This window comes from Peromyscus leucopus, unplaced genomic scaffold, assembly GCF_004664715.2.
Source record: "Peromyscus leucopus breed LL Stock unplaced genomic scaffold, UCI_PerLeu_2.1 scaffold_1226, whole genome shotgun sequence".
Lineage (NCBI taxonomy): Eukaryota > Metazoa > Chordata > Mammalia > Rodentia > Cricetidae > Peromyscus > Peromyscus leucopus.
The window spans coordinates 1-72089 of record NW_023504365.1 but is presented as its reverse complement, the minus strand read 5'-3'; the positions used below and the strand labels follow the sequence as shown (position 1 = coordinate 72089).

The 72089-nt window shown below is 38.6% G+C and overlaps 1 protein-coding gene and 3 pseudogenes across 1 annotated transcript; 3 read left to right on the top strand and 1 right to left on the bottom strand.

The window, feature by feature from the left end:
* LOC114687281 overlaps positions 1-14435 on the bottom strand; it is a 25302-nt pseudogene extending 10867 nt beyond the window's left edge.
* Positions 14436-41552: 27117 nt separating this feature from the next.
* Positions 41553-46938, top strand: LOC119086156 (cytochrome P450 2C37-like). The gene is made up of 3 exons (XM_037201718.1): positions 41553-41792; positions 42512-42570; positions 46515-46938. Exons 1-3 carry the CDS (start codon positions 41625-41627, stop codon positions 46606-46608), a joined length of 321 nt encoding a protein of 106 aa, XP_037057613.1. The 5' UTR covers positions 41553-41624; the 3' UTR covers positions 46609-46938.
* A 2469-nt stretch (positions 46939-49407) lies between these two features.
* On the top strand, positions 49408-62168 carry LOC119086150 (annotated as a pseudogene).
* A 2000-nt stretch (positions 62169-64168) lies between these two features.
* On the top strand, positions 64169-70277 carry LOC114687276 (annotated as a pseudogene).
* Positions 70278-72089: the final 1812 nt, after the last annotated feature.

Sequence of the window (72089 nt, the reverse complement as noted above, 5' to 3'; positions counted from 1 at the left end):
GAATAGGAGGCAGAAAGAGTGTAAGAACCAAAGTGGATGGAGGATATTAATAAAACAAGGCCCCATAAAATCAAAATAATCAAAGGACATATGAACTCACAGAGACTGAGGCAGCATGCACAGGGCCAGCATAGGTCTACATCAGGTCCTTTACATATATATTATGGCTTCCAGTTTAGTGTTTTTGTGGGGTTCTTTGACGTACAAATGAATGGGTCTCTGTTTCCTGTGCCTTCTCTTGTGTTCTTTTCCTTTGTTTGTTTTGTCCAATTATGATGTGTTATTTTTTGTTGTGTCATGTTATATTTATTATATTGTATTATATTATATATTATTTTTAGAAGCATGCTTGTTTTCTAATGAGAGGCAGAAAATGATATCTGGAGTTAGAGGAGGTAGGGAGGAACAGGAAGGAGTAAAGGGAGGGGAAACCATAATCATGACATATTGTGTGAGAAAAAAATACATTTTCAATAAAAGGAAGAAAGGAGTACATATAGTACTTTATTATACCAATATTCACTGTTAGTTTAATTGTAATCACATAAATATTATTCATTATCATGAAAATTATGATTATTTTCCATTATTAGCAGTCCTCTTGATAAATGGATAAATTTTTAATTGTTTGTAATTTCCATTTCTTGACTTAGGTTTATGCTGGAAATTTAGGTAGATATTTTTAAATGCTGGAATATATACTTAATTAAAAGGAGCATTAGACTATAAAGTGTTTTTCTTTCATCCCTCATTTTCTGTTAAACACCTACAGCATCCACATGGTAATGCTGAATTGGGAGCGTCCCAGACCTGGTACCCAGCAATCTCTCTGATACGCTTACCCTCTGACAAGAGCTGTTCAGACCATGACTAACTGTGACTTTACTTCAGATATTAGGATAAAAAATATTCTTACAAATTTCATGAAGAGATGCAAAATTGAACAAAAATTATGGCAAACCTGGAGCTCGCATCTGCCTTTTATTTCATAGAATCAAAAGAAACCAGCTGATCCTGAGAATTCTGAGTCTCAATGAGAATAGTTTATATGAGATTCAGGGATCTCCCTGAAGGGTTCCATGCTTCTATTCAGTCCTGAAACTCCATGTGTGTCTCTTGAGTGAATGTTTTGAATAAATTCTGATTAATACATGGAAAATATTTTCCCATAATGTCGTGAAATAGGAATGCTAATTTATTCCTTTTGTCTGGAGGATAGACCCCGCTGCTCACATTCATAGAACAAGGCATTGAAAGGGCTCTGAGAGCTAAAATTTTGAACTCAAATGTTGCCAGCCTCCCCTTTCATCCCTATACACTGCTCATTTCCTGTCAATCATCAATGTCTAGAGTAATGGGCTTCACAGACTCAGTTTCTTTTAAGAATTTTATTTTTGGGCGGTGGGGGGTCACCTGCTGAATACTCAGCAAGGCAAGCACCCTGTATGCAGCTTTACTCTCTACCTAAACTTCTGTTCCTTTGGAACAGGAGTCTTTACTGGTCTGTAGATATAGATCCACAGCTTGTTTGTCTTACTATGTGCATGATGATCTAACATTTATGTTTCAACATCATCTTTCTTGCTCTACATTTTTTTATTCCTCATACTACTGTTTCAGTAATTTGCTGAAGCCTCTTTGTCTGCTTATTGTTATCTCTTCCTATCATAAAATTTTAAATTTTGATTCACTTTTGTGCTTTTATCATGTAGTATACATTGGGCACAGGAGGGAAGGTGTATTTCATATATGCTGGAACACTGGATCTGTTTTATAGTACAGTGTAAAAGAAAACACTCTTGGTACAGTTGAAAAAAATCATTGTTCAACAGAAGTTTAAGGAAATAGACTTCCGAAGTGAAAAAATTCCTTAATCTACATTTTCTGCATTAATGGAAAAATGTTTCTAGAGAATCTAAATATTTTGAACACTTATCAGAATGCACATTGTCTCAGCCAGACTCAGCACATTCTAGGCATTCTGCTTATGCTTCAGTGAAGTGAGTTTTCTTTTCTCCACCCAAAGTTAGATTCATCAGATTGAGGAAAGGAAACTGAAAGATTTTAGGTGATCTGAAGACATATCTATTAAGAATAAAAGAACATGTATCCACAGGACAATGTATCCTGACCACACCTGTCATAATTTACCTTCCAGAGAACTCACAAACTGACCAGAATTTTATTGCTTTTCCTACAGTCAGAGTCTGTTTCTCTTAGTCATGCTGTTCTTTACAGCCAGTGAGTGGCACAGAAGGTAAGGACTGAGACTTCTCTAAGAATGACACACAGACACTAGCAGAGTCCAGCGTCCTACAGGAACACTGTGCATCATTATCTGAGTCCTCACCTGTGACATGTGGGTGCTTCAGCAGGAGCAGGAGAGCATATCTCAGCGTTGTGCTTGTTGTCTCTGTCCCAGCTGTAAACAGATCACCCACAGTTGTTGCCAGATGTTCAAGTGTAAATTCTGATTGTTGATTGTGGTTTTCCTAAGAATAATTTGATGCAATAATCTGATAAATTCTTTATCAGAACATGTGATTACAATGACTCTACAGTTTTACACAGTTTGTATATTTGTTACTGAAAGTATAAAATTTAAAGTAAAACTCCATAGCTCGCATTCCAAATGGTTGTTCTAACTGTATAGAAATTTACTAAGCTGCATAGACTTGGGGTCTAGTTAATTTGACATGATGTTTTATTTAGTTGCAATTATTTATAATAAGACTTCTCTATAAAATGTTTTGTGAAAACGAAGTTTGCTGCAAAGAAAGGAGAAAGTACTGGAACAAAATGAACTTAGATCAGTGGCCAAGATTTTATGCAAGTGCAAGTCAGAAACTGAAAGCTACATATACTGAGTCAGTTTAGATGATCCGTTCATCATAGGTAAATCTATACATACATAAATCACACTAAGAACTACTACAGATGGTGTGGAGGGAAAGGAGTGATAAGTAGAGGCATGGTGTGTCTTTCATAGTAATGGAATCCTTTCCAACTGGAAGGAGCTGGTAGTTACAGTGTTTTGTAATCACATGGTGTACCACTATAATGTAAGTGAAACATGATTACAGCACTGAGAGATCACTTTACATTCAGTGGTCTTTACAAACTGTATTTTACAAATTTAAACAGCACAAACTAGACAAAATAGTCTGTCAAAAGAAAGCAGCAACATCGGGGACTCAGATGTTAGGATATTAAGTATTGTTACTCAGTTGCAGTAAAGAAGAACTCAGGGTAGTGGACTACTAGCAAAGGACAAAGTAAGATCACTGGAGGAGAATCCATGCCCACAACCAAACCCAAACATCTACAGTCAGCAGGTTTTTACTGAGTCCCAAGGAAATCCAATGGAAAATTGTCTTTTGAATAAATTACACAATGCTAATGCAGATCATGCAGACAGGATACACAATAGATACCAATCCTTAACCCCTTTTGGTGAAAATTAACTTGAACTTATGCTCAAAGCCTTATTCTTCCATATACCTACTCTTTCTCACCACATACCTCTCCATACACCACTAAGTAATTCTGAAATTAACTCCTATATTTATCATTTTAAAATAAACACTATGTCCAGATCAATTTTAATCCACTAGATACACAGGAAATCTAGCCATACTATGTGCATTTATAATGCCAATTTTTACACTGCCATGACAGTTGGTTATTTTCTACCTGATTAGAATTTTTTCCCATCTTACCTGCCCTTTGTATTGTTTTTCCCCTCAGCTATACTGTTTAAGGAACAGAGGGAATGTGCTCCAGTTAGCAAATTCCATATCTTTCTTTTATAAGTATCCATATGATGCATCCCAAAACATAATAAATATTAAAACTGTTTTTTAAATGCTTCTGACTTTAAACCATCTCCAACAAACATTTCAGTGTTCAATTAACCACAAAATGCTGAAGTAAGAAAATAAATTAATATTAACATTTTACCTGCTTTTGTTTAATCAGGTAGTAATCAATAAAATCCCGAGGGTTTGCAACATTCAATGATTCCTGATGTTCTTTTATTTTCTCCACAATGTAACTTCTGATATAATCAGCATTTTTCAATACCGTGTGTTGACTTCCTGGACAATAGTCAACTAGCCAAGGGAAATTATTGCAGACCTACAAAATCAGACCAAGAATTTTTTTGTTAAAATGAATTGCTTTACTTTTAATTGTGTGTGTGTGGTATGTGTATGCATGCATAACTGTGTGTGCCATCTATGTGTGGGTGCCTTGGAGGCCAAAGATATCAGATCCTGAGGTTGTGAGCCACCTAACATGGATACTGAAAATTAGAATCAGGTCTTTGGAAGATCAGTGCACACTCAACCACTGATCTATCTCTCCAGCCCTTGCCAAAGAACTTTTTAAATGAACAGATATGAGGAAATACACATGTCTATAATATATATCAAGACCAATTTGGGTTTATAGATTCAGACATGAATGAAAAATGGTGTCCATAAAGAAGAGATTTTTATTTCATACATGGAGCAATTCTACGTGATAGTAGAGAGATTTGGTGGAGAAATTTCTGCCCAACAATCAAGAATCATAATCATGTTCCACATTCTTGAATCCTTTTTAGTATAAAGCATCCCCGGATGGAACTCCGGGAGTCTAATTAGCGAGAAAGAGGAGGGTTTATATGAACGAGAATTGTTGAAACCAAGGTTCGATAAAGCACAGTGACAAATAGCCAAACGAATAGAAACACATGAACTATGAACCAAAGGCTGAGGGGCCCCCAACTGGATCAGGCCCTCTGAATGGGTGAGACATTTGATTGGCTTGATCTGTTTGGGAGGCATCTAGGCAGTGGGACCAGGTCCTGTGCTCATTGCATGAGTTAGCTGTTTGAAACCTGGGACTTATGCAGGGACGCTTGGCTCAATCTGGGAGGAGGGGACTGGACCTACCTGGACTGAGTCTACCAGGTCTATCTCAGTCCTTGGGGGAGGCTTTGCCCTGGAGGAGGTGGAATGGGGGGTGGGCTGGGGGAAGTAGAGGGGGTCAGGAAGGGGAGAACAAGGGAATTTGTGGCTGTTATGTAGAACTGAATGGTATTGTAAAATAAAATAAAAGGAAAAAAATTCAAAATAAAAAAAAGCATATTCATGAAAATTCACTGATGGCTTATATTATTTACTCCAACAAATCTGAAATATATGATGTAAATTGTTGTCATTGACAAGTTTTAGATGGTGGCAGAAGTGAAGAGAGTTGGGTAAATTATTTATAGCATAAAAGTAGCACATGCATATTTAACTCCTGTAAACCAGCTTATGACATGAAATGAGTATTCAGAAGTGGGTGAGGCTCCAAGAGGCTTTGAAAGTAAAAGTGTACCACAGCCCTGTAGTGGGTAGCCATTCCAGCTTTAATCTGGAAGTTCCAGCCCCCATTGATGCTTCGGCAACTGTCACACCTACAAGGCGGGGCCAAGGGAGGACCCTGGAGACCCGAGATCAGGATGGGCCAGCTCTCTCTCTATTCCTGGACCCTTAACAGTGGAGGTTGACTGAGCAGAGGTCCATAGAACACCGCTGGACTATGATACACCTTCCCCAGAACCCCCTTCATTTGTAAGTTACCCACTAAATAAATCTTCCTTTTAACTACGTGGAATGGCCTTAATAATTTCACCAATACAGCCCCAAGGATTTCTCTATGATCACAGTCATTCTTTCTTTAACTTGCTTTTTATTTATTCTTTGTGTCCCTCATACCATGCATCTTGATCCCATCCCCTTGCATCCACCCTCTGCCCTTACAATATCCCCCAAAAAATAAAATAAATTTTAAGAGAAAAAAATAAAAGTGGGGTCATGGAAGCTGTAGTGTGACACAGTGAGTCGTGCAGTACCCCTATTATCCACATGTCTTTACTTACAAGTGTTCACTACAAAGAGTCATTGATCTGGCTCAAGGCCTCTGTCTTCTGTTACACTATAAATACTGGGCCCTCAATGGGAGTTATCTTGGATATTCTGTTTTACCCTATGCTGTTAAGATCGTGCAGCCCTGGGTCTTCAGGACTAGCCCCTCCATGTGCTCTAGCAGATCACAGATGAGGTGTATGTTGGGGTGGGCCAACTCATAACTCTTGTTCTGAGCCTGGGAAGTTGCAGTATTGGCCAGCTCTCCAGTTCTCCGCCCTCCTCAGGCCTAAGGTGAGTTCTCTGGCATTGCCCTGGCTAGTTCACCCCTTTAGAAATGAGCTGCTTTCATGCCCTCAGAGTTGTCTCTCCCACATCTACCATCAGCGCCAGTTCTACTGTGTTACCTAGGCAAGGTCATCTTGTCAACTAGGATTCCGGCTGACTATTCAGTGTTTCCTGGCAGATTTCATTGCATTAATATTTTTATTCCTTTAAGAGAATATTCTTTATAAACTAAAATATTCCTGCCTAGTAATATGATGAAGATGTGTTCAATCATCGAAAAGAGGATAAGAATTGTGTATAGAAGAATGTCCTGTGAACATCTGGCCACACTTCTAGATGTGAATGCAATAATAACATTGTACAGACAGTTCGGTGGACATCAGTTGGAAATTCAATAGATATGGAACTAGCAGGCTTAAGATAATCTGGCATTTCCCTTTCAGTTTTGCTGTTTATATAGCAAAGGGCTTAGATCTGCCTTTCAGATATTCTTTCTATAATATATTATTCATAATCATGGTATCTGATCACCTCACGTCTTGGTCCATATTGAATTTGCACTATGAGAATGAAAGACTGTAACTATATTCTAAAAAGGAAAAGATCTTGACTTCACCTGCAACCAGGGGGAGCTGAGAATCCTTGACATTCTCATTTACTTTTTCCATGAAAGTAAGAAAATCCTGATCGTTGTAATCAAAACGATTCTGGAAAATAACGGAGCAGATGACATTGCATGGAGCACAGCTCAGGATGAAGGTGGGATCACAGGGTGAGCCTGGATAATTAGAAACAATTAGAAAAAATACCATTAAAATATACAAAGAAGATATTATGTTTTTGTTAACAGGTAAAGATTCTTTAGAAGTTTTAAACATATCTACAATTTTACTAACAGCTAAGCATTTGTTATATACATAATCAAAATATTACTTTAATATTAAAAATGAATTGGTCTCAACCTCACTACTTAAATAAGAACAGATCAAATCAGTCATACTAATTTTTACACCTTTATCTATCTGGTACTTGAAAGAAAACAAAAGATTTTATAAATCTTAAATTTCTAGTATTTGGAACACAATTGTTTCTCACTGAAATGCCTAATTAACATATAACACTCGGATTTAAATAGAGGAGTGTACACCTGGAAGATCTGCAGCCACAATGAGTAACCAAGGAAGCAAGTATTGATCCAAGGAAGGAAGAAATGACAACATTGCAGGTGAGTTCTGGTACTAGAAGAAAAAATGGGGAGATTCCTCCTCCTCACAGGACAATAATGTGTAATCTCAAGAGCAGCCACTCCCATGTAGATTTGTTTGCATTATGAAATAAAATGAAAACTTTTACTATATAGTTAAATTCCAAGAGGGGCTTTGAAACATAAGGGTTGTAATAGAGACTTCTCTTTTCTCATTTCATCATTTAAAACAATACATTTGCTCCATAGGAAGTAAATGCAGTATTTGAAATGTAAACACAAAGTATAACAAGGTCAGTGCTAGACAGATAGTTCTGCACTCAGAGTACTTGCTGCTGTTTCAGAGAAACAAAGTTTAGTTCTGAGCACCCTCCTGGTAGCTCATAACTTTCTGTAACCCCAGTTCCATGGGACTCTGACACAACATTCTGACTTCTGTGGTACCAGTTACACAAATGGTGCACACATGTGTGTGCAGGCCAAATTTTTAAAATTTTTATTTAAATTTTTTTCATTTTACATACCTACCACAATACCCTCTCCATTTCCTTCTCCAGCCACATCTCCCACATCCCCTCACCCCACTCCCCATTCACACATTAGAGGGAATAATTCCTCTCTTGGAGAGTCATCACAGGCTGGCATACCAAGTTGGGGCAGGACCAAGTCCCTCCCCCTGCATCAAGTCTGAGCAAGGTGTCCCACCATAGAGAATGGGCTCCAAAAAGACAGTTCATGCACCCAGGATAAGTCCTGGTCCCACAGCAAGGGGTTCCATTTACATACATAAAATAAAAATAAACAACTTTTTTAAGTATAACAAAGAAGGCTGGGGAGGAAGCAATAGGAAAAATGGGAATGGGGTGACCAGAAATGTGATGGTAGGTGAGCATGTTCAAAGCATGTTACACTGCTATGAAATGTCTTTATGAAGCCCACGCTATATGCAGTATTAGAAGTAAAAAAATGTTTTTTAAGGAAGTAAACGATGATTATGTTCAATCAAATATTACACAGTGTATTTGGGCAAATGTGTGGTTTATAGATTTGTAAACACTTTCCAAATCACTATTATCAAATTGCTATGCTTATATAATGCTTAAAATTTGTGTATCACATATGTGTATGATATTACAGGTCAAAAACTCATAAGGAAATTTCTTATTCCAGATTTCTTTTTATTAATTGTGTGCATCTACTCAAGTGTGTGTGTGTGTGTGTGTGTGTGTCTGTGTCTGTGTCTGTGTGTGTCTGTGTGTGTGTGTGTGTGTGTGTGTGTGTGTGTGTGTGTGTGTGTGTGTGTGTGTGTGTATATAACTGGGGAAGCTAAGAGAACATGGATCTCATGGAGCTGTCTGACATGGGCAGTGGTGGCAAACATCTTTAATCCAAGCACTCAGGAGGCAGAGACAGATGCATCCCTGTGAGTTTTGAGTCCAAGAGGTCTACAGAGTACTCTAGTACTCCAGGACAGCCAGAACAACACAGAGAAACCACGACTGAAAAACATATACATATATATTTGATCTGAATTTCCTCAGTGTGTGTTTTAATGTCTCCCACTTCATCTGCAGTTTTGGCAATTTGGTCAGCTTCCTCTTGGTTAATTTTACTGAACTTTTAAAAAATCTGGTTAATCTTTTCAAAGAAACAACTCTTCATTATTTCTCTGCATTATTGTTTGTTTCCACATCATTAATTTATTTCATCCTTGATTTTTATTATTTCTTGCTGTTTACTTTTTTGTTATTGTTTTGATTTGAGAAAAAGTATAGCTCTAGTTGACCAGGAATTTATTAAATAAACCAGGCTGGCCTCAAACTCATAGATATCTACCTGTCTCTGACTCCTGAGTGCTAGGATTAAAAGCATGCACCACCACATCCATTCTTCTTCCTATCTAACTTCTTATGTATTATTTGATTATTTTTGTGTATATTTTAGGTGCATCACTAAGTTATTAGATTATTAAGATAATTAAGTTATTAGTTCTTTTAGATTTCTAAAATTTTTGACATAGGCTAGCTCTCACAGTGCTGGAAGGTGCCATGTGGGCTACCAGAAGAGAAAAGTAATGATCAATATCACCCAGCTATAAACTCTGCAAGTAACAATAACAACTTTCCTGGCAAGACATATCAGCTGGTACCACAGTAAGCATGAACACCATGGAAGTTACAAACAATATTCTTCTTTGCTTTAAGACCTATTCCGTTTTATAAATCCCATACTTGGCACCATTATCAGGTCAAGGCCCTGTGCCTAGACATATCATCAACATTAGGGGAGAATCCACTATCACTCTGCTAAATGGGCATAGTATTAATTAACTACAAATAAATTATCATGATATGTGGTAATATTTTAATTGTGCTGAAATGTGATTTTATTTGTATGTTAATAAATAATGCTGCCTGGAGATCAGAGGTCTCATAACAAGGTCACATAGTGATAAACAAGAGACAGGCAGTTGTAGCACACACCCTTAATCTGATCACATGGCAGGCAAAGTCCCTGTGTGGTTAAGGACATACCCAAGTATGGTGACATGAGCCTTTAATCCCAGTACCAATTATAGAGACCTGGAGGTCTGTATAGACAGGCAGTGATGAGGAAGTCATGTGGTTGGGCTTAGAGCCAACAAGAAGGCAGAACAGAAAGGCAATAAAAACACCAATCAGACAGGAAGAAACTCTCTGTGGAAGCAATGGTGGTGAGGTGGTAAGATAAGGTAGTCTTGGCTCTTTGCTAGTTCTCTGATCTCTTTGGCTATTACCTCTGTATTTGGCTCTGTGTTTCTTATTTAGTAAGACTGTTTAGAAATTCCTCTACAATGGTATCTACTGATTCATGCATCTTTCAATCCATATCAGCCAAACTCCTATATGCAGTAGATGATGATTAACACAGAGACCCATAGCCACTCAAGGTACAGAGCAAAAAAAAAGACAATGGTATGCTCACCCATAAATAGGACATCCATATCGCACTGCTTTTTCCTAAGACTTGGTAATAATTATGGAAGAAGTGACATAAAAAGGCAGAGGTGGTGAGTGATGAAAAGGAAAGAGTGTCTCCTGAACACAGCAAGGCAACTGCACATGTCAGTTTAAAAGAGTTCTAGCGTTACCCAGCAGGTCCGCATAGAGGATGATTAGGACCATGGGCCTGAGTGCAGGTGTCTGAGATGGTCTGCACTTGGCTGTGCTGGGGGATGGTCTGTATGTCAAGTTGTTCTGATTGATCAATAAATAAAACCTGATCGGCTGTGCTAGGCAGGAAGGATAGCGGGACTAACAGAGAGGAGATTCTGACAACATTCACAAGACCCATGTAAGTTTAAGTGAGATCAAATCACAGTATGGAGAGGGGAATTGGGTACAAATCACACCAATAGTCAAGAAGCTACTGGCTGTACTTAGCTCTTGAGACAAGGTGAGTCAGTTTTCTTTAAGAGTGTAGCCCCTAGTAAGTCAAACAAAATCCAGAAGAAAACCACACATACAAGATATTTCTCAACCACCATCAGAGAAGCTTCTGTTTACAATATATTATAATGAATACAGAGGCTACAAATGGTGAAGGTACAAAGAATAAGAGATTACAAAGTGTTTCATCCATGAATATAAATTATGTGCTGCACCATTTCCTCAAAAGACTAAAGGATTATTGAAGAAGAGGGGGCAGAAAGAGGGTAAGAGCCACAGGTGGTGGATGACTACAAGGAAATGATGTCTTCTGGGCACAGCAGGGCAGTTGCACATATGAACTCACAGAAAATATGACAGTATGCACAAGACCTGTGCAAACCAAAGCCAGAAAGAATCCTAACATGGAGATGGGAGTTGGGCATGATGTTCCACCCCTAATATAGGTGTTATTGGCAATCATTAGTTTCTGGAAGAAGGAGGGTCAATTTTCTCTAGGAGTATAGTCCCATGAATTGTTAGAAAGTCACACATACAAGAATATTTGAACAGCACAAATTGGCCTTTGTGGGAAAAAAAATTTAAAAAAAAAATGGTCAGGAAGAAAAGGTGGACAGATGTGGGAAGAACTGGAGGAGGGAGGATGATTATGATCAAATAGACCACAACTCCTACATCTATGACTCAGGAAACATCACAGAAGAGGCAGAATGATTGTAAGAACCAGAATATCAAGAAGTCTACTATAAAACAGTCTCTCCTAGAAATGACTGTAAACCAAGACTGGAAAGATAGCAAAATCAAAAGATGTGATAATGTGGAAAGGGAAAATTTTCAGAGTCCTTCCCCGAGACAGGGATCTCCACACCACTAATGACTCCTGGGGTAAGGATAATTATCCTCTCCAAAGGTTAAGCTCTTTTATTGGTTGTCCAAGTGCAGAATGGTCAGCCCTGAATTCATATGTATGATACCCAACAACAAAGAGTACTCAGGATGTTGTGTATGTCTGTGTGCATGTACACACACACACACACACACACACACACACACACACACACACACATATATATAAAGAAAACGAAACTATCAACTTAAGAGTGGGAAAGGCATGAGAAGGGGACAAGGCAGGGCATCTGGGAAGGGATAGAAGGAGAAAAAGTGAGAAATTGGGTAATTCTGTTTCAATTCAAACATATTTTTAAATAAGTACTAAATTCTGAAATCACTAATAAAAATTTTCTTAAAAAATCATATGGGTCAAGCACAAATCAGGTTTGGTGGCTATTAAAAAAGAGACAACACAAAGTAGGGTAGAGAAAAGTGGAAGTGTATCTCAGAGGAGTTGGTGGGTGATCATGATCAAAACACATTGTATAAGATTCACAATGTAGTAAAAATTTTTGAACAAATAACAATACAATTTTGACATCATGTTATAGCACTCACAATAATTAATGAAAATTCTATTACACTCAGCTAAGAAATGAAAGCTATAAATCACATCATTGTTACCAAAGACTGTAAAAATTGACCTACTGCTCAGTTAATTTGCTCTAACTTGTAGAAATATACAGAAATACATAGTTCTGCAGCTCAACAGAAAATTAACATGAAATTCATTGTTTCTGATTTAAAAACAAAAATTTTAGAAAAGATATGATCAACATGACATACACATATACCTAGACTAAGATGTTAATGCATAAACCTATACTTACCATTGGTTTTCCTAAGTTCCTCTACAAGACACTGTGCTTCCTCTTGAACACGGTCCTCAATGCTCCTTTTCCCCATGCCCAAATTACGCAGAGTCATGAGTGAGAAGCGCCTTATCTCTTTCCATCTGCTTCCATTGCTAAAAATAATGCCTAAAAGAAATGGTAAAACACTAGAAATAGATTCTAGGAACAGATCAGAGATCTGATGGGTGGAAACAACAGAGAGGTCCAAAGTGTACCTAAGGAAGAAGTCCACCCCTCCTTTTATCTTCACTTCCACTGTAAACACTGTGCAGCACACACATGAACACGCACACTTACGTACCAAGGCCTTTAGTAATCCTTTCCACCACTGGCAAGCTTCCTCTTCCAGCAAACTCCTCCCCATGGTCAATCAGAGCTTCCTTCACTGCTTCATACCCATGCAACACCACAGAGGGCTTCATGCCCAAGTACAGGGTGAACACAGGGCCATAGACTTTTGAGAACTAAAAATTGGAAGGGAACATAATGGGTAATTATCATGGGTGGATCAGTATAAACTGTTATGTGATGGCCCAACAATTGATACCTAGATGACCATTCATCATCACATCAAATTGTTCAGCCATTTCTTGATAATGTTTCAAAAATTAACTGCAAGAGTTTTCCAAATTCATTTTTGGAGTGAATTGCTAATGAATAACAGACTTAATGTTAATAGTTGTTTTTTTATCATTTGATACCTGGGCAATTTATTTTCCATGTTCATGCCATACTGAATTAAGTATCAATGCCCAGATGACTACTTCAGGGACAACTGTAAATCTTCTCCTATGGAACATTACCCTATAATGAAGAGTATAAATCCATACTGAGTATCTCAGGTTTGATCTATCATTGCTACAAACATGGAGAGTGGGTACTACCAAAGCGGCACACAGCATGAGCATCTGCTAAGAGAACAGGTTCTTACTCTGGGCATTCATAGTACCAGGCAAAGAATAAAAGTTAATTTGGATAGCATCAAGTATGCCTGGCACTTTGTTTAGTTCTTTTATTACCTGTGTTACTCCACATCTATAGATATTTTCTTTTAATAAAGCACCAGCTCTTCAGAGAACTTCAGTACAAAAGGCTAATAGCAATAAAGACACATCTCCAAAGTGCTACCTGACTTGTTGAATGATATGGTGTGTCCTTTACTGGAGACATACAGCCATAAATTGTGGGAAATGGTTATAAAATAAAGATAGGAATAAACATACACAACTTTTGCAATTTTCCAAATTCTATTATATTATACAATGACCCAAAATTTCTCTCATTTACAAAGGAATGTTCTCATTCCTCAATTTTGATAGTGACAAAGTTGAAAAGGCAGAAGGTACATGAGACTTTATAGGAGTTTTTTACTTTATGATCAAAATTACAATACTATTCCTGCCAGTCGTGGAAATGTATATACAAATAACATTATACAGACTATACCATTTGAAATTTGGAATATAAATGTATATAAGTATACATGTATGCATGTAACAACAATTAATACAAGAAGAGGTCATGAATATAAAAGAAAAAGAGAGGTTAGGGAGAGAAAAGGGAAGGGGGAATATGTTAGGAATATGTTATAATCTCAAAATAACAATAATGTAATTTATTATAATATAAAATAAAAGATATCTTAAAAGATGAGTTCAATTTACCTTTCCATGCAAAGCACTGGAGGATCATAAGGCATACTTACTTTGGTAAAGGATTGATTGATGTTCTTCGAATCTATCTGGAAGAAATTGCCAATAACTGGGAGAGGAGTAGGGCCAGGAGGGAGCTTCCTTCTCTCAGAGCTCTGTCTCCAGAGTGAGAGCAGAAGCAGACAGGAGAGACTGAGCAACAAGACCACAGTGGGATCCATGGAGACCTTTCTCACTGACACAGCTGTGATCAGGCAACACAGACCATTTATAACACTACCTGCTGAATAAACACGATGTCATAATTGACTAATCAGATACTCTTTAACCTCTCTTTTGAGTGGACTTTATCCTAGTAATAAAGACAAAAATAAGATGTTCTTCAAGCATGTCCTTGTTAACAGATACACATTAGAGATTTTGGCTTAATTGTACTGGTTAATAACCAAATATTATAATTTAAAATGCAAAGCAGATGTTTAGATGGTGCCATTATTCTTGAAAAATATTAAGATTAATGAGTGGATACAAGAAAATTCCTCAAAATTTGATTCCATTAATTCCACTGATTCTGAGATTAGTTAACAGGTAAGGACATGAAGAGTATTTTGTATGAACTATGAAATAAGTTTGCTATAAACAAAGTCTCATTGTGTAACTCAAAATCACTATTCATCTACTTTATCTTCCCAAAGTTAGAAGTCCATCATACCCAGGTTTAAATGTATATTTTAAATACTTGTTTGTTGGCATAAACATTTGCCCATGCATTCTCAATAGGTGTAGCCTTACAAGTACTTAATAGACTCTGACAAATACAACTAAGTAAATAAAGTATACCTAGTGCTACTCAGACATCTTAAATGAAAATCCTTCACTACTGTACAATACAGTCATGGGAAACCAAGATTATTATTTGTTCAATGGTGACAAGACAGAGAACTGTCACATAGTTCATAGATGAATAAAAAAATTGAGCTCAATGAGATTTTCTGATGGCCATAGTTGTTATCTTTATTACAATTACTTTTTTATTATTGAAAATAGATTCTTGTCTCATACCATACACCCTGGACACAGTTTCCCCTCCCTCCTCTCCTCTCAGATCCCTCATCTTTCCTCTCCCCTAGGTCACTCTCCATCTGTTTTCCTCTTCAGAAAAGAACAGGCCTCCAACAGATGATAGCCAAACATGACAAAAATTTACAATAAGACAAGGCTGGACAAGGCAACCCAACAGGGGGAAGAGTTCCAAAACTCCCAAGGCAAGAGTCAGAGATACAACCACCCCTATTATTAGGAGTTCCATGAAAACAACAAGGTATCAGGCATATAACTTCTTAAAAAATATATTGGTATTGTCCTCCTCATTTCACTCCAGAAGTGAATCTAATCTGATAAACTGAGCACAGAAAACAACATTAAATAATTATATAGAAAGTAGGAATTGTGGGTTTTTGACTTTATAGTCTCCACTGGAGAAGTTGTCCTGTAGTTTTTATTCTTGTCTTAATTAGGGTAACTATTGTTATGATGAAACACCATGAACAAAAGCAAATTGGAGAGGAAAGGGCTTATTTGTCTTACACTTCTACATCACTGTTCATCATTTAAAGAAATCAGAACAGGAACTCAAGTAGAGTAGGATCAGATTCTGGAAAAAGGAGCTGATGCAGAGGCAATGGAGGCTTGCTCTTCATGGCTTACTCAGGCTGCTTTCTTGTAGAATTCTGGACCACCAGCCCAGGGATGGCATCACCTACAAAAGGATGGGCTGTCCTAAATCAATCACTGATTTGGAATATGCTTACACCCAGATCTTATGGAGATATTTTCTCAGCTGAGGCTCCCTCCCTTCAGATGACCAGCTTGTGTTCAATTGACATATACTTTTCACCACAATTCTCAAACTGCTAAGTATAAAAAAAGAAGAAACACTTACTATATAATAAGGAAGGTAAATACAGAGCAATTTCTGTGAATTTAGTAAATTATGGATACTTAGAGATGTTTGAAATCATAGTATAAAATGACCAGAGACTGCAGAATGGAACTCAAGGACAAAGTTATCATAAAGATTCAAATATTAGTGAAATGATATGTATTATTCTAATTATAGTGGCAAATCACAAACAAAAGGCTTAATTTGCAGAGGTGTTTTCATATTTTCTCTAAATTGACTAAGCAGATATTCCTACAATTTAATAACATTAAAATTATCTTTTAAGGCTAATTTATATAATATTTCATAAATCATATTACACAGATTCTGTGAATTTTCATGAAATGCTCACACCTATATCTCTTCTGATTCTTTCTATGTTTCTTTGTCTAAGCCAAAATTTTTCCCTCTAGGGATATAAAGCAGAGCCTTGGAGATTCAGTGCTTTGGCAAGACAGAGACCTACTGGCAGTAGAGCCAGGATTTGAGGCCTCATCCCAACCTTTTCCCTCTATAAAGACATTCAGTGCTAATGAACCCATAAGGTTTCACTGTGTACTGTGATTCAATATCAAACTTATTCAGTGACAATCAAAGCAAACCTGAGTTTAGTAAATAATTACTAAAATAATTAAATTAATAAAATAATTTTTAAAAGTAATTTTCAACATGGAGGTCAGAAAAGTTTGATTTTAATGATCTTTAGTATCTGGTTAATAATTAGATTATCTTATGCTTATGTGGAGGTCAAAAAAGTTTGATTTTAATGATCTTTAGAATCTAGTTAATAATTAAATCATCTCTTGTTTACCTAGAGGTCAGAAAAGTCTGATTTTAATGATCTTTACACCTTTACACCAAGTCTTCTTACCCTATCATCTTGAGCAAAGTAAGCAGAATTTATTGTCTGACTCATGTTGACCTAAAATCCCAAGGGAAAAAAAAAAGAAATAAACATTTACTGGGCATAGGCTAGACTAGAAGGCACAGGACTTACATTGGAACTATATTGAAAGTTGGTAAATCTTAACTGGGTAAAGTCCTAATGGCTTCTATGCCCAGAGTTCTAGCTGAGGATAGAGCCTGTGGAACAGAGACATGTGCTCCAACCTGTTGTATTTCCCATGAGAATCACTGTGGCTGACTGATCAAATCCTGAGCTACACATCAACCTCAGAGGTAATCAGTACACAAGCAGAATGGTCTTGGTCCTTCCCCTTGCTGAGCTGGTCTCTCAGCTGGTCTGAGCTAAGGGTTCAGGATGGGTTACAACATCAGCATTGATTTTAAATGGGCTGCCAACCCCATCTGTCCCCCAACCTCAGGAAGCACAATACAGAGTAACTGTCTTTAGAGGAGAAAGTGGGAAGTGGGTGCCAAGTTGTAACATAAAAGATTACTGTTATAGAGAATCCACCAGAGAAGACTGCTGAGACATGAGTTTGAGCCAATAGAAAGTCTTTATTAGCCAGCCAGTGACTATGCTGGGTGTTTGGGATCCCAGGGTAGCCACAAGCCTTTCTCAGGGTGAGTATTTTAAGCACAGAATGCATATACTGGGTTGACACACTTCAGTTAACAAAAACAGTTAGCAAGAAGCTGAACTACAAAAGCCAAAGAGCAAAGTTAGTCCATTTAGACACTTTCCCAGAACTTGACTTTGATGGATTAGGTCTTTGTTTTTATTTTGGTAGGTGGTGCTGTCTATGTGCTGAGTTTTATGGCCTGAATGGTACTTCCATCATAAAGTCAGTTGTGCTAAGTTCTGGGGCCTGTTACAGTTAATGTTGGTCCCATCATATTTATTGTGTCTATTACCAGGGAAACTCATACAGTGTCTGACCACAGATTGGTGACTACTCCAAACAGAGAACAGACTACCCTCTCTTTAAAAATATTTTTTAAATTTTCATACATAATTGGATGATACTCATACTCTTTTCCCATCTTCTCCTAGATCTGCTCTTTATTCCAAACAGATCCAACTTTGTGTCTTCATTTATTTTGTTGGGATTTTTAATCCATAGGGCCCTGTTAGTGCTGTCTATCTAGGCTTGGGTGTGTGACAATCAACTGTAGTGTGTCACACCTATGAGAGGCCACACCCTTAAGAAAGCTATTCCTCTGCCAGAAGGTAGCAATTACTAATAGCTTCTCAGCTAGGGGTGGGGCTTCATGTCCATTGCCCACCTCCAAGTTGAGATTTTGTCTGGCTCAAACTTGGTCAGGCCTTATGTATGTTATTACTATTGCTCTGAGTTCATATGTTCCTTATGATGTCAGAAAAATGCTGTTTCATTGTAGTTGTCTACTGCCCCTGGCTCATACACTATTTCTGCCCACTCTTGACAACCGATATCTGAGCCTTGGCAGGTGTGTGTGTGTATGTGATATGGGTGTCCCACTTAGGGATGAGCACCCCACAGTCATTTATCCTCTGTATTTTACCAGTTATCATTCTCAGTATGGACTGAAATCTAGTGCAAAAAGAAGTTTCTGTGATGAGGATTGAGAGATTCACTTAATTATGGTACAATGAGAATTTGTTAGGAATTGGCTTAATACTATGTCCCATTAGCAGAGTAATAGTAATGGATTCTCCCAGAGGGCCTAGGAACATGTCACAGGTTTTTGGCACTAACAGGTGTGCTGGGTAATGATTCCATCTTCTGAAGGGGGTCTTTAAATCCAAACACAATATACATTCACATAACATTTGTGCCACTGTTTACCAGTAGACACATCTTGCCAAGCAGTCATTATTATAGCTCATAGCATACACAGTTGAATAAGACTGATTACTTTTCTCTTCCTGCAGCATGCACAGCACCTTCAGCAACAGAGATGAAGTTACTAGATCATTATTGGGCTAGTTTCTCCTTGTTCTATAACACAAGTATGTGATGTCTTCAAATCTTCAGTGTTAGTAGTACATCCTAGAGTTAGGGATGTCTTTCTGTATGGTGTGAATGTGTGTTGCTCTGATTTGGTTGATAAATAAGACACTGATTGGCCAGTAGCCAGGCAGGAAGTATAGCACAGGCAGTGTAAGCAGAGAGGAGAATTCTGGGAACAGGAAGGCTGGGTCAGGAGTCACCAGTCAGACAGAGAGGAACAAGATGTGAAGGCAGAACTGAGAAAAGGTACCAAGCCAAGTGGTAAATGTAAATAAGAATTATGGGTTAATTTAAGAGCTAGTCAATAGTTAGCCTGAGCTAATAGCCAAGCAGTTTTAATTAATATAAGCCTCTGTGTGTTTACTTGGGTCCAAGCAGCTGCAGGGCTGCAGGAGCTGGGCAAGACCAGGAAAACTTCAGCTACATCCTAGTATTCCTACCTTGCTCTCTCATCTCAAACAGTAACAATCTTTTTTTCTTTTTCAGGTTTCTCTACCTCTTTAAATATCCCATTTCATGCTGAAATATACACCACCAACTGTGTAATTACACAAACCATCTTTAGATCACACTCGAGTGGTGATGCAGAAACAGTCTATTACAGAGGACAGTCTTGTGTCTAATGTAAACACAAAGTAACATGCGCTGTGAGATAATAATGTTAAACAAATAGAAGAAGAATTAATCAAAACATCAATGAGGTATATTAACTCTTCATAATACTGTTGCCTATTATTAAAAAGACAATGAAATTCCACTGCTCTTTAAGCCCAAATTATCCCTAGGTGACTGGTCCCCATACCCTGAGCCCCTGGCCCACCCTTCTGCAGTCTTCATATCTCCCATACTGACAGGAGATGAGTCTCAGAACCGCAGACCCTGGCCCACACTCCTGCTCTCCCCTAAGCTCATAGCACTGTACAGGTAAAGGCTCCCCAAGATCACTCCAGGCCCACATTTGCATCCACCCAGCTAACACCAGGTGCACAAGTCTCAGCACAAACACACACACAAAAAAAAAAAAATTCAAGTTAAGGTATTGATCCAGAAGTTGTGAAATGCTGTCCTTCAGACATGACATACCACCTATCTTCCAAGCAGCAGGTGAAGGACCTGGCTTACAGAGCCAAATGTAAATTACTTCCTGTGTAGTAGTCCTTACACCCTATAAGAAAGCAGTTAGTTGCACCCACAATAGTAGCTTCATTATCATATCAATTGGTATAACATAGTAAATCAATTGATATGGTGGGGTAATACATATGGGGTCCATAACTGAATATGATGGTTGATGACAGTTTTCCACCAAAAGCCTGTCTGGTACCTTCAAATAGTATAAAAACTGCCCAGAAGGGAGGAAACTTCCAGCTCACTTCCAATCAGATTTTCCCACATCCTGTACCCAAAATGTAAGGTGCTTTCAGAAATAGGGTCTTACCATCTAGCACACAGCCAACACCAGTGGCAATAACCTTGTGTTTGGGGGATTTCATAGACTTCCTTAGTCAATCATTCTTGGGAGTAACTAAAGTAATGTATCTTTGACACTGGGAAATTATCTTACAGCCTTATGTCTCCTAAGGGTTCTAATTCAACCCAGGTGGGATTTCTTCATGTAAACTCTACAACTGCTGTTTTTTGCAGTTCTCCTAAATATTTTACAAATCTACAAGGCATTCAAGGCTTAACCCAATGTTAAAATTCCTTTAACGTATTTCTAAGACCCACTACTGTCTACTGTAAGAAAATACTAATTGGTCTTGATGACCTCAGGGGTTGGATTCAAAACAAACATTAACAAAAATATAATGAAAATGTCCCATGATTTGTATCCATTTTTTAGTCAAAAAAGCAATGTTTGGTACAGTAGCATTGATGAGGCCTTTTCCTTATTGCGTTCTCTATGATCTACAATATTTCTCCAAGATCCTTCTGACTATTTCATAGAACAAAGATTTCTGCTTCAGGGGCTTTTGACTTGGTGAACAGTCTTTACTACTTAGTTACAGGGAAGAAATATACAATACATATTCTAGATGGATAACATCCCACACCTAGGTAGAGCTTAGTCTTTATATCTGGACTATTTTATCATGCTTGTCTTCCATGAATTGGTGGTAAGTCTTGAAAGGCTTCCAGAGACTCACTAACACAGCATTCAGCTTTCTGTCATTTATCCCCTTAGAAACACCAGCTCAACACATAGCATGATACATTGCCTTCAAGAAACCTAACATACCCCTTCTGACTGGTCTATGCTTTTCTCATTACCCTTTTTTTTTTTTTGCTTTTGCACTTTAGAAATGCAATTTATGTGCCAATTTTACCTATTCAGATCTGTGGGGCCTCTCCTACCACATAAAGATCTCATCTACCATGGACATAGGAAGCCACTAAAGCTCTGTACTACTCCAAAGGTTCTTATTTGGTGAAAAAATCTTTCTTCATTCTCTTGTGAACATAATACTATCTGGCTCGGTAAACTGGGCACAAAACATGGATTTCTCATACTCAACACTTCCATGTAGCAGTCCATAGAAGTCAGAGAAAAGGAACATGGAGAACAGAAACTGAAGCAGAGATCATGGTGCAGAACTGCTTAGTAACTTCCTCAATGGTTAATACTTAGCTAGTTTTACACAGCTCAGATCCATCTGCCTAGAGATGGTGCGGGCTACAATGACCTGGGAACTCTGTGTCACTAAGTAATCAAGACAATTCCTCACAGGCATGGCCACAAGCCAATTTACTTAGCTGAGGTTTCCTCTTTCTAAGTGACTCAAATTTGTGTCATCTTGACAATGAAAAGTAACCAGTAACAAATATTCTCTTGGGGACTACTACCTGTTATAAATAAGTGTTACTAATGATTCTTTTGACTCAGTTGATCAAGGACTGATTTTCCTCCCACTACCTCAGCTTATGCAGCCTTTGTCTGAAGAAGAGGTAAATAGTTATATTCCTTGGTTTTCTCCTACTTCCTTGGTACACAGACTGATCCCGTTCACTATCTCCATGTCACATAGTCTTGGGAGCTAGACTGTGACAGGTTATTTCATTTCTTTGAACATCTTTCCTAGTTCAAGTAGTTCATATGTATTTTCTAAACATCAGTTTCCGGTATTGGGCTGTTATTACATCCCCTATATGCTAAATCATAGATTTTCCTTTCCCTCATTAGAGATCATGCCTGAGGACTACATTGTACATAGTGCTATTGTATTTACACTATTTATTTCCTTTTTAACTCCTGATTTTACCCATATATTCCAAGTTTTTTTGGATCTGTGGGAGCCCATTTTCAGGTTCCTCATGGCTTTACCCAGAAGGTTCTCATGGAGAGGATGATGAGGACCATCTGATCCAGTTGGGGGCCCCTCAACCTTTGGTTCATAGTTCATGTGTTTCCATTCATTTGGTTATTTGTCCCTGTGCTTTATCCAACCTTCGTTTCTGTCATGATTTTCTTTAAGGGATTTATTGTTTTCTTCCAATTTTTCATTTTTTTCCTCTATTTCTTTATAGATTTTTTTCTAATTTTTTTGCTTGTGTGGAAGCTTTTGACCTGGGGACAGATAAAATGCTAAGTCCAAGTGGCAGGAGAAAGTGATTTCTCCCTGAGGCAAAAATGTGGTTGTTAGAAGCCAAAAAGTTTAAAGTTCAGAAGTTTTGGAGTGCAGGTGTTTGAAATGGTCACCCTTGGCTATGCTGTGGGGATGGTCTTTTGTTCCACCCCTTGATGTTTCTATAAATGCCTTAGGGCAGAAAGAGTTGGAGCTTGTTGGAATAGGATCCAGGCCTTCTTGAGGCTATCCTTTATTTTCTGTTTATCTCCACAATCTAAATCCTTCTACCTAATATTTCCTGCTGCTTGAACTCAAGAAAACTCTGGGAACTATGGGGTTGGTGGGTAAATGCCCCACAGATTGGCGCCATGAAGAGGGACTAAAGAAAAAAAATAAAAGTAGGGACTAAAGACAAGTGAACAGGGACTAAAAACAAAGTACTAGGGACTAAAGGCAAAGGAAAAGAACAGTTTTATTACAGAGTTTTTGGCAAAAGTGCATTGTCAGGCCTTGCCAGTGGGGAAAAAAAAGGGGGGTAGACATGTCCAGTGTTGTAATGGAATATGAATATTAATAAGGGGCAGGGGTTTTTATCCTTGAGAGAAAAGGAAAAAAATTGACTTGAAGGATGTCCCATGCTGCAGCACAAAAAACACTCTTATCAAAATTTCTATCTTCTATCTCTTATTTTCTATCTGTGAAAAATAAGTATAAGCTATAGTGTAGTAATATATTGTAGGAAAAACTTAGAAGTATAATATTGTGTAGAAAATATTATTTAAGATAAGTAAAGCAACTAGACAGAAAAACTCTTCAATTTTCTAACTTTGGGGACTATGAACGCAAACTGAAAGAAAAAATCTTTCTTTAAGCTTTATGGGTAGTAAAAAAGCTCTTCTTTGAGCTTATCAGGTAGAAAAAATTTTCCTATGGAAGCTTTTGACCTGGGGACAGATAAAATGCTAAGTCCAAGTGGCAGGAGAAAGTGATTTCTCCCTGAGGCAAAAATGTGGTTGTTAGAAGCCAAAAAATTTAAAGTTCAGAAGTTTTGGGAACAGTTCGTTTTACTTCTTTGGGAAAAAAATCTCTTAAACTATAAGCTTTTCCTAGAAAATTTGGGGGGGAAAATTCTCTCTAAAATGCCTTAATCTGGAGACCAGCCCTCCAGCTCCCATCCAGCCCAGAGCTCCCATCCAGCCCTGAGATAAGTGACTGGGTTCATACCCAGGGAAGCCTGCCCCTTGGTCCCATCCCTGGGCCCCAACCTTTCCCGGGGAAGACCCCCCCCAACTTGGCCCCAGTTGCCGCCCAGCAGGCAGAGCTCCCACAGGAAGGTTTCCCTTCTCCAAGACCCCCCAGCAGACCCTGCAGTCTACATGCCCTGCCTCTAATCACATCCAAATGAGACCCCAGCAACTTCCTGAGGCTTGGAGACAAACCACCACCCCACCACCCACCGCTCCCATCTGGCAAAGAGAAAGAAAGAGCTCTCATTGGACAAAGAGCCATCATTGGACCAAGAGTAAACTCAGGAGACAGGTAATCTGCCAGCCCTGATTAGACCAAGAATGGCTTCCTGAGAAATAGAATCCATCACCTCTCATTGGACCAAGAGAGGCTTCCTGAAACACTGAATCTGTCAACTCTGGCTGGACCAAGAGCCCTGATAAAACCAAGAACAAATCTGTGAGTCACAGAATCAACTAGCTTGGGTTGACCGAAGAGCAGCTCACAAAGACACAGAAGCTGCCTGCTCCAATCAGACAAAGAGCTAAGATTAGACCCATAAGGGTCCCCTGAGACACAGACACAACAAACACAGAGTGGACCAATAGCAACTCATTCAGACACAGGTACCTTTTTATACCTATTAGACAAGGACATGGGAATAAAGAAATTGAGAAAAAGACAAGGAAAAAAATTAGAAAAAAATCTATAAAGAAATAGAGGGAAAAAATGAAAAATTGGAAGAAAACAATAAATCCCTTAAAGAAAATCATGAAAGAAACGAAGGTTGGATAAAGCACAGGGACAAATAACCAAATAAATGGAAACACATGAACTATGAACCAAAGGCTGAGGGGCCCCCAACTGGATCAGGCCCTCTGATTAGGTGAGACAGTTGATTGGCTTGATATGTTTGGGAGGCATCTAGGCAGTGGTACCAGGTCCTGGGCTCCTTGCATGAGTTAGCTGTTTGAAACCTGGGACTTATGCAGGGATGCTTGGCTCAATCTGGGAGGAGGGGACTGGACCTGCCTGCACTGAGTCTATCAGGTCAATCCCAGTCCTCAGGGGAGACCTTGATCTGGAGGAGGTAGGAATGGGGGGTGGGCTGGGGTGAAGGGGAGGGGGCAGGAAGGGAGAGAACAAGGGAATCTGTGACTATTATGTAGAACTGAATAGTATTGTAAAATAAATAAAATTAAAAAAATAAAAATAAATTAAAAAAAAAAGAAAATCATGTAAAAGCAATTCAACAGGTCAGGGAAACAGTTCAAGACCTGAAAAGGGAAATAGAAACAATGAAGAAGACAAAAACAGAGGGAATTCTGGAAATAGAAAATCTGAGTAAACAAGCAGGAAACACGGATACAAGCATAACCAACAGAATACAAGAGATGGAAGAGAGGATCTCTGGTGTAGAGGATACAATAGAAGAAATATATTTGCGAGTCAAAGAAAATACCAATGCCAAAATGTCATAACACAAAATGTCCAAGAAACCTGGGACACTATGAAAAGACCAAACCTAAGAATAATAGGGATAGAGGAAGGAGAAGAATACTAACTCAAAGGCATAGAAAAATATTCAACAAGATCATAAAAGAAAACTTTCCCAGCTTAAAGAAGGAAATACTTATAAAGTACAAGAAGCCTATAGAACACCAAACAGACTAGACCTCAAAAAAAAGTCTCCTCACCACACAATAATTAAACAACTAAACCTACAGAATAAAGAAAGAATATTAAGATCAATAAAGGAAAAAGGCCAAGTGACTTATAAAGGCAAACCCATCAGAATAACACCTGATTTTTCAATGCAAACTTTGAAAGCCTAAAGGACCTGGACAGATGTATTGCAGATGCTAAGAGACCATGGATGCCACCCTAGACTAATATACCCAGCAAAACTTTCAATCACCATAGACAGAGTGAACAAGATATTCCAAGACAAAACCATATTTGAACTTCAGAACCAACTAATGCTACCCACTACAACAGAAAGCACTATAAGGAAAATTCCAACCTAAGGAAGTCAGATACACCCTCAAAAATATAGACAATAGATAACCCCACAGCAGTAAACCCCAAAGAACAGAAGTACACACACACTACCACCAAGGATAATAGGAACTAAGAATCACTGGTCATTAATATCCCTTAATATCAATGGACTTAATTCATCTATAAAAAAACACAAGCTAAAAATTGGATATGAAAGCAGGACCCATCTTTCTGCTGCATACAAGAAACATACCTCAACTTCAAAGATAGACACTACCTCAGAATAAAGGCTGGGAAAAGTCTTTCCAATCAAATGGTCTTAAGAAGCAAGCTGGTGTAGCCATCCTAATATCCAGCAAAATAGACTTCAAACTAAAATCAATTAAAAGAGATCAAGAAGGACATTACACACTCATCACAGGAAAGATCCACCAAGATGAAGTTTCAATTCTGAACATTTAAGGCCCAAATACAAGGGCACACATTTGTAAAAGAAACATTACTAATGCTTAAATCAAACATCAAACACCACACATTAATAGTGGGAGACTTCAAAAACCCACTATCACCACTAAACAGATCTGCCAAATCAAAATTTAACAGAGAAATAAAGGACCTAACTGATGTTGTGACTCAAATGGACTTAATCAATATCTACAGAACAAACATTCCATCCTAACAAAAAAGAATATACCTTCTTCTCAGTACCCCATGGAACCCTCTCTAAAATCGAATACATACTCAGCCAAAAAGAAAATCTCAACAGATACAAAAAAAATTGGAATAACCTACTGTGTTCTATCAGACCACCATGGTTTAAAGGTAGATTTCAACAACAACAAAAACTACAGAAAACCTACATTCTAATGTAAAATGAATAATACTTAACTGAATCACAAATGGGTCAAGGAAGAAATAAAGAAGTTAAAGACTTCCTAGAGATAAATGAAAATGAATATACCACATACTCAAATTCATGGGACACTATGAAAGCAGTGCTAAGAGGGAAATTCATAGCACTAAACACCCACATAAAGAAATTGGAGAAATCTCACACTAGTGACTTAACAGCACACCTGAAAGCTCCAGAACAAGAAGGAGCAAAGTCACCCAGGAGGAAAAGATGCCAGGAAATAATCTAATTGCAAGCTGAAATCAATAAAATAGAAATAAAGAGAACAATACAAAGAATCAATGAAACAAAGAGTTGGTTCTTTGAGAAAATCAACAAGGTAAACAAGTCCTTATCTATAATAACTAAAAGGCAGAGAGAGACAGAGCATCAAAATTAATAAAATCAGAAATGAAAAGGGAGATATAACAACAGACAATGAGAAAATCCAGAGAATCATCAGGTCATACTTCAAAAAACCTCTGCTCCATAAAATTGGAAAATCTAAAAGAAATGGACAATTTTCTGGATAGTCACCATATAGTAAAGTTAAATCATGACCAGATAAACTATTTAAATAGACCAATTATCACTAAGAAAATGGAAACAGCCATTAAAAGTCTCCCCCTGCCAAACAAAAAAAACAAAAAACAAAACAAAACAACAACAAAAACCCAGGACCAGATAGTTTCAACACAGAATTCTACCAGATTGTCAAAGAAGAGTTAATACCAATACTCTTCAAATTGTTCCACACAATAGAAACAGAAGGAATGTTTCCAAACTCCTTTTATGAGGCTAGAGTTACTCTGAATCCCAAGCCAAACAAAGGTGCAACAAAGAAAGAGAATTACAGACCAATCTCCCTCATGAACATTGATGCAAAAATACTCAATAAAATATTGGAAAACAGACTCCAAGAACACATCAAAACAATTAACTGCCATGATCAAGTAGGCTTCATCCCAGAGATGCAAATGTGGTTCAACATGTGAAAGTCTGTCAATGTAATACACCATATAAACACACTGAAAGAAGAAAAACCACATGATCATCTCACCAGATACTGAAAAGGCCTTTGACAAAATCCAACACCCCTTCATGATAAACGTCTTGGAGAGAGCAAGAATACAGGGAACATATCTAAACATAATAAAGGCAATGTATAGCAAGCCAACAGCCAACATCAAAGTAAATGGAGAGAAACTCAAAGCGATTCCACTAAAATCAGGAACAAGACAAGGCTGTCTGCTCTCCCTATACTTATTCAACATAGTACTTGAAGTTCTAGCCAGAGCAATAAGACAACATAAGGAGATCAAGGGGATACAAATTGAGAAGGAAGTAGTCAAGCTTTCACTAATTGCAGATGACATAATAGTGTACCTAAGTGACGCCAAAAATTCAACCAAGGAACTCATACAGCTTATAAACACCTTCAGCAACGTAGCAGGATGCAAGATTAACAAAAAAAAAAATCAGTAGCCCTCCTATATACAAATGACAAACAGGCTGAGAAAGAAATACAGATCTATCACCATTTGCAATAGCCACAAATGATATAAAATATGTTGGGGTAACTCTAACTAAGCAAGCAAACGACCTGTATGAAAAGAACTTTAAATCCCTTAAGAAAGAAATTGAAGATGTCAGAAAATGGAAAGATCTCCCATGCTCATGGATAGGTAGGATTAACATAGTAAAAATGGCAATCTTACCAAAAGCAATCTACATATTCAGTGCAATCCCCATCAAAATCCCAACACAATTCTTCATAGAAATGGGAAGAACAATACTCAACTTTATATGGGAAAACAAAAAATAGGATAGCCAGGATAGCCAAAAGAATCCTGTACAATAAAAAAATCTCTAGAGGCAACATGATCCCTGACTTCAAGCTCTACTATAGAGCTACAGTCATAAAAACAGCATGCTACTGACATAAAAACTGACATGTGGACCAATGAAACCGAACTGAAGGCCCTGATATTAATCTGCACACCTATGAACACCTAATTTTTGACAAAGAAGCCAAAACTGTACAATGGAAAAAAGAAAGCATCTTCAACAAATGGTGCTGGCATAACTGGATGTCAACATGTAGAAGACAGCAAATAGATCCATATCTGTCACCATGCACAAAACTTAAGTCCAAGTGAATCAAAGACCTCAACATAGATCCGGTTACTCTGAACCTGATAGAAGAGAAAATAGGAAGTAGTCTTGAATGCATTGGCACCAGAGATCACTTCCTAAATATACACCAGTATCACAGACACTGAGAGAAACAATTAATCAATGGGACCTCTTGAAATTGAGAAGCTTTTGTGGGGCAAACAACATGGTCAATAAGACAAAATGACAGTCTACAGAATGGGAAAAGATCTTCACCAACCCCACAACTGACAGAGGGCTGATACCCAGAATATATAAAGAACTCAAGAAATTAGACATCAAAATGTCCAACCATCCAATTAAAAAGTGGGCTAAAGAGCTAAAAAGAGAATTCTCAACAGAAGATTCTCAAATGGCTGAAAGACATTTAAGGAATTGCTCAACATCCTTAATCATCAGGGATATGCAAATCAAATTGACTCTGAGATACCGTCTTCCTGTCAGAATGGCTAAGATCAAAAACACTGAAGACAGCTTATGTTGGAGAGGATGTGGAGCAAGGGGAACACTCTTCCACTGTTAGTGGGAATGCAAGCTTGTACAACCACTTTCGAAATCAATATGTCGTTTTCTTAAAAAATTGGGGTCATCCTCACTCAAGACCTAGCCATACCACTCTTGGGCATATACCCAAGGAATGCTCAAGAATACCATAAGAACACATGCTCAACTATGTTCATAGCAGCATTATTTGTAATAGCCAGAACCTGGAAACAACCTAAATGCCCTTCAACTGAAGAATGGATAAAGAAACTGTGGTACATATACACAATGGAGTACTAATCCGCAGAGAAAAACAATGACATCATGAGGTTTGCAGGCAAATGGATGGAACTAGAAAATATCATCCTGACTGAGGTAACCCAGACTCAGAAAGACAAACATGGTATGTACTCACTCATAAGTGGATACTAGATGTAAAGCAAAGGATAACCAGACTGCAACCCACAACTCCAGGGAGACTACCTAGTTAAAAAGGATCCTAAGAAAGACACAGGGATTGCCCAGCAACAGAGAAATGGATGAGATCTACATGAGCAAACTGATTCTATTTCCTTAGGCATTATTGGACTATTTAAATAGTTTATCTGGTCTTGATCTAATTTAGGTATGTGGCATCTATCCAGAAAATTGTCCATTTCTTGTATCTTTATAGGCATTTCCTTCTTTAAGATGGGAAAGTTTTCTTCTATGATCTTTTTGAATGTGTTTTCTGTGATTTTGAGTTGGTATTCTCCTTCCTTTATCCCTATTATTCTTTTTTATTTGTCTTTTCCTCTAGTTCTCTATGGATTTCTTTCCATTTTTGTTTGACATTTTCTCATTTTCTTTATTGATTCCCTCCACTTTTTTGTTTATCTTTTCCTCAATTTCATTTTTCATTTTTTCTTGAAAGGCCTCTAGCATCTTCATGATGCTATTCTTAAGGTTGCTTTCTTCTGCTTCTTTTACCTTGTGATGTTCAGGTCTTGCTGTTGGAGGAGGGCTACATTCTGGTGATGCTGTATTGGTCTTTATGTCATTGTATGTACTTCTGCCTTTATGTCTGCCAATCTCCTCCTCTCTAGGCCTGATGAGAGCTGGATATTGGTTTCCAAGCCTTAGGAAGTGACTGGGATTTGGGTGGATGTTTCACGCTGTGTTCTTAAAATTACTTCCTGCTGTTTGTGAGTAAAGGCATCTTTATGAGATACTGAAAAGAAAAATTTTGAGTTAATTGTCAAATTCTGGATTGATAGCTGAAGCATTTGTTGTCCTGTCTCTGAATAATGTGAAAGTGCAGGGCTTATCTCAAGTCCTTGTTCAAGGAGTCTGTGAAGCTGGAATATTTCAGGTAAGCATCTTGAAATTGTTCTGAGCAGTTTGTAGTCCAAAGCTGATCTTTTGGTAATGTTTGTCACCATAGTGGTATTATTATTGTCCATGTGGAATCATCATTGTGAGGCCCCATCATCTTTCTGGAGACTTAAAATTCACTGTTAGGCCTGGTCATGATTCTCTGCAGAAAACTGATAGAGACTCCAACACAAAAACATGTATAGACAGCTAAATGTAGCCTTTTTTCTAGAAGTTTTTTAGTAGTTAGATGATCATTAATATCATAACAAAGTTTAAAATATGTATTCATTAATCTTATAAATTTGGATATAAAATTCATACCTTAAGAAGAGTTTGAAAATCAAAATAGAAATAAAGAGTTGAGATAGTGGCAATACAATAGTCCCTTAATGTTTTGGTTTTCATCTGTCCCGCATCAGATGGCTCTTTCGTCTGACATGATACAGAGATTTTGCATTTTTCTTTTAACAACATGCTTGGGTTTAGAGAAGGAGAGAGCCATTCTCCAACTTCAAAGCCAGTTTTAATGTTTAATTGAACTGGGACTACAAAAAGAACATTTGTGTAAAGTGTTTATAGAGAAAACCAGAAAAAAACATTTAGGAAGACTTATGAAATTTTATATGTGGTATACCAATAGGCCAATTAACTCTTTTTCTTGGGATATTTTTTTTCTAGATCATTTGTCCAGTGTTCTACAGATTCCTTAGCTTTCATCCTCTTGAAAGACAAAACAAAAACCTTTCCCCAAGCCTAACTTTGGGGAGGTTCCCTTTTGGCAAGTTATATCTGATTAAATGAGAAGCATTTGTTATTGGTATAAGTTAGTTTAAATTGAATAGTCATACTGGTTGATGAACTATCACCTCTTCTAATTAAGAGGTCTTGTTCAAATCGAACCTTTATCTGTTTTGATGGTATCCACAGCTTATCTTCTCCTATACAAATGAACAACAAAAAAAAAGTCATCCTCAGTGTAACACATATCCTGGTTTCCATTCTTAGGTCAGCACATCCTGAAAGTATATAGGCTGATTTAATTCTGTAGGCTTTTTTTCTATTATCCAATGTCTCTCCACAGTGGTTGTTCCATTCTCATTAGCATTGAGAAAATTCAAAATTAATAGGGCATTGTGTAATCTATTTTAGGTGGGTTTGTTACCCTTTTCTGTTTATTTAGCATAACCTTTAGAGTCCTATTTGATCTTTCTATGACTGCTTGGCCCACATGACTGCTCACAAGTGCCTGTTTTTCCAATACCAAGGGACACCACACCCTCTTCTGGCCCCTGATGGTATTGCATGAATGTAGTAAACACATGGACAAGCAGGCAAACACACATACACATAAAAAATTAGGTAAGTTAAAATTTCCATCTCAAAAGTTTAGTGTTTATTTACAGTGAAACAGTGAAAAATGTTTCTTCTTGTTTGTGATGATACAGTAACTTTATTACAAACATTTGAAAACCACTTTGCAGCTCTTAATTATTAACTTTTCCCAGAGCCTCCCCTCTATTCTTTCAAAATTCAGTTAACTGTCCTTTTACTCTAAATTTCTATTAACATCAACTTTAAAAAATACTTTTTTAGTTGTTGATATTAGAATATAATTACAACATTTCTGTTTTCTTTTCCCCTAAGTAAACTCTTCCATGTATGTCCATGCCAACACATTTGCTCTCTTTCAACTTTCAACTTTACATTCCACAGGAGAGTAGATGTGAAACTTGTCTTTCTGTGGCTGGCTTCCTTCCTTCAGCATGACACTTTTCATTTCCACCCACAGCATGAGTGAGATTAAATTTGAATGACAGCACAGTTCTCTAACATATGGATGCACCATAGTTTCTCTATCAGTCATTAGTAGATTTACACTGAAGCCCCTTGCATTCCTATTCTCTAGTGAAAAGTGTCACAATTCACACAGGAGTGTAGAGTCTCTTCCATACACTGATTCTATTGTCTGTGGGTACATAACAGCACTAGAACTGCTGGCAATATGGTAGTACTGGTTTTAATTTCTGAGGAATTTCAAGGCTGCTCTCCATTGTGACAGTGATAGTTAACATTACTGCAACAGTGTATGCTTATTCTCCATATCTCACCAGCACTTGTTCTCTGTCATCTTTTTAATAGTAGACAGCAGTACTGTGGGGAGGTGATACCGCCTGTGGTTTTGAATATCTTTTCCTGAAGACTTTCATCATCCAATATTTCATAACTATGTGGTGCATATTTTATGTCCAGATTTGCTGACAGTCCTGTATTGAGTGCTTTAGCTATTCTGCCAGGGGAATGATGACCCAAACACAGGTTTATCCTGATCCATAAGCAGTGTGTGGTTTAGCATGAACTGGGAGAGTACATGCAGAGAGTGGTGTGTCTTCTAAGGTTGTTGTAGTCCCACACACCTTTTCTACAGCCACCAGTTTGTGGACAGGCTCTGTAGGATTCTGCCTGGACCTTGGAAGAATAACCACTGAGGGATAACTGCCAGGCATTCATATTACAACCTGTTGCTACTTGCTATTTTTCCCCCACAAAGTATGTGTATGTTAAATTTTGCTTTCTGGCTTTGGAGCCTGAATGGTGGGGGAAGTCCTGTGGAGAGTTTGTTCTCCACCAACACACTGTTCAGACTTGTTGTAGTTTTGTAAACACAAAACAGCTGCCAGTGATGTAAGGTGTGTTTGTCCCATGGCTGCAAAGTTCCCACATGGCTCTATGGCAGTTCAAGAGGCTGCATCTGTAAGCTCTGCCCTAAGCACAGGGACATCATTCCTTGTCTGTTATCTCACTGAATTGTGGCAAACACTGAGACCAAGGAAAGATTCTCTTCTAGCTCCACCCAAGAGGTAGAGTCTTCCTCTCACTTCAGGTCACAGGGAGTTGGGGAGGGTGCTGGTCAATGTTATTCCAGAAGGTAAATATGCAGACAAGCAAAGGGAATGGGGCAATGGAGTGTTATCATGACTGGCTCAGTACTGGTTTAGAGTCCAAGGCATTGATTTCACCTTCTTCCAAATGTATCCACTGATCCTGGAAAACTACAGGGAAGTAGATGTTATGGAGAGAAGCCTTGATCCTTACATATTGAATGTAACGTTTCTTTTTATTATACCTCTATAGCAGGAATCTTAAAAGTTCTTATTAATAAAATCAAACCTGAGCCAGGTATTGGGGTGAACTGGAAGATCAGAGAACCAGAACAAGCCACAGCTACCTCACCTCACTGGATCCTCAGCTGGTCTTGTTTCCTTGGACTGGAGGCCTCTGAGTCCTCATCCAAAATGGGTCTCAGCTGAATTGCTGCTCAAAAGCCTGAATGCTTAACCAGGCCAAATGCTTAACCAGGCCAAATGCTTCTAGTTTCTGGTCCTCACTCCTTATATACCTTTCTGCTTTCTACCGCCACTCCCTGGGATTAAAGGCTAGCTTTCTGGGATTAAAGGCATGAGTCACCATGCTAGGCTGTATCCTTGAACACATGGATTTCTGCCTCTGGAATGCTAGGATTAAGAGCAAGTGCTACCACTGCCTATCCTCTATGTTTAATATTGTGGCTGTTCTGTCTCTGACCCGAGGTAAGTTTATTAGGGTGCACAATATTTTGGGGAAGACAATACCACCTCATTTCCTTTTTTTTGTCTAAAATTAAAAAAAGCTTACAACTAATACAAGAAAAACTATGCAATAAGTAAATACAATATATACAATCGAGAATTACATTAACAATATCCAGTCCATTAACATTTGACAGATTCAGATAAAAACTCCATTATATATGTATATATATAAAATAACAATGTCCAGTCCAGGAACATTTGATAAACTCAGACAAAAAAATTTCATTACTTATCTTATTTAAAATAAGTAGTTCCTTTTTAAAAGTAGATTTAAAAATTCACCTTTTTATCTTACCATACTCATATTTTCATAAAAGTTTCAATAATCTATCTTTTATCATTTTTATATCTTCCCCTTTTTCTTTTCAGTGTAGATCCTATTATTTCTTTATCTTTTTTCTCAGAATATATTTGATGATCTATCTCATATCTATATTCTCTTTTTCTTTTTGCTTTCTAGGGGTGAAGATATCTTTAGGGAATCTTGAAAAGAACATTTTTGCGGGGGCTGGAGAGATGCTTTACTGGTTAAGAGCACTGGCTGCTCTTCCAGAGGTCCTGAGTTCAATTCACAGGAACCACATAGTGGCTCACAACCATCGGTAATGAGATCTGGCACATAGGCAAAAACACTGTATACATAACACACAATAAATAGATCTTTAAAAAAAGAAAGAAATCATTTTTTAAAAAAATTTTGGGTTAATTGTCAAGTCCTCTATCTTTTGTCCAGTCTCTGCATAATAGGAAAGTTCAGGGCTTGGCACAAGTCCTTGTTCAAGTAGTCTGTCAGGCTGGATCATCTCAGCTAGTCATCTTGAAATTCTCCTGACCAGTTTGTAGTCCAAAGTCAATCTTTCCGTGGTGTTAATCAGCTTAATGGCTTTATAATAGTTCCTATAGAATCATCATTTTGGAGTCCTGTCATCTTTTTGAAGATTTCAAAGTCACTGTTAGGCATGGTCATGGTGTGCTGCAGACGTTTCTTTTTGGAGGGGGGGAGGGGGGCTGTGGTTTGGAACAATCACAGTCTGATGAATGTCTGTCTCTTGGAACCATGAATGTTCTTCCCTAGAAGAGAATATCTTCACAGCAATTCCTCCCCACCATTTGTCTCACCAAACTAATCCAAACTGACCTTTGTCGATGTTTTCTTGTAACACAATGGTCCTGGCAATTCTTCTCTCAACAAGCAGTAATAAACTCTTTGTCCCAGGTAGCAGATTCACCGCAATCACCAACATGATGAGAAGGAGCCAGCAACTCAGAGCAACAGCTTTTGCCTCCGTGGTCCCACCACTGTTTTTGGCTGGGTCCTGGCCACAGTTTCTCCTTAGCAAGCCTCCTAGGCCAGCCTCAAACTCGGGATCCTCGTGCCTCTCCCTCCTTCAGTAAGACCTACCTGCATGCTCCACCTCAACCAGCCGAGTGTAGCTTGGGCCTGAGCTGGGGCCCACAAGGCCACAGGCAGGCAGCTTTTTCATGAATTCCTACCATAAACGTTGGGCGCCAAATGTAACAGGAATCTTAGAAGTTCTTATTAATAAAATCAAACCTGAGCCAGGTATTGGAGTGAACTGGAAGATCAGAGAGACAGAACAAGCCACGGATACCTCACCTCGCTGAATCCTCAGCTGGTCTTGTTTCCTTATACTGGAGGCCTCTGAGTCCTCATCCAGAATGGGTCTCAGCTCAATTGCTACTCAAAAGCCTGAATGCTTAACCAAGCCAAATGCTTCTTTCTTCTAGTCCTCACTTCTTATATACCTTTCTGCTTTGTACCACCACTCCCTGGGATTAAAGGCTCACTTTATGGGATTAAAGGCATGAGTCACCATGCTTGGCTGTATCCTTGAACACATGGATTTCTGCCTCTGGAATGCTAGGATTAAAAGCGTGTGCTACCACTGCCTATCCTCTGTGTTTAATATTGTGGCTGTTCTGTTTCTGACCCCAGATAAGTTTATTAGGGTGCACAATATTTTGGGGAACACAAACCACTTCATACATCTTTTGGACATTATGGATTCTTACTTGGCTCCTTTAGTTCTTGGACATGATCAAAGGATGCCTAATCAAATAGTGTGTCTGTGGGAATATGACCACTAGAGAACTTTTTTTTATCACTCTTTGAAAAGTTGTCTTAATAAGTAACAAGAATTACCAACCATTGAGGCACAGATTCATAAAATGTTAAAAGAATTAATTACAAACACAAAACACACCTAATTCAGAACATACCTCTGAAATATTTGATCAAGTCTTTGCATTCCTTCTACTCTTCTACCCTCTTTTCATTTTTAAAATGTTGGATTCAAATTTCTCTATGGGTTAAAGCAAGGTAGATACTTATGATAGTGGTAATACAACTATTTTCTTTATGTTAGTTGTCAGAGCCCAGCATGCCACAAAGGTATCTCTCTAGAGGATTCTCCTCATGAATGCTACTTCCTTGAAGGTACAGGTAATCATGAAGGCTGACTGACTGATCAGAACTGACACACTCCCACCAAATATGCCTTGCAAACCTCACAGCCTTGCATCCCAATACACGCTGTCATTTCAGGGTGGCAGGGAGGTTTGCTCTGGTTGGTTATGTAATATATGTCATTACCTATGTGACTTAGGGGAAGTGAGCAGGAGCCTTTGTGGTCAGGCCCAAACCTCCTTGGTGACATCAGCTCTTCTCAGAGTGTGGGGCCTCATCATAGGACGTCCTGTGGTAACAGGTGCGATATGAACTATGCAAGTGTGTTCCCCTCCCCACACTGCCAAACACCTGCTAGCTCACCTGAAATTATCATGTGCAATGAAAAAGTCTGTTTTTCTCTTCTTATTTTCTAATCTTGTTGCACAACTGAAAAAAATTCACTGTGATTTTTGTTTATAGCTATTTATATCTCTACAGTTGGCCCTAGGAAAAATTTCGGCTGTCAGAATAATAAAATAATAATATTGAGTCAAGTTTGAGTCCAAGTTTGTTTTAAAAATGTATGTTTTCAGAAAAAAAGAACTTCAGTGTTGTGAAGAGTCTAGAATGTTGCAAGTCTATAATCAAATGACCTCCGGCCATCTCAGCTTCCTTTGTAGCCATTTTCCAAACACTTTATATGGCCTTCATCTTTGGGACTACTAGGCTATCTTTTTGAATATATAAGTAGCTCCCTAGGTTCTACCAACTAAAATACTAAGAATGACAGAAAGCATATGAGGCCTGAACCTGAGATTTCTCCATATTTTATAATCACCTAACCTAATTCTTCCAAAGGCAAATTTGACAAATGTATTCCATTATGGTTTTCTTTGAAATTGTTCCCATGTTAGAATAAGGGATTGAGGAAAACACCCAGTTTTCCCAGGATTGGTCCCTCACATTAGGCTCCAGAATAAACTGTTTCTTTTTATTCCTTTGAGTGAGAGCTATTTCTTAGACATAGAAGAGGGACTATTTTAGAAGAGAAATATGACTAGGAGTTAGAATGAGGAGGCACCACCAGGGCAAAAAAAGGGGTGTTTATAATGTCACAGTCATGATATACTAGAATAAAAATGGCATTGTGAAATATATTCAATCATGTAATGAATATGTACTAGTAACTTTTTCTTAAAAATATCAAAATATTTTTAATTATGTGATGTTGATGAAAGAAGAGACAAGCTAACAAACAAAATATAATGAAGGGTCAGTAAAATGTTTCCTAAGAGTCAATTCATCTTGATTGAGTTACAGTGATTAAGTATACTCCATTCATCACCAACAGCTCTTTTCTCCTGGATCAAGAACAGAGAGGGAGAACAAGGAATAGGAGACCATGGTAAATGAAGACCACATGAGAAAAGGAAGAAACAAAGTGCTAAAGAGGCCCACAGAAATCCACAAAGATACCCCACAAAAGACTGCTGGCAATGGCCGAGAGACAGCCGGGACTGACCTACTCTGGTGATGGGATGGCCAAACACCCTAATAGTTGTGCCAGAAACCCCATCCAAGTACTGAGGAATCTGGATGCAGACATCCATGGCTAGGCCCCGGTGGAGCGCTGGAAGTCTAATTAGCGAGAAAGAGGAGGGTTTATATGAGCAAGAATTGTTGAAACCAAGGTTGGATAAAGCACAGGGACAAATAGCCAAACGAATGGAAACACATGAACTATGAACCAAAGGCTGAGGGGCCCCAACTGGATCAGGCCCTCTGAATAGGTGAGACAGTTGATTGGCTTGATCTGTTTGGGAGGCATCTAGGCAGTAGTACCAGGTCCTGGGCTCATTGCATGAGTTAGCTGTTTGAAACCTGGGACTTATACAGGGACGCTTGGCTCAATCTGGGAGGAGGGGACTGGACTTGCCTAGACTGAGTCTATCGGGTCGATCTCAGTCCTCGAGGATGGCCTTGATCTGGAGGAGGTGGAATGGGGGGTGGGCTGGGGGAAGGGGAGGGGGCAGGAAGGGGAAGAACAAGGGAATCTGTGGCTGTTATGTAGAACTGAATATTATTGTAAAATAAAATAAATAAAATAAAATAAAATAAAAAGCAAAGCAAAATGTAGACCAGTTGAGCACAGAGGCCCATCTCTCCTTAAGTTTTCTTTGATTCTTATATTCTGTAAAAGGAAACATTGGTCCAAAGCATCATGCTGACTTATAAATGTGCCAGAACAAGTATTACTCCAGGCATGAAAAGAAATCCACTGGGAATGTTTTATTCAAATCCATTCTTTGGGATTCTAGAGCAATAATTTGGGCAGCAAATTATTGCTTGTGACATTGTAAATAATGAGGATAACCATGATTTTAGGTTATCAAAGTTTATCTTCACTCCCCTTGTATCTATTTTTGTAATCTTTGAGCCAGATTACAAAACTTGAGCAAACTTTTCTGACTTCTATGTTAATACAATAATGATATAATTATTAACTAGATTCATGTTTACTGTGAATGTTACTGATTATAAGCAATCAGTATAGTGCCATTGTGCACAGTCAAGAACTTGTGATGGATATAACTAAACTGAAAGCTTTTGTGAAAGGAGGGGTGTGAAATGTAAGAGGTGGGTTAAGTTAGAAACGTCCTCTTCAGCTCAGGCATTTGAATACTTGGTACCCACTTGGTTGTGATGTTTGGTGAAGTTTTGTTCATACCAATTATTGTTATTGTCTCTATAGACTATTGTGCTTATCTAGGTTTACATCTGCACTGGTGAGACCGGGAGAATTCTAATTCTCGCCTTTAAGAATGTATGGTGACCCCTCAGGCCTTGGTTCATAGTTTATGTGTTTCCATTCGTTTGGCTATTTGTCCCCATGCTTTATCCAACCTTGGTTTCAACAATTCTCGCTCATATAAACCCTCCTCTTTCTCGTTAATTAGACTTCCAGCGCTCCACCTGGGGCCTAGCCATTAATGTCTGCATCCAGATTCCTCAGTACTTGGATGGGGTTTCTGGCACAACTATTAGGGTGTTTGGCCATCCCATCACCAGAGTAGGTCAGTCCCGGCTGTCTCTCGGCATTGCCAGCAGTCTTTTGTGGGGTATCTTTGTGGATTTCTGTGGGCCTCTTTAGCACTTTGTTTAGGCCCTCTGAATAGGTGGGACAGTTGATTGGCTTGGTCTGTTTGGGAGGCATCTAGGCAATGGTACCGGGTCCTGGACTTGCTGCATGAGATGGCTGTTTGAAACCTGAGACTTATACAGAGACACTTGGCTCAGTCTGGGAGGAGGGGACCGGACCTGCCTGGACTGAGTCTATCAGGTCGGTCTCAGTCCTTGGGGGTGGCCTTGATCTGGAGGTGGTGGGAATGGAGGGTGAGCTGGGGGGAATAGGAGGGGGACAGGAAGGGGGAAAACAGGGGAATCTGTGGCTGTTATGTAGAACTGAATAGTATTGTAAAATAAAATAAAGAAAGAAAAAAAGCATAAAATACAAAAGATCTTAAAATCATAGAATAGATATTTTTGAAGAAATGTTAGAAAGAACTGAAATATATTGGAATCAGGATTCCTGTGTAGCCTTGGAAAGGAAGAAGGAAAAAAAACAAAAGAAATGAACTCACTGACTATAGAAAGAAACAGTTGCTGTGGGATGTTCTGTATGGCAAATGTGTTGCTCTGATTGGTTAGTAAAAAAAAACACTGATTGGCCAGTAGTCAGGCAGGAGGAAGTATAGGTGGGACAAGGAGGAGAAGAATTCTGGGAAGTGGAAGGCTGAGTCAGAGACACTGCCAGCCACTGCCAGGACAAGCAGCATATAAAGATGCCGGTAACCCATGAGCCATGTGGCAAGTTATAGATTTGTAGAAATGGATTAATTTAAGATATAAGAACACTTAGCAAAAAGCCTGCCACAGCCATACAGTTTGTAAGAAAAAAAAAAGAATGTATGGTGAAGCCAGGGGAGTAAATATGCACATTACATAGTCACTTTGATTTCTAAATTCTTGCAGCTATGAGCAGTGAGACACTGACAGTTCTTTCTGTCCCATTGCTTAAAACAAAGAATGTCTTTCACAATTGAACTACACAACACTGAAAAACAAATAACTTTCTTCAGCTAAAAGCTCAACGTATATTTTCTGATTACAAATGTGTGAGTGGTGGGTTTTTTTTTTTTTTTTGTTATCTTAGTTTTATAAATGGCCAGAGTAAAATAAGGAGCTGTAAGGCTTACACTGTTGAGAAAAATATGTCCAAATGTTTAATATAGCAACAAATATTTTAGATATGCATGACGATGGTGGTGCATAAATATATTTCTAGCCATTGGTACAATGTAGCAGAAGAATTGTCAGTTTGAGGTCAAAATAAGCTACATAGTAAGACTTTGTCAAAAAAATATATTTACTAGAATATACAAACTATCCATAAGTCATAAATTCCTAGCTGGTCACTGGTCACTAATCTGAGAATATAAAGGTTGAGGAGTTTTCTTCCATCTCAACATTTATCTATTGTTTCTCAAAAAGGGTTGCACGTTATAGTATGTTTGTTTATTTTCTTAACACTATTTGGACACCAATCAGTACCATTAAACCAGGAATTCAGATGGGTACTCTGTAAAGAAGGACAAAGGTAAAGGAAACCTATTTTTCTCTATCAAAAGCACAAAGTGTAATTGAGAAAGAGATTAAAGGTTATCTGATCGATCAGTCAATGATGTTTCAGTGAGAAACATGTTGATTCAGCAGGTAGTGTTATAAAAGCTCCATGCTGGCTGATCACAGCTGTGTCAGTGAGAAGGGTCTCCATGGATCCAGTCATAGTCCTGGTGCTCAGTCTCTCCTGTCTGCTTCTCCTCTCACTCTGGAGACAGAGCTCTGAGAGAAGAAAGCTCCCTCCTGGCCCCACCCCTCTCCCAATTATTGGCAATTTCCTCCAGATAGATGCAAAGAATATCAGCCAATCCTTGACCAATGTAAGTATTCTTTGTGCTCCTCCAATACATTGATAAGAAGATAAATTGAAAGCTACTTTAAATGAAAGTCTAGTAGAAGAGGAAATATTGCTATTAATAATCCTACATTCAAAACTCTTGCAGTGTACTATATACCTCCTGACGTTTACAGCTGTATCTTGTCAGGAATTCAGTAATGAACAAGAATCCAGGTGAAGAGATATTCATTTCATTGTATTTAATAAAAATGAAAAAAAAAATCTCACAAAATTGCAAAATTTGTGAATATTTCCTATCTTAGAAAAAAACACCCAAAAAGCAGCCTTTTCCATTATTTTTGGTTGAAGGCCAATAGTGAGTAATGTTTTTATTCAATAACTCAGGTAGAACTTCAGACAAACATTTTTACTGAGGTTTTGTATTTGATGCTGGACTCTAAAGAACAAACTGATGCCTAATTTAACTAAATACCAATAGACATGGAATAAAACAAGACATGTAAGGAAGGAGGCAACTTTGAGCATATCTGGTGATATTTGTATCCAGTTTTAATTTTTGTAAAACCTAGGTCTGGGGCTAAGAATGCTGCCAGAGAAGGACCTGTCTTTCCAGGAAATACTGCATGCCTGTGGTGCAGCTTCGGTGATGCCCTCTCTCTGTGTTTGTAGTGGCAGTTGCCAAATCTGGCCTGCTCAACAGAATCTGTTATGATGACTTACAAGTTTACATTTCAAAACTAGGTGTTCCAAGCTTTGCTGCTGTATTTCTGCATCATTTCATCTATTCCATTGGTCTACATGTGAGTCTATTTTTTGTAATTATCAGACTGTGTATATCACTATAGCTCCATAATATAATTTGAGACCCGATATTGATACATCTCCAACAGTGTTTTTACTCCTTAGGAGTGCCTTGACTATTTATTCTTGGTTCTTTGTGGTCCCATATGCAGTCTTCTGTTGTTTTTCTAAATATGGCATCAGAAGTTTGATGTATAGCATTAAATCTGTAAATAAAGAAGTATGTGTTTGTAGTATGGGTGTTTTGTTCCTTGGTTTCTGTCTCTTCTCTGGTCTTCTGAATGGAGAGGCCTGTTTTTGAGGAGAAGGTCTTGACACCTGTAAGCTGGGCTTCTGTATGTCAGAGTGGAGTGGTCTCTGTTCAAACAGGGCATTTCTGCTGGAGTTGGGGGATGGCTAGGTAGGATGGGCGGGATGATTGTGGTAGGGTGGATAGGCACTGAGAGGGTGGGGGCAGTCAGTAGGCAGGTGGGTGGTCTACATGGAGTTCTGGTGGCCAGAGTCCTGCTGAATGTTTTGGTGTGAAAATTCATTGTAATCCTTATATAACAACTACCTGAACTCTGAGGCATTACAAGGTTCACTGTAGGTGATCAAGAACTGATCATCATCATAATGTGATACCAATAGACTTCAGAACCATTTGAAGCTGAGTTTTGTCTGAATAAAAAATATTAAAATACCGATAAAACACTGATAATATCAGTGTGAATGAGGTTGACTCCATGGAGATTTGTAGCAAGAATCTTAAAAGTTCTTATTAATAAAATCAAACCTGAGGCCAGTTATTGGGGAGAACACTGGAAGATCAGAGAGACAGAACAAGCCACAGCTACCTCATCTCACCCGATCCTCAGCTGATCTTGTTTCCTCAGACTCTAGGCCTCTGAGTCCTTATCCAGAATTGGTCTCAGCTGAATTGCTGCTCAAAGCCTGAATGCTTAACCAGCCAAATGCTTAACCAGACAAATTCTTAACCAGCCAAATGCTTCTAGTTTCTGGTCCTCACTCCTTATATACCTTTCTGCTTTCTACCACCACTCCCTGGTATTAAAGGCTTGCTTTCTGGGATTAAAGGTATGATGAATCACCATGCCTGGCTATATCCTTGAACACATGGATTTCTGCCTCTGGAATGCTAGGATTAAAGGCATGTGCTACCACTGCCTATCCTTTATTTTTAATATTGTGGCTGTTCTGTCACTGACCACATGTAAGTTTATTATCATGCACAATATTTGGGTGGATACAATACCACATTTCCTCTCTTTTTGTCTAAAATTTTAAAAAGTTTATAACTAATCAAGAAAAATTATATCCAGTAAGTATATACAATATACACAGTCAAGATTACATTAATGATGTCTAGTCCATTAACATTTGACAGATTCAGTTAAAAAACTCCATTATACATATTAACAATGTCCAGTCCAGTAACATTGATAAAATCAAAAAATTTCATTACTTATCCTATTTAAAACAAGTAGCTCCTTTTTTAAAAGTATTTTTTCTTTTCATAATAGATTCAGTAATATCCCTTTTGTCATTTTTATATCTTCCCATTTTTCTTTTCAGTGTAGATTCAGTGATCTACCTATTTATCCTATTATTTTTTTATCATTTTTCTCAGAGTAGAATCGATGATCTATCTCATATCTATATTCTCTTTTTCTTTTTGCTTTCTAGGGGTGAAGATATCTTTAGAGAATCTGAAAAGAAAAAAATTTAGGTTAATTGTCAAGTCCTGTATCATTTGTCCAGTCTCTGTATAATAAGAAAGTTCAGGGCTTGTCATAAGTCCTTGTTGGAGTAGTCTGTCAGGCTGGATCATCTCAGCTAGTCATCTCGAAATTGTCCTGACCAGTTTGTAGTCCAAAGTCAATATTTCTGTGGTGTTAATCAGCTTAATGGCTTTGTCATAGTTCTTGTGGAATCATCATTTTGGAGTCCTGTCCATTTTTTGTAGATTTCAAAGTCACTGTTAGGCATGGTCATGGTGCCCTGCACTTTTGTTTTTTGGGGTTTTTGTTGTTGTTGTTGTTGGTTTTTTTTTTTTGGTGTGTGTGTGCCTCCTCTGTGGTTTGGAACAATCACAGTCTGATAAATGTCTGTCTCTTAGAGCCATGAATGTTCTTCCCTAGAAGAGAATATCTTCACAGCAATTTCTCCCCACCATTTGTCTTGCCAAACTTTTCCAAACTGACCTTTGTCGATGTTTTCTTGTAACACAATGATCCTGGCAATTCTTCTCTCAACAAGCAGTAATAAACTCTTTGTCCCAGGTAGCAGATTCACCGCAGACACCAACACGATGAGAAGGAGTCAGCAACTCAGATCAACAACTTTTGCCTCCATGGTCCCACCACTGTTTTTGGCTGGGTCCCGGCCACAGCTTCTCCTTAGCAAGCCTCCTAGGCCAGCCTCAAACTCGGGATCCTCCTGCCTCTCCCTCCTTCAGTAAAACCTACCTGCATGCTGCACAACAACCGGCTGAGTGTAGCTCGGGCCTGAGCTGGGGCCCACAAGGCCACAAACAGGCAGCTTATTCATGAATTCATAATATGAAAGTTGGGCGCCAAATGTAGCAGGCATCTTAAAAGTTCTTATTAATAAAATCAAACCTGAGCCAGGTATTGGAGTGAACTGGAAGATCAGAGAGACAGAACAAGACACAGCTGTAGAAATAACCATCTTATTAAATAAGAAACACAGAACCAATGCAAAGAATGCATTGAGATGCAAGAGATCAGAGCTAAGAGCCTTACCTGTCTGTTCCAGCTAGCCTCTTCAGCCAAGAGAGACCTACTTCCTGTGTGTTTGTCATTATACAGACTTTCTGTTCTGCCTTCTCATTGGTTGTAAACCCAACCACATAACCTCCTTGTCACTGCCTGTCAGTACAGACCTCCAGGTCTTCTATGGTTGGTATTGAGTTTAAGGCGTGTGTATCCAATGCTGGTTGTATCCTTGACCACACAGAGACCTACCTAGCTCTGCCTACCATGTGCTGGGATTAAAGGTGTGCACCAAGAAGGCTCAGCTTTGCTATGGCTTACTATTAGATCCAACTGCCGGGCAACTTTATTAACATACAAATAAAATCACATTTCAGTAAAAATAAAGTATCACCATACACAGCTACCTCACCTCGCTGGATACTCAGGTTGTCTTGTTTCCTCAGACTAGAGGCCTCTGAGTCCTCATCCAGAATGGGTCTCAGCTCAATTGCTGCTCAAAAGCATGAATGCCTTTTGAGCCAGGCCACATGTATACTGGGCCAAATGCTTACAGGTCAAATGCTTCTAGTTTCTGGTCTTCCATTCTTATATACCTTTCTACCACCACTCCCTGGGTTTAAAGGCTCACTTTCTTGGATTAAAGGTGTGAGTCAGCATGCTTGGCTGCATCCTTGAACACATGGATTTCGGCCTATGGAATGCTAAGATTAAAAGCGTGTGCTACCACTGCCTATCCTCTATGTTTAATATTGTGGCTGTTCTGTCTCTGACCCCAGATAAGTTTATTAGGGTGCACAATATTTTGGGGAACACAAACCACCTCATTCCTCAGTTGGACATTATGGATTCTCACTTGGCTCCTATAGTTCTTGAACATGATCAAAGGATGCCTAATCAAATAGTGTGTCTGTGGGAATATGACCACTAGAGAACTTTTTTTTATCACTCTTTGAAAAGTTGTCTTAATAAGTCACAAGAATTACCAACCACTGTAGCACAGATTCATAAATGTTAAAAAAATTAATCACAAACACAAAACACACCTAATTCAGAACATACCTCTGAAATATTTAATCAAGTCTTTACATTCCTTCTACTCTTCTACATTCTTCTCATTTTTAAAATGTTGGATTCAAATTTCTCTATGGGTTAAAGCAAGGTAGATACTTATGATAGTGGTAATACAACTATTTTCTTTATTTTAGTTGCCAGAGCCCAGCATGCCACAAAGGTATCTCTCTAGAGGATTCTCCTCATGAATGCTACTTCCTTGAAGGTACAGGTAATCATGAAGGCTGACTGATCAGAACTGACACACTCCCACCAAATATGCCTTGCAAACCTCACAGCCTTGCATCCCAATACACGCTGTCATTTCAGGGTGGCAGGGAGATTTGCTCTGGTTGGTTATGTAATATATGTCATTACCTATGTGACTTAGGGGAAGTGAGCAGGAGCCTTTGTGGTCAGGCCCAAACCTCCTTGGTGACATTAGCTCTTCTCAGAGTGTGGGGCCTCACCATAGGACGTCCTGTGGTAACAGGTGCCATATGAGCTATGCAAGTGTGCTCCCGTCCCCACACAGCTGAGTACCTGCCAGCTCACCTGAACTTATCATGTGCAATGAAAAAGTCTGTTTTTCTCTTCTTATTTTCTAATCCTGTTGCACAACTGAAAAAAAATCACTGTGGTTTTTTTTATAGCTATTTATAACTCTACAGTTGGCCCTAGGAAAAATTTCGGCTGTCAGAATAATAAAATAATAATATTGAGTCCAAGTTTGAGTCCAAGTTTGTTTAATAAATGTATGTTTTCAGAAAAAAAGAACTTCAGTGTTGTGAAGAGTCTAGAATGTTGCAAGTCTATAATCAAATGACCTCCAGCTATCTCAACTTCCTTTGTAGCCATTTTTCCCAACACTTTATATGGCCTTCATCTTTGGGACTACTAGGCTATCTTTTTGAATATATAAATAGCTACCTAGCTTCTACCAACTAAAATACTAAGAATGACAGAAAGCATATGAGGCCTGAACCTGAGATTTCTCCATATTTTATAATCACCTTACCTAATTCTTCCAAAGGCAAATTTGACAAATGTATTCCATTATGGTTTTATTCATGATAGAATAAGGGATTGAGGAAAACATCCAGTTTTCCCAGGATTGGTCCCTCACATTAGGCTCCAGAATAAACTGTTTCTTTTTATTCCTTTAAGTGAGAGCTATTTCTTAGACATAGAAGAGGGACTATTTTAGAAGAGAAATATGACTAGGAGTTAGAATGAGGAGGCACCACCATGGCAAAAAAAAGGGGTGTTTATAATGTCACAGTCATGATATACTAGAATAAAAATGGCATTGTGAAATATATTCCATCATGTAATGAATATGTACTAGTAACTTTTTCTTAAAAATATCAAAATATTTTTAATTATGTGATGTTGATGAAAGAAGAGACAAGCTAAGAAACAAAATGTAATGAAGGGTCAGTAAAATGTTTTCCTAAGAGTCAATTCATCTTGATTGATTTACAGTGATTAGTTATACTCCATTCATCACCAACAGCTCTTTTCTTAAAAGGCAAAGCAAAATGTAGACCATTTGAGCACAGAGGCCCATCTCTCCTTAAGTTTTCTTTGATTCTTACATTCTATAATAGAAACATTGGTGCAAAGCATCATGCTGACTTATAAATGTGCCAGAACAAGTATTACTCCAGGCATGAAAAGAAATCCACTGGGAATGTTTTATTCAAATCCATTCTTTGGGATTCTAGAGCAATAAGATTTGGCCAGCAAATTTTTGCTTGTGACATTGTAAATAATGAGGATAACCATGATTTTAGGTTATCAAAGTTTATCTGCACTCCCTTTGTAGCTATTTTTGTAATCTTTGAGCCAGATTACGAAACTTGAGCAAACTTTTCTGATTTCTATGTTAATATAATAATGATATAATTATTAACTAGATTCATGTTTACTGTGAATGTTAATGATTATAATCAATCACTATAGTGCCATTGTGCACAGTCAAGATATTGTGATGGATATAAATAAACTGAAAGCTTTTGTGAAAGGAGGGGTGTGAAATGTAAGAGGTGGGTTAAGTTAGAAATGTCCTCTTCATCTCAGGCATTTGAATACTTGGTACCCACTTGGTTGTGATGTTTGGTGAAGTTTTGTTTATAGCAATTATTGTTATTGTCTCTATAGACTATTGTGCTTATCTAGGTTTACATCAGCACTGATGAGACCTGGAGAATTCTAATATTCTTCTTTAAGAATGTATGGTGAAGCCAGGGGAGTAAATATGCACATTGCATAGTCACTTTGATTTCTAAATTCTTGCAGCTATGAGCAGTGAGACACTGACAGTTCTTTCTGTCCCATTGCTTAAAACAAAGAATGTCTTTCACAATTGGACTACACAGCACTGAAAAACAAATAACTTTCTTCAGCTAAAAGCTTAATGTACATTTTCTGATTCCAAATGTGTGAGTGATAGTTTTTTTTGTTATCTTAGTTTTATAAATGGCCAAAGAGTAAAACAAGGAGCTGTAAGGCTTACACTGTTGAGAAAAAATATGTCCAAATATTTAATATAGCAACAAATATTTTAGATATGCATGACAATGGTGGTGCATAAATATATTTCTAGCCATTGGTACAATGTAGCAGAAGAATTGTCAGTTTGAGGTCAACATAAGCTACATAGTAAGACTTTGTCAAAAAATATATTTACTAGAATATACAAACTATCCATAAGTCATAAATTCCTAGCTGGTCACTGGTCACTAATCTGAGAATATAAAGGTTGAGGAGTTTTCTTCCATCTCAACATTTATCTATTGCTTCTCAAAAATGGTTGCACATTATAGTATGTTTGTTTATTTTCTTAACACTATTTGGACACCAATCAGTACCATTAAACCAGGAATTCAGATGGGTACTCTGTAAAGAAGGACAAAGGTAAAGGAAACCTATTTTTCTCTATCAAAAGCACAAAGTGTAATTGAGAAAGAGATTAAAGGTTATCTGATTGATCAGTCAATGACATTTCAGTGAGAAACATGTTGATTCAGCAGGTAGTGTTATAAAAGCTCCATGCTGGCTGATCACAGTTGTGTCAGTGAGAAGGGTCTCCATGGATCCAGTCATAGTCCTGGTGTTCAGTCTCTCCTGTCTGCTTCTCCTCTCACTTTGGAGACAGAACTCTGAGAGAAGAAAGCTCCCTCCTGGCCCCACGCCTCTCCCAATTATTGGCAATTTCCTCCAGATAGATGCAAAGAACATCAGCCAATCCTTGACCAATGTAAGTATTCTTTGTGCTCCTCCAATACATTGATAAGAAGATAAATTGAAAGCTACTTTAAATGAAAGTCTAGTAGAAGAGGAAATATTGCTATTAATAATCCTACATTCAAAACTCTTGCAGTGTACTATATACCTCCTGACGTTTACAGCTGTATCTTGTCAGGAATTCAGTAATGAACAAGAATCCAGGTGAAAAGATATTCATTTCATTGTATTTAATAAAAATGAAAAAATCCCACAAAACTGCAAAATTTGTGAATATTTCCTATCTTAGAAAAAAACACCCAAAAAGCAGCCTTTTCCATTATTTTTGGTTGAAGGCCAATAGTGAGTAATATTTTATTCAATAACTCAGGTAGAACCTCAGACAAACATTTTTATTGAGTTTTGTATTTGATGCTGGACTCTAAAGAACAAACTGATGCCTAATTTAACTAAATACCAATAGACATGGAATAAAACAAGACATGTAAGGAAGGAGGCAACTTTGAGCATATCTGGTGATATTTGTATCCAGTTTTAATTTTTGTAAAACCTAGGTCTGGGGCTAAGAATGCTGCCAGAGAAGGACCTATCTTTCCAGGAAATACTGCATGCCTGTGGTGCAGCTTCAGTGGTGCCCTCTCTCTGTGTTTGTAGTGGCAGTTGCCAAATCTGGCCTGCTCAACAGAATCTGTTGTGATGACTTACAAGTTTACATTTCAAAACTAAGTGGGCCAAGCTTTGCTGCTGTATTTCTGCATCATTTCATCTGTTCCATTGGTCTACATGTGAGTCTATTTTTTGTAATTATCAGACTGTGTATATCACTATAGCTCTAAATATAATTTTAGACCTGATATTGATACATCTCCAACAGTGTTTTTACTCCTTAGGAGTGCCTTGACTATTTATTCTTGGTTCTTTGTGGTCCTATATGCAGTCTTCTGTTGTTTTTCTAAATATGGCATCAGAAGTTTGATGTATAGCATTAAATCTGTAAATAAAGAAGTATGTGAGCCCGGCGGTGGTGGCGCACGCCTTTAATCCCAGCACTCGGGAGGCAGAGGCAGGTGGACTCTGTGAGTTCGAGGCCATCCTGGGCTACCAAGTGAGTTCCAGAAAAGGCACAAAGCTACACAGAGAAACCCTGTCTGGAAAACCCAAAAAAAAAAAATAATAAAAAAATAAAGAAGTATGTGTTTAGTAGTATGGGTGTTTTGTTCCTTGGTTTCTGTCTCTTCTCTGGTCTTCTGGCTGGAGAGGCCTGTGTTTGAGGAGAAGGTCTCGACACCTGTAAGCTGGGCTTCTGTATGTCAGAGTGGAGTGGCCTCTGTTCAAACAGGGCATTTCTGCTGGAGTTGGGGGATGGCTAGGTAGGATGGGCGGGATGATTGTGGTAGGGTGGATAGGCACTGAGAGGGTGGGGGCAGTCAGTAGGCAGGTGGGTGGCCTACATGGAGTTCTGGTGGTCAGTCCTGCTGAATATTTTGGTGTGAAAATTCATTGTAATCCTTATATAACAACTACCTGAGCTCTGAGGCATTACAAGGTTCACTGTAGGTGATCAAGAACTGATCATCATCATAATGTGATACCAATGGGCTTCAGAACCATTTGAAGCTGAGTTTTGTCTGAATAACAAATATTAAAATACCGATAAAACACTGATAATACCAATGTGAATGAGGTTGACTCCATGGAGGTTAAAGTGACTTTTTTGTTAATATTTACATTTTTCTTTCCAATTTCCAGCTTTCAAAAGTCTATGGCCCTGTGTTCACCTTTACTTGGGCAGGAAGCCTGCTGTGGTGTTGCATGGGTATGAAGCAGTGAAGGAAGCTCTGATTGACCATGGGGAGGAGTTTGCTGGAAGAGGAAGCTTGCCAGTAGCTGAAAGAATAACAAAAGGCCTCGGTAAGTAGGTGTACATGTTCATGTGAGTGCTACACAGTGTTTACAGTGAAAGTGAAGATAAAAGGAGGGGTGGACTTCTTCCTTAGGTACACTTTGGACCTCTCTGTTGTTTCCACCCATCAGATCTCTCATCTGTTCCTAGAATCTATTTCTAGTGTGTAGATGTAACCAACTGTCTTATTAAATAAGAAACACAGAAACAATGTAAAAGAGAGAGCCAAGAGGTCAGAGCTCAGAGCTAAAATCTCACCCTTCCTCCTGCTCTCCCAGCTTCCCGAAAAGAGAGCTGTATCCTGTCTGTTCGTTTTTTTTTTATAGTATTTTGTTCTGCCTTCTCATTGGTTGTAAACCCAAACACGTGACTGCCTCATCACTGTCTGAATGTACAGCCCCCTAGGTCTTAAAGGCATATGTCTCCAATGCTGGCTGTATCCCTGAACACACAGAGATCTATGGGATTAAAGGCGTGTGCCACCACCGCCACACTCTTGCTATGACTCTAATAGCTCTGACCCCCAGGCAACTTTATTTATTAACATACAATCAAAATCACATTTCAGTACAATTAGAATACCACCACATTTCCCCTTTTCTATTTTAATAAAAAAGAAAAAAAAGCAAAAGGTTATAACTAACAAAAGAAAAACTATATACAAAGGTACAATAACTATATACAATATATACAAGTAATAAATACCTAAACAGGTATTTGACAAATCAGAGAAAATAATTCCATTATCTATCCTATTTTGGTAAATTCAAGATGTATCTAATGCACTTTCTATCCTAATTAATTTTCAACTATAACTAACTAATCTTCAACCATAACTAACTAATCTTCAACTCCCTCAGAGACCCAAGAAGGGAATAATATTAGCTAACAAAAATAAAAAACAGGAAGTGCATGCAAGCAACTTCCAAAAAATTTGTGAGTTGACAGAAACAGCCAGCTGCCTGGGCAGTCACCTGAGGTTTCTCCGCAGTGTTGGGGCATCATCTTCAGCCTATAGGCTTAGTGTATCTGACAGACTCATTTGTGATGTAGGATGTACACAAGGTCAACAGTTCAACCTCACATTGGGTGAAAGCAGTCCATGTACCAGAAACACCTGAATTCCACTAGTGTCCTGTCATGATTCAGGATTTTAAATTCTGGAAATTGTTGACAGTTTTTAATTCAGCTGTTCATTCTTCTTGGCTGTGTATATATGGCTTCATCTCAGCATCCCCTTCTTCTCCACATCCCTCTATTAAATGCCAGTCTACTTTCGAGAGGCATGAGCTTTCAGCTGCTGTTCCATTGCACAACAGAAGCCATCAGCCCTCTGCCTGTTACGCTGCCTTCGAAGAAAAGGACACTGTACCTTTTCCGGATTGTGAAGGCCACTGCAGATTGTCCTGGCCTCAGAAGATGCCTTTTGATAAAGTCATAGCCACACTTGTTTTGGCAAGAATCAGTAGTCCCTTGTTTCGTGTTCTGTCTGTCCATTTTGTCCTGTTGATACAAGGATACTTTGTTGTCCATTGGCTAACTTTTGCCACAATGAAAGTTGACTCCATATGCAGTTTCTTCAATGCCCATATTTTCTCTGAAGTAGATAGGTACTGCCAGGAGCTGACATGTCTCAAAAAAGAAAAATTTTCTAAGTTATTAAAACATTTTAAATGCCATATTCTGTAGATCTCTGAAGGGTTTGAAGATGACATGTCTAAAACATCTCTGCTCAATTTTTTAAAACATATCTAATATTGACTACAAGTTCTATTGTAATGTCTAACTACTAACTTTCATTTCTGTATATCCTAATAGTTGGTAATAATAACATTCAAGGATCAGAAATTTGCATTACATTGTTAAATGAATGGTATAAATACAATTAGAAATATACATATAGCATTTTCTAATAATATCAGTTTCAAATTTGTATACAATATAAAACAATTCAATCCAATGTAAAGTATTTAAAATTAGTAATTGTCTTTTTCTTTTCTTTCTTTCTTTTTTTTTAAACAAGAACCTTAAATCTAATCTCCTTTGTTTAGCCTTTTTCCTAACCCTTGACAATAACTTGTAACCAAATATTGAAAATTATCCCAGACCCCAAGCCCATTAAAAAGACCGAAAAACCACCCGCCCCACACCACCTGTGTCCCCATAAGATACAGCGCCCCCCTCCTGCAGGAAGTAGTAAGAGAAGCTACGCCCAAATTCCCAAATATACCAAGCTGGCTTTGGAGATGTATAAAAGTTAAAACCTTCCTTTTTAAAAAAAAAGAAAAGAGGAAGTGCTGGGAGATGGTCTGTATGTCAAATCTGTTGCTCTGATTGGTCAATAAATAAAACACTGATTGGCCAGTGGCCAGGCAGGAAGTAGGTGGGACAAGGAGAGAGGAGAATACTGGGAAGCAGAAGGCTGAGGCAGAGACACTGCCAGCTGCCGCCATGACCAGCAGTATGTGAAGACGCCGGTAAGCCACCAGCCACGTGGCAAGGTATAGATTTATGGAAATGGATTAATTTAAGCTATAAGAACAGTTAGCAAGAAGCCTGCCACAGCCATACAGTTTGTATGCAATATAAGTCTCTGTGTTTACTTGGTTGGGTCTGAGCGGCTGTGGGACTGGAGGGTGACAAAGATTTGTCCTGACTGTGGGCATGGCAGGAAAACTCTAGCTACACTAGTGTTTACCATTTTTTAGGCATTGTTTTTAGCAATGGAAGCAGATGGAAAGAGATAAGGCGCTTCTCACTCATGACTCTGCGTAATTTGGGCATGGGTAAAAGGACCATTGAGGACCGTGTTCAAGAGGAAGCACAGTGTCTTGTGGAAGAACTGAGAAAAACCAATGGTAAGTGTAGGTTTATGCATTTACATCTTAGTCTAGGTATGTGTATAGGTCATGTTGATAATATCCTATTGTAAATTTTTCTTTGTTTTTACATCAGAAACAAAGAATATATGTTTCATGTTAATTTTCTGCTGAGCTGCAGAACTATGGATTTCCATTAGCACAAGTGTAATTTCTCTTTGTGTATTATTTTACCACCTAATAAGTGCTATTGATAACGGTGACAGAGGATATTCGTTTTCATTTTCTTGGACTACAGAGGTTTAAGCAAATTGACTGGGCAGTACAGGGATTCTTCTAGGCCAATTTTTACAGTCTGGGGTAGCAATGATGTGATTTATGGATTTCATTTCTTAGCTGAGTTAATAAAATATGCATCAATTATTGTGTCTGTAATACTATGTTATCAAAATTGCATTGCTAATTGTTTAAATTTTTATTATATTGTGAATCTTATACAATGTGTTTTGATCATGATCACCTACCAACTCCTCTGAGATACACTTTCACTTTTCTCTACCCTACTTTGTGTTGTCTCTTTATTTAATATCCACCAAACCTCCTTTGTGCTTGATATGTATGATTAAGAAAATTTTTGTTAGTATTTCAGAATTTAGTACTTGTTTAAAAGTATGTTTTAATTGAAATAGAATTACATAATTCCTCCCTCTTTCTCCTTCTATCCCTTCCCAAATGCCCTCCCTTGTCCCTTCCCATGCCTTTTACACTCTCAAGTTGATAGTCTTTCTTTTTCTTTTCCCTTTTTTTCTTTTTTGGTTTTTTTGAGACAGGGTTTCTCTGTTTAGCTTTGCACCTTTCCTGTATCTCGCTCTGTGGACCAGTTTGGCCTCGAACTCACAAAGATCTGCCTGCCTCTGCCTCCCGAGTGCTGGGATTAAACATGTGTGCCACCACCACCTGGTGTCTCTTTTTCTTTATTGTTGTATATCTGTATGTACATGCACACATACATGTAAAATCTCTTGAGTACTCTTTGTTGTTGGATATCAAATACATGATTTCAGAGCTGACCACTCTGCACTTGGACCACCAAAAAAGAGCTTAAGCTTTGGAGAGGATAATTATCCTTATCCCAGGAGTCATTAGTTGTGTGGAGTTCCCTGTCTAGGGGAAGGAATAGGTGAAAATTTTTTTTGTACATTATTAGCACATCTATTGATTTTGGCATTTTTCCTTCTTGTTTTGCAGTCATTTTTAGAACAAACTGTTTTTTGGAAGACTTCTTGATATTCTTGTTCTTATAATCTTTCTGCCTCGTCTTCTGTGATGTTTCCTGAGTCATAGATGTAGGAGGTGTGATGTATTTGTGTCTGTTGAGGCTGCGATCTCCACAATCTGTTGGTGCCTGCATTATATCCAACTGTGACTTTCTAGGATGAACTCCATTTGCTGTAAAAAGAAATATCTTTAGTAAGGGGTGGTAGCTACACTTAACTATTCATATAAGGATATGACTTAGAATGTAGTAAAGAATTATGCAAGCAAACCCGGTAGTGGGTTCTTTTATAAGGTCCATCACTTCACTAACCCCACAAAGTTGTCTCATTTTTTATCATATTCAACCTCCCTCCTCCTCTTCTTCCTACATCTACTCACCTTTTTGTTCATGACCATTTCTTTTCTATTTTTTTCCACAAAGGCCAATTTGTGCTGTTCAAATATTCTTGTATGTGTGACTTTCCACCAAAGTATCAGGGTGGATTTATCAGGGTCTGTACTCTTAGAGAAAATTGACCCTTCCTCTTCCAAGCTAATATTTGCCAATAACATCTCCATTAGGAGTAGAACATCATGCCCAATTTCCATCTTCATGCTAGGATTTTTTTCTATCTTTGGCTCGCACAGGTCTTGTGCATACTGTCACATTTTCTGTGAGTTCATATGTGCATCTGCCCTGCTGTGCCCAGAAGACATCATTTCCACCTCTGGCTCTTATGCTCTTTCTGCCCCCTCTTCTTCCAGGATAGCTAAGTCTTTTGAGGAAAGGATGCAGTACATAATTTACTTTTGGGGATGAACACTTGCAATCTCTTTTTCTTTGCAACTTTGCCCTTTGTAGCCTCTGTGTTCATCATAATCTGTAAACAGAAGCTTCTCTGATCATGGTTAAGAAATATCTTGTATGTGTGGTTTTCTTCTGGATTATGTTTGACTTACTAGGGGCTACACTCTTAAAGAAAACTGAGTCACCTTCTCTCAAGAGCTAAATACTGCCACTAGCTTCTTGACTATTGGTGGGACTTTGTTGCCACTTCTCTCCATACTGTGATTCAATCTTTCTTAAACCTACATGCATACAAATAATAAAATCTAGAAAAAAAGAAATTTTCTTATGTGTTTTTGACCTGTAATACACATATATGTGATACACAAATTTTAAGCATTATATCAGCATAGCAATTTGATAATAGTGATTGGAAAATGTTTATAAAACTGCAAACCACACTTTTGCACTAATAAGCTGTGTAGAGTTTGATTGAACATACTTATTGTTTACTTCTTTTAAAAAATAAACATTTTTGCTGGATATAGTGTAGGCTTCATAAGGGCCTTTCATAGTAGTGTACCTTGTGCTTTGAAGATGCTCACCCACCATCACCTTTCTGGCCTCCCCATTCCCATTTTTCCTATTGCATCCTCCCCCAGCCTTCTTTGTTATACTTTAAAAAGATCACTTAGTTTTATTTTATGTGTATAAATGTGGCCTCTGGTAGTTGGATCAGGACTTATTCTGTATACCTGAACTGGCTTTTTGGAGCCCATTCCCTATGGTGGGATATCAGCTCAGGATACCTTGAGGCAGGGGGGAGGGGCTTGGTCCTGCCTCAACTTGGTATGCCAGCCTGTGATGACTCCCCAAGGGAGGCCTTACCCTTTATGATGAGTAAATGGGGGTGTGATGAGGGGGAGGTGGGGGATGGGGCAGGGGAAGGTGAGGGAAGAGGAACTGTGATTGGTATGTAAAAATAAAATTTAAATAAAGAGATTTTATTTTAAATGTTGGCCTTCACATTCATGTGTGCACCACTTGTGTGCCAGGTGTCATAGAAGTCAGAAAATTGTGTCAGACTCCCCTGGAACTGGGGGTTGCAGACTGTTATGAGCCACCAGGAGGGTGCTGAGAACTGAACTTTGTTCCTCTAAAACAGCAGCAAGTACTCTGAGTGCAGAGCTATCTGTCTAGCACTGACTTTGTTATACTTTGTGTCTATATTTCAAATACTGCTTTTACTTCCTATGAAGCAAAATGCATTGTTTTAAATGATCAAGTGAGAAAAAGGAATTCTCTATTACCACCATCATGTTGTTTCCTCCTATTGGAATTTAACTGTACAATAAAAGTTTTCAGTTTATTTAGTAATGTAAACAAATCCACATAGGAGTGGTCACTCTTGAGATTATACATTATTGTCCTGTAACCGTGAGGAGGAATTCTCCTCATTTTTTCTTCTCATACCAGAACTCTCCTGCAGTATTGCCATTTCCTCCTTCCTTGGATTAATACTTGCTTCCTTGGTTATTCATTGTAGCTGCAGATCTTCCAGGTGTACACTCCTCTATTGAAATCCCAGTGTTATATGACAATTAGGAATTCCAGTGAGAAAGAATTCTGTTCTGAATACTAGAAATTTGAGGTTTATAAAATCTTTTGTTTTCTTTCAAGTACCAGATAGTTAAGTGTAAAAATTGGTATAACAGATACGATCTGTTCTTATTTAAGTAGTATGTTGAGGCCACCTCGAGGTTAAGGTAAAAGTGATATACACATTCTATATATAACGAATACTTAGCTGTTAGGAGAATAGTAGAAAAGATGTGTTTGAAAACTTCTAAAGACTCTTTACCTGTTAACAAAAACAAAATGTCTTCTTTGTATATTTTAATGATATTTTTTCTAATTGTTTCTAATTATCCAGGCTCACCCTGTGATCCCACATTCATCCTGAGCTGTGCTCCATGCAATGTCATCTGCTCCATTATTTTCCAGAATCGTTTTGATTATAAAGATGAGGATTTTCTTAACTTGATGAAAAAACTGGATGAGAATATCAAGATTCTGAGCTCCCCTTGGTTGCAGGTGAAGTCAAGATCTTTTCCTTTTTAGAACATACATATAATCTTTCATTCTCATAGTTCAAATTCAATATAGACCAAGAAGTGAGGTGCCCAGATACCATGGTTCTGAATAATATATTATGGAAAGAATATCTGGAAGTCAGGCCTAAACACTTTGCTACACAAATAGCAAGCCTGAAAGGCAAATGCCAGTTTGGCTAAAGCCTGCTAGATCCCTATCCATCTGATGTCCACGGAACTGTCTGTATAATGTATTAGTGATGTACATTCACATCTAGAAGTTTGGTCAGTTGTTCACAGGACATTCTTCTAAGCATAATTCTTATCCTCTTTTCGAAGATTAAACACATCCTCATCATATTACTAGACAGGAATATTTTAGTTTATAAAGAATATTCTCTTAAAGGAATAAGAATATTAATGACAATGAAATCTGCTATAAAACAATGAGTAGTTTCAGTGGTTTGATGTGTCAGCTGGTATCCTAGTTAACAAGATGACAAGTAGAAATGAGAAAACGAGTGATTTAATGTTGTGCGGCCCACACACATGTTCTCAGTATTGTCTTAGGCTGAACTGGCATCTACTGAAGCATCCATAAAGAATGCCTGTGATCAGGGTTGTCTAGTGCAATAGGGCTTCAGGCAGTTGGGCAGTACTATGGTGAGCAAATGTATAGTGTGATATGGGAAAGAGATAGAGAGAATGGTTCATGTCCTGTGGACAGAGGCACATCCAAAGAGGTGGAGCAGTAAGCAGTGGGGTGAGGTGAGTTACTTGATTGCTACCCAGGGCCATGGTGATATCTGGGCCTTTGCTGCTGCCAGGGTCCATGTCTGAATTCATGGCCCTATTGCAGTCATGGTCTATATTGATGTCTGTGGCTCTTGATATCACTGAAGGCCAAGAGGAAAGAACGGTACAGTTGGCCCTGTCCATGTATTCACTTCATCACTAGGGAGATCAGGGCCTCTTCCTCCTATGGGCAGCACAGTGGAGTTGATCCTGTTTACAGGGGTAGGGTGAGTCAGACCCAGGATGTGAGCTTGGGCAATCTGACCCTGTCCCTCATCTGACATATGGTAGCATGGGCAGGGGAGAGATGTTCCACCAACTGCAGGTGGGAAAGCTGCCCTTGCCCCCATCAGCTGCAATACTCAGGAGTTCAGACTGCACTTTGCCTAGGTAGTGGAGTAGAGCCAACACTTGGCATGGGTGTAGGTGAGTCAGCCCAGAAGTTGTGAGTGTGGGAGAGCTGGTCCCACTAATTATCTGTCTTGTGGTGGTGTGGTTGGGTAAAAGCCACCTTTAGTCACTCCTTTCAGACTAAGGCAGAATAGGGAGGTGACCCACACCCTTACCAGGTGCAGCACTCTGTTAAGCAGGCCGTGCTCCTAGCCTGGGTAGCACAGTAGAGCTGACCCTGTTGGCAGAGGCATGGGTGAGTTGGCCCTGAGTGGGTGAGAATGGGATAGCTGACCATACCTCCATCATATGCCATGTGGTTGTGAGGGAAAGGGAAAGATGACCTCCCCCTGCTGTCTGTGGTGGGTGAGGGAGCCGACCCTCCCACTTAACAGCTTCAGCACCTGGAAAAGTGGGCTGTGCACCTTGCCTGAGCAGCACAGCAGAGCTGACCTGTATGAACATATTGATGTAGGGGCAGGGGTGCTATGTGTGAGCCAGCCCAGAGAATGTGAGTGAGAGATCTGGCCCCTCCCCTCATCTGCCTTATGGTGTTATGAGTGGGAGAGAGATTCCCTCCCTTCCCTCACATCCTCTGGCAGGTGGGAGTGCTGGCTTTGAGGTCATAATAGTGGGAGAGTTGTCCCTGCCCTTCACCAGCTGTAGCACTGGGGAGCGTGGCCCCTGCACCTTGCCTGTGTAACACAGTAGAACTGGCACTTATATTGTAGGTAGGTGTGGGGGAGACAACTCTGAGGGCATGAAAGCAGCTCATTTCTATAAGGGGTGAACTAGCCAGGGCAATGTCAGAGAACTCACCTTAGGCCTGATTATGGGAGAGAGCTGGAGGGCTGGCCAACACTTCAACTTCTCAGGCTCAGGACAATGTTATGAATTAGCCCACCCCAACATCCACCCCATCTGTGATCTGCTGGAGCATGTGGAGGGGCTAGTCCTGAAGACCTCAGGCTTGAAAATCTTCACAGTGCAGGGCAGTGACAGGATATCAAAAAGACTCCCTTTGAACACCCAGTATTCATAGTGTAACAGAAAACAGAGGCCTTGAGCCAGATCAATGACTGTTAGCAGTGAACACTAGTAAAGTAAAGATGTGTGGATAATTGGGGGTACTGCATAAACTCACTGTGTCACACTACAGCTTGGACGAGTGATTTTTTTTTCTCTTAAATTTTATTTATTTTTTTTGGGAGGTTGTTGTAAAAGCAGAAGGTGGGCTAGAGGGGCTGAGGAGGTGGGTGGGATCAAGAGGCATGGTGTGAGAGACATGAACAATAAATAAAAAGCAAGTTAAAGAAAGAATGATTGTGATCATAGAGAAATCACTAAAGGCTGTGGTACAGTTTTGCTTTCAAAGCCTCTTGGAGCCTTACCCACTTCTAAATACTCATTTCATGTCATAAGCTGGTTTACAGGAGTTAAATATGCATGTGCTACTTTTCTACTATAAATAATTCATCCAACTTTCTTCACTTGTGCCAATATATAAAAAAATGTAAGTGACAACAATTTGTACCATATAGTTCAGAATAGTTGAGAATAAATGGTATAAGCCATCAGTGAATTTTTACAAATATGCTTTACACTAAAAAGGATTCATGAATGTGGGAACTTGATTATGATTCTCGATCATTTGTGCAGTAATTTCTCCCCGAAATCTCTCTACTATCACATAGAAATGGTACATACATGAAATAAAACATATTTTATTTATGCTAAATACCATTTTTCATTCATGTCTGAATCTATAAACCCAAATTGGTCTTGATATATATTATAGATATGTGCATTTCTTCATATCTGTTCATTTAAAAAGTTCTTTGGCAAGGGCTGGAGAGAGAGATCAGTGGTTAAGAGTGTGCATTGATCTTCCAAAGGACCTAAGTCCAATTTTCAGCATCCATGTTAGGTGTCTCAAAACTACTAGCTTCAGGAGATCTGATATCTTTGGCCTCCAAGGCACCCACACATAGATGGCACACACAGTTATGCATGCATACACACACCACACACATGACTAAAAGTAAAACAATTCATTTTAACAAAAAAATTCTTGGTCTAATTTTGTAGGTCTGCAATAATTTCCCTTGGCTATTTGACTATTGTCCAGGAAGTCATCACACAGTAATGAAAAATATTGATTATATCAGAAGTTATCTTTTGGAGAAAATAAAAGATCATCAGGAGTCATTTAATGTTGCAAACCCTCGGGACTTTATTGATTATTACCTGATTAAACAAGAGCAGGTAAAATATTAATATTAATTTATTTTACTGCTTCAGAATTTTGTGGTTTCTTGAACACTGAAATGTTTGTCAGAGATGATTTAAAGTCAGTAGCATTTGAAAAACAGTTTTAGTATTTATTATGTATTGGGATGCACCATATGGATACTGATAAAAATAAAGGGAATTTGCTAACTGGAGCACATTCCCTCTGTTCTTTAAAAAGTGTAGCTGAGGGGAAAAACAATACAAAGGGCAGGCAAGATGAGAAAAAAATTCTAATCAGGTAGAAAATAACCAACTATCATGGCAGTGTGAAAATTGGCATCATGAATGCACTTAGTATGGCTAGATTGCCTGTGCATCTAGTGGATTAAAATTGATCTGACCATAGTGTTTATTTTAAAATGATAAATAGAGGAGTTAATTTCAGAAGCACTGAGTGGTGTATGGAGAGGTATGTGGGGGAAAGAAGTAGGTGTATGGAAGAGTAAGGCTTTGAGTATAAGTTCAAGCTAATTTTCACCAAAAGGGGTTAAGGATTGGTATCTACTGGGTATCCTGTCAGCATGATCTGCATTGGCATTGTGTAATTTATTCAAAAGACAATTTTCCATTGAATTTCCTTGGGACTCAGTAAAAATGAACTGACTATAGATGTTTGGGTTTGTGTAACTAGAGTTTTCCTGCCTTGCCCACAGGACAAATCTCTGTCACCCACCAGTCCCACAGCTGCTCAGACCCAACCAAGTAAACACAGAGACATATTGCTTACAAACTGTATGGCCGTGGCAGCTAACGTGCTAACTGTTCTTATAGCTTAAATTAATCCATTTCCATAAATCTATACCTTGTCAAGTGGCTTATGGCTTACCAGCATCTTCACATGCTGCTTGTCATGGCGGAGGCTGGCAGTGACTCCTTCCGGTTCTTTCTTTTCTCCTCTCTGTTAGTCCTGTCTATACTTCCTGCCTAGCCACTGGCCAATTAGTGTTTTATTTATTGACCAATTAGAGTAATTTGACATACAGACCATCCTACAGCACTTCCCCTTTTCTTTTCTTTTTTTTTTTTAAAGAGGAAGGTTTTAACTTTTACACATCTCCAAAGCCAGCTTGGGAATTTGGGCATAGTTTCTCTTACTACTTCCTGCTGGAGGGGGCTGCTGTATCTTATGGGGACACAAAGAAAATTTAAGGATTATGGAGTAGTCCGTGAGGGTGTATCGTCTGAGCCAGTTGCCTTGAAATGGTTCTGGATATTGGATCATCTGGACCTTGGTGTCATCAGAGACCTTTCAGGGGGTCTTGGCTGGTCAAACCTGATGTATCTTAATCTGGAACAAATCCATAGCCTCTGGCTTTCTGTGGAAACAAAAGCAGAGCCTCCTTTCCAAAGCAACATATCCTTACATCCAAATTTTGAAGTCAAGGTACCTTTAAAATATACATTTTGGCATAACTCAACAGCTTTTGCAAACAAATGTTTTTCTTCAGTTATGAATATCAAAGAGAACATAATCCAGATTCTCATGGCTTTTTTTTGTTGTTTTTCGAGACAGGGTTTTTCTGTAGCTTTGGAGTCTGTCCTGGACTAGCTCTGTAGACCAGGCTGGCCTCGAACCCACAGAGATCCGCCTGCCTCTGCCCCCTGAGTGTGAGCCTATTACTTTAAACTGCAGCCTTCTAAGCCTGAAACAGCTCTGGTGCTGTGGCTGCTGGCTCCACCCACTTCAGCTTCCCAACATGGCGGTGGTACGTTTTCTGCCAGCTCTGGGAGCCATCAACTCTCAGAAATAGTGGGTCTATGCTTCTATCAAAGCAGCATATAGCCCAGAAACCTCTCTTTTGTTTTGTACTAGCAAAGGCTAAATCCACAACACAGCTTAATGTGCCACTTGCAGAGGCCTCATTCCTGCCAAACTGCAGGTGGAGCGCACATGCCAGAAACACCTGAATTCCACCAGTGTCCTGTCCATGATTCAGGATTTAAATTCTGGAAATTGTTGGTGTTTTTAGAATTCAGTTGTCCATTCTTCTCAGCTTGTGGGTGGCTTCATCTCTTTTATTAAATGCCAGTCTAACGTTGAGAGGTTAAACTCTCTTAGCCTAGTTACTCTTTCAAAAATAACTGTTTCAGCTGCCATTCCACTGCACATCAGAAGCCATCAGTCCACTGCCTGTTCAGCTTCCTTCAGAGGAAGGGGCCCTGTACCTTCTCTGGATTGCAAGCCCACTTCAGGGATGGGGCCATATTGTCCTGGCCTCACAGGATGCCTGTTTCTGAAGCCACAACCACACTTTGCTTGGCAAGGATCAATAGTGTTTTGTTTCATGTCCTGTCTGTCCATTTTGTCCTGTTTGTCAGCAGTCGAATTGAGGACAATTTCTTGTCCAGTGGCTAACTTTTGCCACAATGAAAATTAACTCAATATGCAGTTTCTTCAATGCCCATATTTTCTCTGAAGTAGATTGGTGCTGCCAGGAGCTGACATGTCTCATAGTCATTAAAAAAAAAAGAAAAAAATTTTAAGTTATTAAAACAATTTAAATGTCACATTCTGTAGATCTCTGAAAGGTTTGAAGATGACCTATTTTTCTAATATATCTCTGCTAGACCTTGAAGACATACCTAATATGACTGCTACAAGTTTGATTGTAATGTCTAACTACTAACTTTCATTTCTTTATATCCTAATCATTAGTAATAATAACATTCACAGATTAGCAAAATGCATTACATTGTTAAATGAACTGTATAAGTACAATATCTTGAACAAGATTAGAAATATATGTATAGCATTTTCTAACAATATCAATGTCAATATATGTAATTTGTATACAATATACAAAAATTCAATCCAATGTAAAGTATTTAAAACTAGTAATTCTCTTTTAAAAGTAGATTCAATAATCTATCTTTTTTTTATACTCTTTTTTTTTTTTTTTTTTTCAAGACAGGGTTTCTCTGTGTAGCTTTGCCTTTCTGGACTCACTTGTAGCCAGCTGCTCAATCACAGAGATCGCTGCTCTGCTCCGAGTGCTGGGATTAAAGGCGTGCGCCACCACCGCCCGGCTCAATAATCTATCTTGATTGTGTTCCCCAAAATAGTGTGCACCCTAAAAAACTTATCTGGGGTCAGAGAACAGAACAGCCACTAGATATAGAGGCCAGAAAATTGTGGCACACACCTTTAATACTAGCATTCCAAAGGCAGGGATCAGTCTGGTTCTCTGAGTTCAAAGCCACACTGGAAATAGCCAGCTGTGGTGACACATGCCTTTAATCCCAGGAAGTGATGGCAGGAAGCAGAAGGTGCTGTGGATATTGTTCTGTATAAATAAAACACTGATTATCCAGTGACCAGGCAGGAAGTATAGGCGGGACAAGGAGAGAGGAGAATTCTGGGAAGTGGAAGGCTGAGTGGAGAGACACTGCCAGCCACCATGACAAGCAGCATGTGAAGATGCTGGTAAGCCATGAGCCATGTGGCAAGGTATAGATTTATAGGAATGGATTAATTTAAGATATAAGAACAGTTAGCAAGAATCCTGCCACGGCCATACAGTTTGTAAGCAATATAAGTCTCTGTGTTTACTTGGTTGGGTCTGAGCGGCTGTGGGACTGGTGGGTGACAGAGATTTGTCCTGACTGTGGGCCAGGCAGGAAAACTCTAGCTACAAGAAGGTATTAAAAATGTGAGGACCAGGAACTAGACCCTGGTTAAGCTTTTAGGCTTTTAGCAGCAGTTCAACTGAGACTCATTCAGATGAGGACACAGAGACTTCCAGTCTGAGGAAACAGGATTAGCTGAGGAATTGGTGAGGTGAGGTAGCTGTGGCTTATTCTGCTTCTCTGATCTTCCAGCATTCACCCAATAACTGGTACCAGGTTTGATTTTATTAATGAGACATTTTAAGATTCATGCTACACTATACCTCTATAGTAGAGGTTCATGTCAGGGATGGTGATGCCTAGGAGGTGGCTTTGTTGTACAGGATTATTTTATCTATCCTGGGTTTTTTGTTTTTACAAATGAAGATGAGTATTGTTCTTTCACGGTCTGTGAAGAATTGTGTTGGGATTTTGATGGGGATTGCATTGAATTGTAGATTGCTTTTGGTAAGATTGCCATTTTTACTGTGTTAATCTTGCCTATCCATGAGCATGGGAGATCTTTCCATTTTCTGATATCTTCATCAATTTCTTTCTTCAAAGACTTAAAGTTCTTGTCATACAGGTCTTTCACTTGTTTAGTTAGAGTTACCCCAAGGTATTTTATATTATTTGTAGCTGTTGCAAAGGGTGATGTTTCTCTGATTTCTTTCTCAGCCTGTTTATCATGTGTATATAGGAGGGCTACTGATTTTTTTTTTAGTTAATCTTGTATCCTGCCACATAACTGAAGGAGTTTATCAGCTCTAGGAGTTCCTTTGTTGAATTTTTGGGGTCACTTAGGTATACTATCATATCATCTGCAAATAGTGAAAGTTTGATTCCTTCCTTTCCAGTTTGTATCCCCTTAATCTCCTTTTCTTGTCTTATTGCTCTAGCTAGAACTTAAAGTACTATATTGAATAAATATGGGGAGAGCTGACAGCCTTGTCTTGTTCCTGATTTTAGTGGAATCACTTTGAGTTTCTCTCCAATTACTTTGATGTTGGCTATTGGCTTGCTATAAATTGCTTTTATTATGTTTAGGTATGTTCCCTGTATTCCTGATCTCTCCAAGGCCTTTATCATGAAGGGGTGTTAAATTTTGTCAAAGGCTTTTTCAGCATCTAATGAAATGATCATGTGGGTTTTCTTCTTTCAGTTTGTTTATATGGTGTATTACACTGACTGATTTTCGTATGTTGAACCATTCTTGCCTCTCTGGGATGAAGCCTACTTGATCATGGTGGATAATGTTTTTGATGTGTTCTTGGAGTCTGTTTGCTAATGTTTTTATTGAGTATTTTTACAACAATGTTCATGAGGGAGATTGGTGTGTAATTCTCTTTCTTTGTTGCATCTTTGTTTGGCTTGGGAATCAGAGTAACTCTAGCCTCATAAAAGGAGTTTGGCATCATTCCTTCTGTTTCTATTGTGTGGAACAATTTGAAGAGTATTGGTATTAACTCTTCTTTGAAAACCTGGTAGAATTCTGCATTGAAACCATCTGGTCCTGGGATTGGGGGGAGGGGGCTGGTTGGGAGACTATTAGGGGTTATTGGTCTATTTAAATAGTTTATCTGGTTTTGATTAACTTTGCTATGTGGTACCTATCCAGAAAATTGTCCATTTCTTTTAGATTTTCCAATTTTGTGGAGTACAGGTTTTTGAAGTATGACCTGATGATTCTCTGGATTTCCTCATTGTCAGTTGTTATATATCCCTTTTCATTTCTTATTTATTAATTTGAAAGCTCTCTCTCTGCCTTTTGGTTAGTCCAGATAAGTGCTTGTCTATCTTGTTGATTTTCTCAAAGAACCAACTCTTTGTTTCATTGATTCTTTGTATTCTCTTTGTTTCTATTTTATTGATTTCAGCTCTCAATTTGATTATTTCCTGGTGTCTATGCCTCCTGGGTGACTTTGTTTCTTCTTGTTCTACAGTTTTCAGGTGTGCTGTAAGTCACTAGTATGAGATTTCTCCAACTTCTTTATGTGAGCACATAGTGCTATGAATTTCCCTCTTAGCACTGCTTTCATAGTTCTATAAGTATGGATATGTAGTACATTCATTTTGCAATTTTTTTGTATCTGTTGATATTTGCTTTGTGACCAAGTGTAGCTGGAGAGTTTTCTCTCTGGATCCCACCAAGCCCCGGCAGTCTGACAGCTCATTTATAAAATAAACACATAGACAATTATATTTTCATTGAAATCTAGGAAGTCTTAATTTCTTTATTTCTTCCTTGACTCATTGGTGATTCAGTTGAGCATTATTCAGTTTCCATGAGATTGTAGGCTTTCTGTAATTGTCATTGTTGTTGAAATCTAACTTTAAACCATGGTGCTCTTATAGACTACAGGAGGTTATTCCAATTTTTTTGTATCTGTTGAGATTTGCTTTATGACCAAGTGTAGCTGGAGAGTTTTCACTCTGGGTCCCACCAAGCCCCGGCACTCTGACAGCTCATTTATAAAATAAACACACAGACAATTATATTACTTATAAACTGTATGGCCGTGACAGGCTTCTTGTTATCTATTTCTTCTATCTTAAATTAACCCATTTCTATTAATCTATATGTTGCCACGTGGCTCGTGGCTTACTGGTACCTTACATCTTGCTTGTCATGGTGGCGGCTGGCAGGTCTCTCAGCCTCAGCCTTCCACTTCCCCCAATTCTCTTCTCTTTGTCCCGCCTATACTTCCTGCCTGGCTACTGGCCAATCAGTGTTTTATTTATTACCCAATCAAGCAACACATGTAACATACAGAACATCCCACAGCACTTCCCCTTTTCTTTTTTTCTAAAAGGAAAGTTTTAACTTTTGCATAGTAAAATTACAGATAACAAAACAATTATCAAGCAAGAATTATAATATCTAGTCTGTTTATAATAACTAGTTTATTTGGCAAAATTAAAGAAGATATCCTATCTATCTTATATTTGTGAGTCTAAGGTTTTATATCTAACTTGTCATAACTAAGGAAAATTGTAACTATCTAGCTTCAATCACATCAAAGACCTCAGAAGGATATAATATTACCTGAGAAATGGGAGAAGGATGCAAGCAACTTTCAAGGAGTCTTGCAGAATAGACAGAGACAGCTGGCAGCCTAACAATCACCTAATGTTCCTTTGTAAAGTTGGGGCATCTGTTTTCAGCCCACAGGGCTAGAGTCTCTTGGTCATTTTTCTCTGTGTCCTGTAGAATGTCTGGCAGGGGCTCAGGGTGCTCTACCATCTCTACCCGGGCTTCTTGGCCAGCCGCTTCAGCCTCTTCGGCATGGGTGGCAAGCTGGCAAGCATGGCGCAGCCGATGAGGGCACTGTGGACTTGTGCCAAGATTCTGGCCAAGCACAGGTGGCAATGAGGTGAGGTGGGTCCGTGAGAGCAACATCCTTCATGAGAAGTCCAAGGGGAAGACATGGGAGGGTGCTGAAGACAAGATGACCAGCTGCAACATGCTGTCTAACAGCAAAGTGTTTTACCTGCTCAAGATGGCCTTCCCTAACGTGCAGATAAATACTGAGGAACACGCGGATTCATCTGACAAGGAGGTCATTGTATGGAATCATAAGATTCCTGAGGACATCCTGAAGGAAATAGCTCCTCCTAAGGAGGTACCCACAGAAAGTGTGACTGTCTTGATTGACCCGCTTGATGCTGCACAGGAATACACAGAGGATCTTCAAAAGTATGTCACTACCATGGTGTGTGTAGCTGTGAATGGCAAACCTATGCTAGAAGTTATTCATAAGCCATTTTCTGAATATACAGCTTGAGCAATGGTAGATGGTGGTTCAAATGTGAAAGCCCATTCTTCCTACAATGAGAAGACACTCAAGATCATTGTGTCTCGCTCTCATGCAGGGATGGTCAAACAGGTTACTCTGCAGACCTTTGGAAACCAGACATCAATCATCCCAGCTGGTGGTGCTGGTTATAAAGTTTTAGCGCTCTTGTATGTGCCTGATATGAGTCAAGAAAAAAGCAGATCTATATATTCACATGAGGTACATCAAAAAGTGGGATATATGTGCTGGTAATGCCATCCTAAAAGCCATTGGAGGGCATATGACTACTCTGAGTGGTGAAGAGATCAGTTATACTGGGTCTGATGGTATTTAAGGGGGACTCCTTGCTAACATCAAAATGAACCACCAAGCTCTGGTCAGAAAACTCCTAGATTTAGAAAAGTCAGGATATCAATAAGCATTCCTGACCACAGGGTGCAACTCTTCCAGGGGTGAATTGTTCAGCCTGAACTGTTGGAAGCTTCAAAGGACTGGTGGAGACTATGCATGGTTAAGGCCATCCTGAACTTAGGAAGTACTTATGAAGCATCAGAGACTTACTTTCCCTATAATAGGATGCAAAATCAGGGAAAATAGGTTGCTTCATTTTTCAAGTATTGTCTTTATCTTTGAGACTATTTTCATACAGTTGTCATACACAAGGAATATATATATTTGTGGATTAAAATCTAGAGCTGAGTCTACACTGTTATGAGTCACCATTTTCACTCAACACATGATGAGTCTGCACTGTTGATACTTTCATATAGAATTGGTTTTGAGGAAGGCTTGGTTTTGTGTAGATGTTTAGTGTAACTTTGAGGTTGTATCTTATTGAAAATAAACTCATTGGTGATTTTTACTCCTCAGATGGAAAGCACAAGTCTCATATTCATTAATACACAACAAGTGCTCTGTCCATCTACCATTTCTCAGGTACCATTATACGCCTTCTCAGGTCTTTGATGGGATTGAAGACTAGCAGTTATAGTTACAACATATATATATATATATATATATATATATATATATATATATATATATATAATCTTAGATAGAACATATTAAGTATTAGATTCTGGATCTTTAGGATAGGACACCTTTTGGAATGATCTTTGTAACATGCCATTTACCTATTCTCTAGACTTCTCTGGATTTTAGTATGTGTTTCTTGCTTGATATTGTTCACATTGGTTGTAGTTCCATCTTATCTAGGTCATTATCCCTTATTATTCCTGGACAATATTTGATAACCATTCCTTTGTACATAGTCTTGTATTAGGTTAGAACCTTCTTATTTAGACAAAAAGGGGAGATGTAGTAGGTAGCCATTCCAGCTTTGATCTGGACGTTCCAACCCCCATTGAGGTTTTGGTAACTGTCACACCTACAAGGCGGGGCCAATGGAGGACCCTGAAGACCTGAGATCCAGATGTGCTGTCTCTCTTGGTTCTTGGACCCTGGACACAGGAGGTAGACCAAGCAGAGTTTTCCAGAGAACACCGCCGGACTGTGCTACACCTTTCCCAGACTCTGTAAACTATCCATTCACTTATAAGTTACACCACAAAATAAACCTCCCTTTTAACTATGTGGAGTGACCTTAATAATTTTACCAATAACCAAGCATGTGGTCGATTTTAGAGAAAGTTCCATGGGGTACTGAGAAGAAGGTATATTCTTTTTTGTTAGGATGGAATGTTCGTTCTGTAGATATTGATTAAGTCCATTTGAGTCACAACATCAGTTAAGTCCTTTATTTCTCTGTTAAGTTTTGATTTGGCAGATCTGTTTAGTGGTGATAGTGGGTTTTTGAAGTCTCCCACTATTAATGTGTGGTGTTTGATGTATGATTTAATCATTAGTAATGTTTCTTTTACAAATGTGTGTGCCCTTGTATTTGGGCCTTAAATGTTCAGAATTGAAATTTCATCTTGGTGGATCTTTCCTGTGATGAGTATGTAATGTCCTTCTCAGTCTCTTGATTGACTTTAGTTTGAAGTCTGTTTTGTTAGATATTAGGAAAGCTACCTCAGCTTGCTTCTTAAGACCATTTGACTGGAAAGACTTTTCCCAGGCTTTTACTAGACTAAGAGGTAGTGTCTGTCTTTGAAGTTGAAGTGTGATTCTTGTATGCAGCAGAAAGATGGGTCCTGCTTTTGTATCCATTCTGTTAGCCTGTGTTGTTTAATAGGTGAATTAAGTCCATTGATATTAGGGGATATTAATGACCAGTGATTCTTAGTTCCTATTATCTTTGGTGGTACTGTGTGAATTTCTCTTCTTTGGGATTTACTATTGTGAGGTTATCTATTGCCTATGTTTTCATGGGTGTATCTGACTTCCTTAGTTTGGAATTTCCCTTCTAGTACTTTCTATAGGGTTGGATCTGTGGATAGGTATTGTTTAAATCTGGTTTTGTCTTGGAATGTCTTGTTCACTCTGTCTATGGTGATTGAAAGTTTTGCTGGTTATATTAGTCTAGGCTGGCATCCATGGTCTCTTACCACTACATCTGTCCAGGACCTTCTGGCTTTCAAAGTCTCCAGTGTGAAGTCACCTGCTATTCTAATAGGTTTGCCTTTATAAGTCACTTGGCCTTTTTCCTTTGCTGCTTTTAATATTCTTTCTTTATTCTGTATGTTTAACGGTTTGATTATTATGTGGTGAGGGGACTTTTTGGGGGGTCTAGTCTATTTGGTGTTCTATAAGCTTTTTGTATTTTTATAGTTATTTTCTTCT

Excerpts from the sequence above, each read along its gene's own strand:
- LOC119086156 (XM_037201718.1), top strand. The coding sequence starts at position 41,625 with ATGGATCCAGTCATAGTCCTGGTGCTCAGTCTCTCCTGTCTGCTTCTC. Across the intron at positions 41,793-42,511 it reads TCAGCCAATCCTTGACCAAT|GTGTTCCAAGCTTTGCTGCT; the intron begins GTAAGTATTCTT and ends TTTCAAAACTAG. Across the intron at positions 42,571-46,514 it reads TCTATTCCATTGGTCTACAT|TTGCCAGAGCCCAGCATGCC; the intron begins GTGAGTCTATTT and ends TCTTTATTTTAG.